Here is a 72,089-nt window from a genome sequence, read left to right on the forward strand (position 1 = left end):
GGCATCAGAATCAAAAATTAAAACATGGGACTACATCAAACTAAAAAGCGTCTTCACAGCAAAGGAGAAAATTGACAAAAGGAAAAATGCAACATATACGGAATGGGAGAAAACATCTGCAAACCACATATCTGGTAAGGATTAATCTCCAAAATATATATGGTATTTTCATAACCTAATAGCACAAAAAATTCATAATAACCTGGTTAAAAATGGGCTAAAGACTTGGATAGATATTTTTCCAAAGAGGACATACAAATGGCTAAACAGGTATATAAAAAGATGTTCAATGTTACTAAATATTAAGGACATGCAAATAGAAATCACAATGAGATATCACTTCACATTTGTCAGAATGGCTATTATCAAAGACAAAAGGCACTTGTTGGTGAGGATATGGAGAAATTGGAACACTTGCACACTGTTGTTAGGAATGTAAATTAGCATAGCCATCATGGAGGTTTCTCACAAAATGGAAAATAGAACAACCGTATGATCTAGCAATCCTTCTGCTGGGTATTTATTCAAAGAAAATGAAATCAAGTATATCATAGGGATACCTGAACAGCCATATTTATTGCAGCACTATTCACAATAGCAAGATGTGAAATCAACCTAAGTGTCTATCAATAGATGAACATATAAGGAAAATTATAAGGTATATTTTATATATATATATATACACATAGATATATACACACACACGTATATACCATGATATACTATTCAGCCATTAAAAAGAATTAAATTCCATCATTCATGGCAATAGAGATGGAAATGGAGGACATTATGATAAGTGAAGTCAGCCAGGAACACAAAGTTCAGCACTGCATTTTCTTACTCACGTGGAAACTAAAGAAAGTTGATCTCATAGAAATAAAAAGTAGAACAGAGGATACTGGAGACTGGGAAGTGTAGGGGGAAAGAGGCATAGGAAAATATTTGTTGAAAGATGCAAAATTACAGCTAGATAGGATGAATAAACTCTAGTGTTCTATAAAACTGTAGGATGAGAGTTAATAGTTTTAAGAAGCTAGGAGGATAGTAAATCTTCCCAACACAAATAAATAATGTGTATTTAGAGATATATTTAGATTGTAATGAAAGTAGTAAAACTGATTTTGTTCCCAGATTATATGATTGTCTATGTAGAAAATCCAAAGAAATCTACAAAAAAATCTGCTACTACTAATAAAGTGAGTTTATCAAAGGACACATTACAAGCTTAATATACATTAGTCAATTGTATTTCTATATACAAAATAGTTATGGAAATTTTTAAAGTACCATCTACAATAATACAAACATGAAATATGTATAGGTAATTCTGAGAACTTTAAGGTCTTATGTTAAAGATCTATAACTGAAAAATATAAAATACTACTAAGAGAAATTTAAAACCAAAATATATGGAGAAATATGCTATGTATAGGTTGAATGACTCAATATTGTTTAGATATAAATTCTTCAGAAATTGATCTAAGGATTTAATACAATCTCAATAAAATTTCAACAGATGTTTTTGTGAAACATGACAAAATGATTAAAAATTAATGTGGAAACACAAATCACCTAGATTTGCCAAAACAAATTTATGAAACAAAGAAGAAAATTGGAGGACAAATACTACCTAAGACTTACTAAAAGCTGTAGTAATCAACGCAGTTTGGGTAATGGCAAAGACAGATAAATAAATAAAAGAAACAGAATAGAAAGTCTGGAAACAAACACATAAATTTATGGAAAACTGATTTTTGACAAAGAAGCAAAGTCAGTTCAGTGGAGAAAGAATAATCTCCTCATCAAATGGTGTTCACACAAATTGAAAACCATATGTAACAAAAAACAAAGGGAACAAATTTTGATCCATATCCTATACCATTTATAATAATTAACTCAAAATGAATCATTGGACTAAACATAAAAATTAAAACTATAGGACTTTCAGCATAAAATATAGGAAAATATCTGAGACCTTGGGTGAGCAAGGAATTCTCTTTTTTTAAGAGTCACAATTTATATAAAAATAATGTAAAGTTACATTTAGATGTACAAAGAGGTTTTAAAACAAATCCAATAGTAGCAATAGAGCACTTAGCTATTTTGTCGATTGAAAGTAAATGCAATGAAGAAATTCTGTTACTTAGGATACCAAATGATAAATTTATTCTACCTTGGATGTCTACCTTTCAAATACATATCTAATCTAATTCCATTTGATATAAGTAATCACTGAGAAGGAACGTCTAACCTATTAACTCAATATTTAGCAACTGCTAATTTCCTTGATATATTTCATAACTTGCCTTGACTCTAAGATTCTTTCTAAAGGTATGTTCCTATTTCCAGGTTTTGTATTTTCTCAGTAATAGGTCTAATATTGTTCCTATTTGTTCCTATAAATTTGTTCCTATAAATTTACTAATATGTTTTGTTGACACACCTCAGCAATGGAGTATCCTCATGAATAAAGCTTAGATTTTATACTATAAAATTTAACCAATGTTACATAGCAGGATTTGACAAACTTTGGTTTGGTCTAAGTTAGAGCAGTGTTGTTTTGTTTAAAAGCCTTCAGGAGATAGAATTCACATACCATATAGATCATACATTTAAAGTATACAATTCAGTGGTTTTAACATATTTAAATATATGTGCAACTATCCCTCCATGGTTATTTTTAAAACATTTCATCGCTTCACAAAGAAACTCCATATCCTTTAGATATCAATCCGCTGTCCCACCACTACCCACCATCCCTAAGCAAGCACTAATCTACCTTCAACCTCTAGAGAGTTGCCTATTCTGCATATTTCTTTATTACTATTACTATACTTTAAGTTCTGGGATACATGTGCAGAACGTGCAGGTGTTACATAGGTATGCACTTGCCATGGTAGTTTGCTGCACCCATCAACCCATCATCTATACTAGGTATTTCTCCTAATGCTATACCTCCCCTAGTCCCCCACCTCCCAAAGGTCCTGGTGTGTGATGTTCCCCTCCCTGTGTCCATGTGTTCTCATTGTTCAACTCCCACTTATGAGTGAGAACATGCAGTGTTTGGTTTTCTGTTCCTGTGTTGGTTTGCTGGGAATGATGGTTTCCAGCTTCATCCATGTACCTGCAAAGGACATGAACTCAACCTTTTTTATATGGCTACATAATATTCCATGGTGTATAGAAAAGAAAAAAGATGATAAAGTTGGACTTCATAAAAAGTAAAAGCTTCTGCTCTTTGAAAGATGCAATTAAGGAAATGAAAAGATAAGCAGCAGACTGGTAGAAAATATTTGCAAAGCGTATATCTGATAAAAGACTTGTATTCAGAATTTATAAAGAATTATCATAACTTAATATGAAGAAAAAGCGGGGCAAAATATTTGAATAGAAACTTTGGTAAAGACTATCAGTGGTTGTCTGGCCATGGAGTGGAAATTATATGGAGACAAGAGGAAACTTTTGGGTGTGATGGCTATGTTCGTCACCAATTATAGTGATTATTTCAAGCTAGTATACATATTTCACAACTAATCAAATTATATTCAAATTCTGTTTATTTTGATGAGTAGAACAAAAGAAAAAATTTAAATGACTCCAGATGCCACACTTTTATTCTAAGCAAATATTTTAATATTTTCTTCAGATAATATTGCTTATTGTTTAGCGTCTTGAGCAGAATTCTCTTCTTGACTTCGAAGATCTATAAAGAGAATCACTATCACTTTTTTTCAGGGAAAGATTGCTATATTTGTAGTCCAAAATGACCTTCAGGGAACGAGAGTTTTTATTGCAACGACAACTTATACACTGATAGAGCAGCTAATCTGATAGATGTCGAAAGCAGGAGGTAACTTGTTGGATGAGGGTTGCTGCTAGCATGATTTACTCGGGGAAACAAATAACCTCTCAGCTTCAGTAGTTGCTCATGTAATTGAGCTCGCCTGTGGGGGAAAAAAATAAGTAGTTAGGATAGTTAACGTTGATTTATAGATTTCTTTTCTCCCTTTCTGCAAGCAGGAAGATGGGCTTCTCTTTACTACCAAAAAAAGAAAAAGAAAAGAAAATATTATAGTAAACTCAGAAGTTATTTCAGGAGCAGGAACAAGTCAGATGGAATATACTTTCCATTGCTTCTTTCTACAAGGTGAAGAAGAAATATTTGCAACATAGACACAGATTTCTAACATTAACACTTACACGAAGAACAAATGAAAATTAATTTAAAAAGGTGAACAATCAAACAAAAAAAGACAAGTCTATATGTAGTCAAACTTGTAATTGAGATAAAAATAAATACAAGTAGCCAATAAATATATGAGAAAGTATTACATGTCAGAGATATGTCCATAGAACAACAATTACAAGAGACATGTGGTATGTCTTTAATTAAAAGGAAAAATTAACATGCAAGAAAGCATAAGATTATGAAATGCTGTGTCTAAATGATGTTGAGGGTAAATTTATAAAGAAAGAAACAAATCATTTTAAAAACATCTCAAAAAATCTTTTCATTGCCTTGAATTTATGACAATTTTCAGGAAACTACAGTTTAGATGTGATGCAAATATTATTTTCAGTTAAAAATTAGTCTGTATTACATGCCTTCTCATTAACTTGCCATCCTGTTGACAACCAGTCTTGTTATTTTTTGTGCTGTTAATTGTACACTGGGCTGTAATTTATTACTCACATTTTGATTACTTGTTATACTTGTTATACATTTTATACTTAGTTTTTACCAGCTTCAAAGCATTTTTTATAAATGAAAATAAAGATAAAAACTCTAAACAATTCTAAAATAATGAAAATTTTTTCATATTTTTAAATAAACTAGCTTAAATAATACAAAATATATTTTATGAATCTGTTAAGAAAATGTTAATGATTTATTGCTGTATGCAGAAGTTATTAACACTGATGTCCACAGTGCTTTACCATTTCTCATTAGTGCACAAAGAATGCTAAGGCTCTGAAAAATAATGGATACACAACTAACATTAAGTTGAGGAAAGAGTGGTTTGAGAGAGAAAGCAAATAAGAATGAGAGTAGTCAAGAATTAAAATCTAAAATGGCTTCCTTGGAGGGGCTATTCACTTCCTCGTTTCCTTCATCTTTGTAAATATACCAAATAGTTATAGACTTTTTAAAGAATGCAATAAATGGCATTATGAAGCATTGTGAACAGTTAGTTGGTGAATAGAGGGCTACTGGGGTGTTGTCAGATCATCAGTAAAAGGGTCTTGGAGAGTTTTATAGAATAGAGGCTCTCAAACACTGTTCTGGAATTCAGACCTGGATGGTGACATAATAAATACTAAGACAGTACAAAAAACAAAGATTTCTCAGACTTACTATCAAACATTTTGACTTGGCAAATCTAAGCTGAGCCCGTGGATCTGTATTTTTAAAAATCTACCCACATTACTCTGATCTTTAGAATACTAACCTTGAAAGATGTTAAAACAATTTCTTTAAATACATGGTTGTTCAGATACTTTGCATGATTTTTTTGTAAATTTGTTTGACCATAGACCTTTTTCTCCAAGCATTTCAACAAACTGCTATTTTATGGGACACATTTTGAGAAATGCTATTCACAAGATTAAAAGACATTTGCTGTGACTATGAGGTTTGGGAGAAACAGGTTTAAATGTAATAGAGATGGAAGAGTGTATGTATGGATACTGCTCTCTGCATGGTCTAAGGAAAGGAAACTCCAGGTAGAACATGAGCAATGAGAGAGAATGTGAAATAAATAAAGCCCAGAATGGGATTTTTTCTGTGAGGCTGGCAAAATTAAAGTTTGGGGTTAAAATCAGAATAAGTCATTCCTTCCAGAAGCAATTTCAGGAAGCAACCAATTGAAAAATTCTTCACCCACGTAATAGGCTCTATAGGGATGAATGGGAGTCTGTCCCTGTCCCCAGTGAGTTTGGGTGGAGTCTGACAGTGAGGGCAGGTGAACCCCATTGCAAAGAAGCAGTACTGCAAAGGCCTGTCAGAATCAGAAGGCAGCAGTGTCAATCATTGCCAGTGTGGTTGGTTAGAAAGTGGTTTAAGGGAGACCTAATGTCTAATCACATCAAAATTGCTAGTTTTGTGATGATACTATTACCATGAGGTGGTAACAAAAAGAGGGAGGGGACTGTAGGTATATGTGCTAGAGATACAGTAGCTGTCAAGTTTTTCCAGAAGTTGTTCAAAGGAGATGGTCCTGCTCAAGATCCTTTTCAGATAAGCAAATGCTGAGGTAGTTTGTTACCACCAGACCTACCTTCTAAGAGATCCTGAAAGGAGCACTAAATATGGAAAGGAAAGACTGGTACCAGCCAGTACAGAAACACCCACACTTAAATACACTGTCCAGTGACACTGTAAAACAAGCTGGCATAATAACCAGCTAACAACACAATGATAGGATCAAATCCACACATATCAACACTAACCTTGAATGTAAATGAGCTAAATGCCCCATTTAAAAGGCAGAGTGGCAAGCTGGATAAAAAAGCAAGACTTAATGGAATGCTGTCTTCAAGAGACCCATCTCACATGCAATGACACGCATAGGCTCAAAATAAAGGGATGGAGGAAAATCTACCAAGCAAATGGAAATCAGAAAAAGGCAGGAGTTGCAACCCTAATTTCAGACAAAACAGACTTTAAACCAACAAAGATCAAAAAAGACAAAGAAGAGCAATACATAATGGTAAAAGGTTCCACTCAACAAGAACACCTACCTATCCTAAATATATATGCACCCAACACAGGAGCACCCAGATTCGTAAAGCAAGTTCTTAGAAACCTACAAAGAGGGTTAGTCTCCCACGCAATAATAGTGACAGAACTCGACACTTCATTTTCCTTTCATTCTCTTTGGTCTCTTCTCTCCTACCCTCTTCTCTCCTGTCCTTTGTTTTCTTTCATCCTCCCTGCTTCCCCCACGCCACATTTTCTTTTTTTGTTTTACTTGCCAGAATTATCTGGAATGACTAGAAGAAAATCCACAGGCTGCCACCTAGAGAAAAAAATTTCCTCACAATTTCTCACTCCTTAACAATGATTTGTGCATTCACTAAACAGCCCATCTGCCAGCTGAGCCTTTCACTATGCAACCTTTGTCTGTATTCCCACAATACTCTACGGAATCTCTTCTTATCCACAAATTTTAGTATGATTCCAGTTTACATGCATCTTCCCAAATAGATTTATTGTATCTTTAGAACAGGGATTGTATTCATTTACGTTTTATTCCCAGTATAGTGCTTGGTACATAATATGTACTCAAAATTATGATTGATCTAAACTGGAATGGATGAACAAATAAAATGATTAAAAGAAAGAATTTTGTGAAGACAGTTTACTCAGATTCTTAGACCAGGAATATTTGCCCACAATCAATTATCAATCACTTAGTGTATATCTGATAATGTTTGACTGAGCAGATAGATACCCCAGGTTTCCTAGATAGAGTCCTAAGTCACTGAATAAGGGATGACCACCCTAAGGTGTATCTGTAGCCCGTAAGTGTAAACCCAATTCAGCGTGAAAGTAAACTCCACAGAACAAGACTGGTTGAAAAGCCTGATGCCATATAATATATATGTTTAAAACCATGAAGCATTCTTTTTGTACTACTGGGATTATTTAAATCTTCTTCTGAGTACATCTCTTGCTGCTTCAGGACCTTATAACTGAAACAAGATGTGGCATAACCAGTAATCTACAGCAAATCAATAGTGAATTTACTGGAATTAATATTTGTTGATAATATGTGCAAGAAGTACAGGTGAATGATTGAAAGATTGAGAATAAGGGAAAATCTTTTTAAAAAGCAAAAAAAAAAAAAAAGTGTTTGTTTTACATGAAGCCAAATTGCCCTCAGAGTTGGGGAAGTGAAGTAACAGATTTTGAGTCTGTGAAGAGATGCCATTTGTAATTAGGACACACACATTTCCACAGAAGACAAATGAAAAGAAGATAAAAACAGGCAGAAAGGGTGTTGGCTTAGAACAACCTTCAAGGAGTCCCTTACCAAATAGAGCTAGAATGGCTATTTCTTGGAAAACGTTTTTAAGATTAACTCCTTAGCTACAGTCCTTTCAGTAAGTAAAAAGGTCGCTCCCCAGAGCTCACTTCTGTCTCTATAATTCTGGGATATTCTAGCTCTTTTTTAATGCCTCTCCTGCAGTGCCCTTAGTTCCTTTTATTAATATAAAGTTTAAAGCATTACAAGGAGCATGTATCTATTTACAAGGATGAGATATTCAAGACTTCTTCAGGCAAATCTATTTTAGTGAAAATTCTCTATTTTAAGTGGCTTTGTGAAGGACATGACATAATATATAAAAACAGACCTCACTTTTATAGTGTTTACAAGTGTTTTTTTTTTCTGTGAAAAAGAAAAAGATACATTTGAGAAGCAAAAGTCGTTCAAATAATCTTTTCAAGGGTTATCATCAAACTTTGATTAAAAGCTCTTATAAGGAAATGCAAATTCAAACCACAGTGAAATACCATCTCACATCAGTCCGAATGGCTACTATTAAAGAGTCAAAAAATAACAAAGGCTGGTGACGCTTTGGAGAAAAGGGAACACTTATACACTGTTGGTAGGCATGTAAATTAGTTCAGCCACTATGGAAAGCAGTTTGGAGATTTCTCAAAGTGACTTAGAACTGCCGTTCTACCTAGCAACTCCATTAGTGGGTATATACCCAAAAGAAAATAAATCAATCAGCCAAAAAGACACATGTGCTCATATTTTCATGGAAGCACTATTCACAATAGCGAAGATACAGAATCAACATAGAGCCCATCAACAATGGACTGGATAAAGAAAATGCACTACATATACACCATGGGATACTACACAGCCATCAAAAAGAATAAAATCATATCCTTTGCAGCAACATGGGTGCAGCTAGAGGACATTATCGTAAGCAAATTAACACAGGAACAGAAAAGCCAGTACAGTGTGTTTTCACTTATAAGTGGGAGCTAAACATCAAGTACACATGGACATAAATATGGGAGCAACAGACACTGAGGACTGCTGGAGTGGAGAAGAAGGAAGGGGACTGGGGCCTGAGAGGCTGCATATTGACTGCTGGGCTCACCTCCTGGGTGACAGGATTATCCATATCCCAAACTTCAGGGTGGTAACGCAGTGTCCCCACATGACAGACCTACACGTACACCTTGTGAATCTAAAATGAAAGTTGGAGTTACTTTTTAAAAGGTCTTATAAGTTTTATTCTTTGACATTTTCACTTACATCATCTTTAATGGCCAACATTGGCGATGAATGTCAGTAGCCACTTCACTTTCTATTGCAGGCCTTGATTCATTCCCCTTCCTGTTGCAGGTTTTGATACACTCCCCTTTTTGTTAAGGTCTTCTCTAGCATGAGATGCAACCAGTGTCCAGCTGCCTCTGAGGAATTCACACACACTGTCCCCGCTGGAGCATGTTTACATCCACATGGTCCTTCCCACGTCTGCCACACATGCTCTGGCAATGCCAGATCACACACTGAGCAGAAAGCACGTTGCATTCACACTGTGCTTCATGATAGTGTGTAGTTGACCAACAATACTTATGAATGGTGGCCCTACCCCAATTTTGAAGCGGACACTGTAGTTTTCAGAGTGGTGGAAAGAGGATGTCTTGAAGAGCCCACTGCCACTGTCAACTGGACATTCATGTAAACATAAGACAATGACAAGCACTTAAATGTGATGACTTTTTAATGTATAAATTAGGTAAAAATTGTTAATTCTATAGTTCTTTTATAATTTGCACAGGTTATGCTTCTACGTAATTCAGTACTCCTCAAAACAACCTTTTAAGTGAAATGGGACAGGTTATGATTCCAACAAAAACTCCTAGTCTTCCTCCTGCACTAAGATTCTGTGGATCCCAAGTTCCTGTTTATGTCTCCTTTGATCATTGGTTCGCAGACTTAGATGTGGTGCAACTGAATCTCACACAAACACACACCCATGTTCACACATGTGTGCACACACCACACACAGATTGTCAAGCCCATTCATCCTTAGCAAGTATGGTGCATTATGTCTGGGTCAGGACACTGCACAGGTGATTTTGACATCCTGCCATATTTAGGATATATTGTCCTTTGTCAGTGTTTCGGAACCCTTGTTACACATGAGAATCACCTGTAGAACTTGAAAATATGAGTATATTCTGGCCCCAGGGAAAAAGTAATCAAATCAATTGACTGATTTAGGGGTTGGGCTGAAAGCATGAGTATTGTTTTTCAAGTGCCGCAGATGATTCCAGGATACAATAAGTGTTTAGGATCACCAGCCCAGAGGTGCACTTTTCAAACTTGAATATGTGAGAAGAACATGCGGATCTGACTCACTAGGTCTGGGGCAGGCCAGAGATTCTGCATCCCTACATTTCCTACTAGTTTCCCAGTGATGCTGGAGGACAAGACTTCTGAGTAGATTTCACACAGGAAAGAAATGGCTGCCAGTCTCAGTTGCTCAGAAGGGTTAATTAGAAGCCACTGCAGAGAATGCCATTCACATTTAAGGCTCAGACTCTCCAATAGTATCTCCTGCCATTGAGCAACACACAGACAGTCTATGATATTCTTACTGATACTGTCACACTTTAAGGCATGCAAATCATTCTCTGTCCAATGAGCTTATCTTTCATCTTGCTAGAAAGTTTCTAATTATCTTCCCAGGTCTGCTCAGGTAACTCTTCCTCTGAGGATCCTTCCAGTGATAATTCAAGAATTAGTGGCTCAATTCCCAGGGTCCCTTAGACCTTCTACCTGCTTGTGGGCAATTTGGAAACAAGGATTGTGCCTGAATCACCTTTGCATTCCTAGCATTATTTTTCCTGGGTAATAATTGTTCAATATATGTTCAATGATTGTTCAATTATTCAATAATAATTGTTCAATAAATGTGTGTTAAATGAATGATCATGGCTCCTATAGCAGGTAGCTGACTTTGTCTCCTCAACCAATCTCTGAGCTCTTTGAAAGCAAAGCCTATTTTGTTTGAATGTATATTTATCATCCCAGTTTCTGGTACAGGGTAGGGAACTAATGCATATGTGATGAAACAATCAATGCCTTAGTGCTTATGGAGAATATCACTGTTACACAGAATCATGGAATGACTAATGTTAAGCTAAACTCAAGTTACTTAGAGAATATTAACTTGCATTTATTATACTCTGGGGGAAAAACACAATGTGTATATACATATATATATGTATACACATATCTGAATTTGTGTATGAGAATGTCTGATTACTCTCAAAATACTGTGATTAAGAATTAATTGCAAGACTTTGTAATTAAAGGGGTCGACACCTCTTATATCTCCCTATTTCTTTTATTTGGATTATCTCTTTCCCTGCCTATGCTAGATATACAAGGTGATGCCGTGACTGTGTCTGATTTAAGCACCATGACAGTGATTTGGAGTAACTGTGAAATTATTTATTTTGTGTTTTTTCCAAGCATTCTGTGTTTCAGTTGCACAGACTGCTCTGATACTGTTAGCGATGACAATCAAATGCCAGCACAAGAAGCAAGGGGGCACAAATGAAGCTCCTGATGAGGTCTATTTACTGTTCTTGCAGGATATTATGCATTATTGACTTCAAAACCTCAAGAGTTTTTTATTTTTAAAACTTTGGTGAATTTGAGAATTGGGGCTAGTTGTTTCCTGGTATGGTAAAGTGTCAGTGTAATTCATTTGAAGGAGATTTCATTAAGAGGAAAATTCAGTGATGAACTCATGGAGGGAGAGCTATACCAATGGTTAGGCTTAGGAGACGAGAGTATGAGCTATGGAGTAAAAGTAGGTGTTTTCAAATCTGCGTCTACTGTTTCCTAATAGTTAAACATTGGGCAGGTCACTTACTTACTCTGTGCTTCTGTTTCCTCAGCTGCAAAATGGAAATAAAACTAGTACTTGCTCCATGACATTGCGAGGTTTAGAATTAATCCGTGCTTAAGACAGTGACTGTCAAACCAAAAGCACACAATAAATACTATCTATTACTATCGTTCTGTTTTTTTATTCTTTATATTGTTTTACATTTGAGGACTTCAAAGATTATTTGATACGAATATCTCCACTGATAAAAATATCAGTAGAGAAATAGGATAATTATGCTTAACCAGCTCACATGTTATCAAGCAATTAACTAACTAGCATATTAATGTTGATCATGTTTTGATTGATTTAATAGAAAACCAAATTTATTAAAAGTGACCTAATTTATCATCTAGTTGATGACAAATAACTGGTTTGACTCCTTTTGTTTTTTTTTTTTTTTTGAGACGAGTCTCACTCTGTCACCCCGGCTGGAGTGCAGTGGCACGATCCCGGGTCACTGAAATCTCTGCCTCCTGGGTTCAAGTGATTCCCCTGCCTCAGCGTCTCAAGTAGCTGGGACTACAGGTGTGCACCACCACGCTCGGCTAATTTTTTGTATTTTAGTAGAGACGGGGTTTCACCATGTTGGCCAGGATGGTCTTGATCTCCTGACCTCATGATCCGCCTGCCTCGGCCTCCCAAAGTGCTGGGATTACAGGTGTGAGCCACCTTGCCTGGTTGGTTTGACTCCATTTCATTCAGTAAGTTGTAGATTTGGGGCACCACAAGTTAGCTATCCAAGAGATGAAGCCACTTAAGTAGTCCTATCTCACTAGGAATTGTAATAAAACTAGACCTTTTGATAACACTCAGAAAGGTATTCAGGATTGGGGGAAGTGGGAAGATTGTGAACACTAGCATCAGGATGGGCTGGGTTTGAATCTCAGTGCATCACTTCACACATTAACTGAATTAATTATTTTGAAACAGAAGCTCCTAAACTTTGTCCTATGATACTATAGGTTCCCAGTGCTTTGAAAAGAACTCTTATTTATACCATTTTGTTGTCTTTATGTAGATGATTAAGACAATTTCTTACTGTAAATAGACAAAAAGGGGAACAAACTCAGTATGGGAAATGTACATGGGAGGAGGAAGCAGAAGTTAAGAGAGAGAATTCAGGGTATTCGATAATAGGACACAGGTCTGGGCAGGGCTTCTTCTAGCACTATTTCATGATTAACCAAATGTGTCTTGCAAATTTCCTCTCCTACTTATACTTCTCCCTAATACTGGAACATACAAATCCCCTCTTGAAGCTTAGGGCTACAATTTACTTGATCGTCTGATAATCCTCAGTTTATATTATCTCTAGTTATTTTTGTTAACTGGAAACAAAGCCTGTTCCATGTGTTAGTCCAATAGTGAAGGTTTTCACTTATTTATTCAGTTAGTTTGAGCTTATAAAGACAACTTTGGAAATTTTTTCTTTGTTCCTGAAAATAACAAATATGAAGAACCCCCACTTGCTGGTTTCTACAATAGATTCCGGCACTTTTAAAATTGAAAATAAAGTGTTTTCCATTGAGGCTCTACACTGGAAAGCAAATTATTTGATGAGCATGTGTTTCTTAAAGCAAACAAATGATGTGACAATGCTGACTAGCCTGTACATATTTTTCCTTAGTGCATGTTAATCAATTTGCCTACTGGATATATAAAATATATGTGATGGTTAATACTGAGTGTCAACTTGGATTAGATTGAAGGATGCAAATTATTGATCCTGGATGTGTCTGTGAGGGTGTTGCCAAAGAAGATTAACATTTGAGTCAGTGGACTGGGACAGGCAGACCCGCCTACCAGCTGGGTGGGCACCATCTATTCAGCTGCCAGCAAATACAAAGCAGGCAGAAAAACTTGAAAAGGCTAAACTGGCTTAGCCTCCCAGCCTACATCTTTCTCCCATGCTAGATGCTTCCTGTCCTTGAACATCAGACTTCAAGTTCTTCAGTTTTGGGACTTGGACTGGCTCCTTGCTCCTCAGCTTCCCGATGGCCTGTTGTGGGACCTTGTGATCATGTGAGTTTAATATTCCCTATAAAATTCCATATATATATATGCATGTGTGTGTGTGTATATATCCTATTAGTTCTGTCCCCCTAGGGAACTCTGACTAATATAGTATACAAGTCAATTCTCACTTCGTTTTCTTTATAAAATTTTATTTTAGTGGTTTCTTTGTATCTAAAATTATTGTCTTGTGTCAAATTTTAGTCAATAGTGTCAGTCTGCATTCCAGAAAAAAATATTTTAACCAGTCTGACTAAAATTGAAAAATCCGTAACTGATTATGTTGGATCTCCTGGTTTATAAGCCAATAAAAACTGATGGTTTCCAACCTGATCAAAACAGATAGTTTCCATTAGACGTTGTTGTACACTCTTTGTTTTACATGTTAGTACAAATTTGCTAGGAAGTCTTAAATCGGGATTAATACAAAGTTGGATTTCTTTAACTTTTTTTGAATTTCAGTGTTTCTCAATGTATGGTCTATCTTCTAATTTTATTAAAATTGTTTGGAGATGCTTATTTCAAAAGAGTCAGATTCCTGGACTCCACCTAAAACTTGTTGAATCAGAATATCTGGAGTTGAAACCAACAAATCCATATTTTTAACGAAGCTTTCCACTTAGCTCTATGCATGGTAAAATTTGATTTGAGTGCCACAGGCAAGACTTAATGGAGAGGTCAGTAGTTATTAAATGAGCTATTTTAGAGAAAAAGGAAACCTGGAAAAAGGCAAGGAAAATTCAGGCTGGATGATCAGTGTGTGAATGACAGAGACTCAAATGCTGTCCTAATGCACATAAGCTGTCTTCCTGTTTTATTTGAAAATCTTTTACTTTGTATGAACAACTGATATTCAGTAAAATACTTAAGAATGGCATTTACTTTTTAGTTCATGAAAAAGTATATTTAAGTACATTTCCACAGGAGAAAACAATGTTCTTAATAAATTTGATGTGAGAGGTAAATTGAAGACATGGGGAAGTGTCATTTCTATGTCCTATTACAGACTCATTTCCCTGTCCTTTAAAAATCTTGAAGCCAAGGTGAGCTCCTGCTAACGTATCCCCATCCACTTATATTGATTTGGTTAAGTGTATATATTAAAAAGAGACAAACATTCCCAACAAACGTAAAAGCCCTAAATTTTCTTTAGTTAATTGCATGTACAGTAGAACTACAGAATCTTCAACATTTGATTGAAATGCCCTCTGTCATTTTCTGAAATAGTTTAATAATCCATTTGGTATGATTTCCTTTTATCTCAGTTTTGCTGTGTATTTATTTAAGAAGTTTGTCAGCAGTCTCCAAAAATTTTTGCTGAAGAAAAGAAGAAAATATTTGTAAAACTACCCTTGAGATTTGTTATATATGGAAGTGGCAAAATATTTGATGTAAAGCCAGCATGAGAAGATAAATAATTCATGTAGTCTATTGGTAATTGGCAATATGAGATAGGAGCAACATTAAGTGAAATGAATCTCTTCGGTATCATTTGCCCAGTGTTAACATATTTTACAGACACTAATGATACACAAACAGTAAAGTTTAATGATGGTTTGAATGCTGATTATACCTAAAAGATGTTTCAGGTCATACAAATATTCTAAAAGTGATCACAGAGTGAGCTATCTGTTGAAATGAACATTACAGGATGGCTTAAGGTCAATTTAATTAAATACATATAGAAATCTTTTTGTAGTTGTATGTATCTAGCAACTGCTCAGTCATTTAAAATCTGTTTACTTCTCAAATATTTAGTTCTGGAAAAATAGTAAAATGGAATGTGTCGCCAATTAGTGCAACCATTCATCAAAGTTAATTAATTCAATCAAAGGATATAACAGCAAGTTTCCATTTATTTGCTGGGGGGAGGAGGGTAATGTCATTACTTCCCAGCAACTCTCTTAGGACTTACAATCGTCTAAGCAGATGCTTAGACAATGTACAATATCTCATATCAGAAAAAAGTCAGAGTAAAAGTAGATAAACATGATTAATTAAATAAATTATACTTGAAAAAATATCACTTTTCCCTTAAACATCAAATTCTATTTTAGAGCACTTTCACACTGTATTTTACATTTAATAAGGTTGTTACCACCCAAATTTTCATTATTCCTTTATGGAAATGTAAATAATGAATAGAAAAGGTAAAATATATTTTAGAGAAAAGGACAGTTGATTACACCTTGTCCTTACCTAAAGTTTTTTTATTTATCCATCTGGTGTATCATAAATCATCACCTTGTGAAATAAAGATGATTAGACCTCAGCATAGCAAGAAATATCTATTTTTAATCAGTGCAATTGAATGATGCTGCTACGCCAAACTGATCCAGGCAGGTTGCTTATAATATGCAGGGCATTGTCATCCAGCTGCAGTTACAGTGACAATCTGAATAGGAAGTGGAAACTCAAAAGCCTTTCGCCAGATGGGAGATTTTATTTATTCCTGGCAACCAGATGTCACCAACTTCTCTTTCTGACTAGGCTGTGTACTTATTTTACACAGAGAGGTGGTAGTTGTTCTAGGGTATGCTTATTGAGAATTTCAATTTCCAGTTAAATTAAAAAATCCTCATGTAATAACAGCTAATTAACAAAAAAACCCCAACATTCTTTTGTGACTTAAGAAAACTATTCAACTAACTCTTCTTTCCCTATTTCATGAGCACTCTGCCATGACTCTGGTTCTTGAGTGTTTGTGAAGAGGTAAAGGAGATAACACCACACCAAGCCTCCCTTGGGGCAGCTCAGAATGTGACCCCAGCATGAGGGGAGCTGGGAGAAGGCCTCAGTCTTAGTAGTTCTAAACTTTGGTGTAGAGTCTGTCAGAAGCACTAAAATCCAACTCTATTGTGGTATTTGTCTAAGAGAAGTCCCTCATGGAGTGGGCTCTGGAATAGGAGGCTTCTGTATCCTCTCAGAGGAACTCTACATGAGGCATCCTAAAACTTGCACAATTCTACCTTTCCTCCACCAACTAAACCCCATGGAAGGCCACATGTAAAACAGATCAAAGCAACATCCCTAAGATGAGCCTACCCCACCTTAAAGTGCCTGCCTAAGAAAACTCAAGGCTGCCAGAAGGAATTTATTTTTTGTTTCAGCCAATGCCTGAGGATGGAGTCTCTCTCTCCCAGTCCTTGTGGGAAGACAGAATCCTAACTTCAATAATTGCCACCTCACAGACACAGTTGGCCTAACTGAATGTACACTGACTAACCTTTTGTAATTCTTTGTAATTTTACACTTCCTTGACTCCACAAAACCCCTGCTCACCCTGCTCCCTAATTCTTCATTCTCCCCCTAAAATGCTCAGTCACTTCTATACAAATTGAAGATGAATTCAGTTCATGCTGGACTCTTTTCCCTATTGCAATAATTATTACTGAATAAAATCTGTCCTCACCACTTAAACTAGTATCCAGCTTTATTTATCTTTGACATAGGTTGAACTATAGAGCATATATTTGTTCCCTAGCATCATTTCTCTCACTGCCTATGTACATTCAAATATGCCTACAGGTCATTTTCTAGTCTTTTAGTTTTTACACAGATATAAGGATTTATATTATAAGGATTACTGCTCCTCCCATCTCCTTTTTTACCCACTTACCAATTCACTCAGTAGATGTACCATATTCTCAATTACTGTTTTTTTGGTGGAATTTCTATTCCAGCGTTGTGTTGTCACCACAATATTGTGGTGAATATTTGTGCACATGTAAATGTACTTATAATGGTAGATTTTAATGGTGTGTGTGTGTGTGTGTGAGAAAGAGAGAGAAAGAGAGAGAGAGAGAGGGAGAGAGAGACAGAGAGTTTTAATTCTGAAGTCTAAAACTTTAAAAGTCTAACCAACTCACAACCTGAGCAGGGTGTATGAGAGTTTTGAGAGTACTCACATCATCACCATGTCTTCATTATGTCTGATACTCTTGATTGTTTTTCTCAGTTACATAGAAAGAATATTATACTTTAGTCAATTTTTTTTGTTCCTCTGAGTAGTACCATTAAGAAAAATTTTAATGCTTCTTTAGAAGAATGACACAAATATATATGCACAGGCATTTAACAAAACTCTTCTACCTTAACTGGCCTAATAATAAGTCTCATGACAAGTCTGCAAGTACATTTCACAGCATTCTTCTCTGGCGTAATGCCACATTACATAGTGCTTGCATGAGATTCTTCTCCAGACAACCAATCTGTCAGGCAGTGGAAAAGTCACTGAGTATTTATTTTGCGTCTGACCACTTTTTGAAATTATGAGTATTTTGCTCATCATCCTCTCTTAAACCAGTCTTGTTTGTTAAACTGGCTTGGGACAACTGAGTTCACTGTTACATCATAATTGCTGTCATTGTAGTTCTCATTTTCCCATTTTTTTCATATTGGTTTGTGTTTCTGATTGATAATTTGAAAGGTAATTAAACTAGTCTACTACCCTATGAACAATCTGTGATGTCTAAAGTTTTACAAATTAGTCTGTTTCTATACAAAATAACATCAAGCTGAAACTCATAAATGTACCATGGTTTTTCAAGTGATCAAAGATGACTTTTAACACAATTGGACCAAGCAGCTCATAAGAATGACACACACACAAAAAAAACAGACAACTAATTTGCACTTGCTTAATGTTGGTCAAAATGCAGTGGAACCTCGTGTTCTTTTACATCAATATCTCTTGAATGTGGTCAAAAGCCAGAAGCTCAGCTGCATCAATTATGTGAACTTGGGTGAATCCTTTGATTATAATCATGTTGTCAAGATCCAATTATGTTTCATTGATAAAGCAAGAAATGGCAATAATAACCAGAAATATTCTAGAACTGGAGCTTGCAACTACTTGAGTGAATTTCTGTTCTTATTATGTTGTGGACAAAAGCTTAATGGTAAGCCAGTAATTGAACGTTAGACTATGTAGGAAAAAGTAAATGATGACCCTGATATTGGGCACTTATAAACTCTCAAGATTTAATACCAAAGAAATTTGTGTGGTCAGGGAATACTCTTTAAGGGATTGATGTTTTAGCTGGTAGCTGAATAACAAGAACAAACTAGCCACCATAGAATTTGGGAGAAAGTATTCCAGGCAGAGTGAATAACAAGGGAAATATCCTAAGGCTAGAATTAGCAGAGTTTTCAAGGAACAGAAAGAAGTTCAAATGGAGCCAAGGCTAGTGAGCATAGATGAGGGTAATCTGAGATGAAGATTGTGAGACTAGCCCAGCAAGATTATATATAGGCCCCTTGTACCATGGCAAGGGGTTTCAGTTTTATTATGGGTACAGTAGAACACAATTAAAGGAGTTTTCACAAGAATAGCAATGTGATTCTGTCTACATTGTTAAAGAATCACTTTGTCTATTGTATGCAGAATGGACCATGGACATCAGACACAGAAGCAGGGAGACAAGAAGCTGTGTGCAGTTGTGCAGGAAAGAGATGATTGTACCTGGACTACAGTGATAGAAGCAGAGATGGGAAAACAAAGGGAGAGTTTAGACAAGCATTAAAGGTGACGTTCATAGTAGTTGTTTGGTTGTAGTCAGTGAGGAAAATTATACATTCAGAAATGACTCCTGGAATTTTGGCTTAACCAACTAGTGTGGGTGGATGATATTGCTATTGGCAGAAATGGTAAGTATTAACAAAAAGACAAATTTGTCTCTCGTTTTGAACATGCTAATTTCGAGAATCCTGTAAGTTGCAGATCTCTTGTAAGCAATTAATAGTAGCAGTCACGAGGAGGTTCAGGCTAGAGAGAAAAGTTTGGAATTGTCAGCATATAGATAGTATTTAAAGCCATGACAAGAAGTGAAATTAAAAAGATAAATTGAAAGAGATATTGAAACGAAATGAAGTATAGGCTAACTCCTTAGGGATTCCAATGCTTAGGGTTTTATTAGTAGGGAAGGACTCCTTATTTAAAAGAATGAGCTGAAGAAGATAAAAGAAGTGGCCAAGTAAAAAATAAGAAGAGAAAGTTTCACAGAATACAAGAGACAAAAGTGAAGTATCAGAGAATGAACAAGATTATTTAACAGGATAAGCACTGGAAAATATCCAGTTGAATTAGCATAGTAGTTATGATCTTGGCAAGAATAATTTGTGTTGATTGCTGAGGACCAAATTCTCATTGGAGAGCGTGGGACAGTGATTAGGAGGTGAAGTGGTAGACAACGGGTTTGTAGAAAGTGCTTCCAAAAATTCAAGAAGGGAAGTAGATAAATGGTGTCATAGTTAGAAAAGGATGTGAAGAAAGAAGAGCTGTATTTAAATCTGGGAAATTCTGGAGTAGATTTCTGTACTTCTGGCAGTAATTCTGTAGAGTAAGAGTGGTAAGGCGGGAGAGGAGATGCCCACGGAAGTAAGGCCCTTAATGAGGTGATCTAGGGTATAATAGAGCATATGGAATATTGGACTTGCCAGGACATCTCTCCTTTGGAAGAGAACAAAGGAGAAAATGGAAGCAAATTCAGGTTAGGTTTATAGATTTAGTCATGAGTATGTGTGGCATAGAACTTACTCATCCCACATATCTGCAACTTTAGACCTCTTGACCTCCATCTCCACATTTCCTCACAGCCCCTACACCTGGTAAGTACCATTTTATTCTCTGTTTTTATATATTTCACTTTTTTTAGAGTGCACATACAAGTGTGAATTCTAATATTGCATTATATACTGAAAACGTGCTAAGAGTGGATATCATGTATTCCTACCACACACAAAAAAAACAAAATGGATAACTTTGAGATGATGGATATGTGAATTTGCTTGACTACAGCAACTATTTTGCTATGTTTTAGTATATCAAAACACCATGTTGAACACCTTAAACATATACAGTAAAAAAGAATAGGTGGCATATTTCTTTTGTGAGGCCTTCAGTAGTTCAGTGGGATATGGCACAATGTTCTGAACTGGGAGTGGAAAGGGGGTTAAGGAGAGCAGCAGACTTGTGGGGAAGAAAGAGGCATGAAATATTCATTTCTAAAAGTATAAAAGTACACTTAAAAAAAAAGCATAGGATTTCCAGGAAGTATTGAGCACCCATTTGCAGTTCAAGATCATGAATTTGTTGTGATACCAATCTGGTCAGTTTCAAGTTTTTTCTTGCAAAACTTCACTGCCTGAATACAGATACAAAGAAAGTAAAAGTTTCTCTCTCAATTTGTAGATTTTCTGGACGTGTAATGGAAGCATGAAAGGTTTGCAGGTTGGTGCAAAGGAGTAATTATAGTGATGCATCTTTAAATTGAAGCTGGACTAACAGGAAGTGAGATCTGGAGTCAGTAGTGGGGTCAATGGATTGAAGGTCTGAAAATAATTGAAGTAGTGTTTCTATGAGACTATTTGAGAAAATGAGCAATATAAATAGGACATTTGTGTTTTGAAGGGAGATAGTTTCTGGTGATAGCTAGACCCAGAATGTAACCATGAGAGAATATGGCTGAGGTACAGCAAAGGAAATGGACCCAGGAGACTCATTCATTCATTCAACACTTATGTTTTGAGTGCTTCCTGTGTGCCATGCATTGTTTTAAGCAATAGATTGACAGCAGTAAAGAAACATAAAAACTCCCTGCCCCAATGAATTTCACATTCTAGTGGATAAGAGAGATGACACATGTGGTGTGTGTGTGTATAATATCACTTTATTTTACATATATAAAATTTATATATATATATATATATATATCCCCTATGACAGGATTCACAATATAATATGTTTATATGTAAAATAAAGCATCAGATGTGACAAGTGACAGGGAATAAGAATGGAAAGGTAGCCAGAGGCCTGATCAGGTAGAAGTTCTCAGTCAGGATAAAGAGCTTGACGTTTTTTCTTTTGTGGTAGGATGTGACTGCTGGATTTTGAAGTGTGTGTGTTTGCGTGTGTGTGGTGACATAGTCAGATTTATATTTATACATGCATCACTACAGCTACTATCTGGAAAACAGACATTTTGTGAACAGGAGACAAAGCCTATTGAAAAGCTTCTGCAGCCGTCCAGGCAAGAGATACAGGTTCCTCCTTATAGGAGGGCAGTTGTGTTACAGGCAAGAAAAAGCAGTTGAATTCAGGTATAATTTGAAGGTAAAACATAGGAATTCTTGGGTTCTTGAGAGGTGTTTGAGAAGTGGCTCTTGGTGATTTGCTCAGCTCGTTCAACCTCAAGAGACCACTTCTGCACAACTACCTGACATACTCAAAGTTAAAAGTTGGCAACTCTCTTCATGTTTATTATTGCACTTAATTGTTACAACAGCTCTATTTGGTAGGTGTCATTAACCACTATGCAAATTAATTGATATTACGTATTATGGACTTTGTAGGTGGCTTGAGATGAATCAAAACAAGAGACATTAAATTTACAGATGCCAAGGAAATGCTGCATTCTTTTTTTTTTTTTTTTTTTAAGAGGGAGTTTCACTCTTGTTGCCCAGGCTGGAGTGCAATGGCACAATCTTGTCTCACTACAACCTCCGCCTCCTGGGTTCAAGTGATTCTCTTGCCTCAGCCTCCCAAATAGCTGGGATTACAGGCATGCGCCACCACTCCCGGCTAATTTTGTATTTTTAGTAGAGACGGGGTTTCTCCATCTTGGTCAGGCTGGTCTCGAACTCCTGAACTCAGGTAATCTGCCCACCTCAGCCTCCCAAAGTGCTGGGATTACAGGCGTGAGCCACCGCACCCGGCCTGCATTCATTTTTTATTATTTATCTTTGTTTGACTTGATTGCAGCTTGGAGTTAAATTCTGTTTTGAGAAATTCATAAGGCAATATACATATATTTAATTTAACTTCAGAACATTCTATACAGTTTCATTCCATGAGAAATTAAAGAGACAAATTTGGGTCTACATAAAACCTCACAAAATGTTTTCTGCTCACAGAAAGACACTGGTTTTCTCTCATGGTTAAACGTTTTTGTGGGTGCAGACAGTTCTTAATCCCGCCTTCAGATTGTAGGACCTATCAAAAATAGAGTATTTGTAGTTGAAGAAAGAAATCTTGATTTGCAATTACTTTTACTTTTGGAATCTTTTTCTGTATTTAACACATAAATTTTGGCAAAAAGCAGTGACTGTCATTGGCTTTCATCCACGTTTCCTCGAGCACTAGTCTCTTTTCTGGCTGGGCTAAAGAGCAATTAAAAGCATCCTGAGAGATTCATCGAAATGGTGTTGGAGTGAGACAGGCTCAAGGGGTTGAGAAGTCAGAGTATTGGCTGTTCTTGTAAATATTAAAATAACTCAACATCCTGTCAGGAAAGGTGTGATGAGGAGATCGTGACCCAGGTCTTTAAAACATCAGTAGCAGAAAGGAAATGACAAGGAGGTCAGTAAAAGCCAATAATGATGAGGGAGCAAAGTGTTAAATGCTAATGGAATAGATCTTAAATAGTGAAACCTTCTAGAGGAGTAACGGAGACGTAATGACGCGTGTAGTGCCTGTGGAAAGCAGGAAGTTGCCCACTTCACATGCCAGGTGTGAGCTTTTAAGAATGTGTGAAAATAAATACCTTCTGCTTGATGGCAAGTGCTCACAGGGCATTTGCTGGCGTTCAGTTAGGGCAAGGAAGTGGAGGGCACTTTCAATGAAGGGGTTGGGGATAAAGGAGGGTGTGCTGATGCTGGAGTAAGAAATTCAGAGGACGCAGTGCAAAGTTGTTATTATTCTCATTTACCACCTTGAGGTAAACTGAAGCTCAGAAATAGTCATTAATCCGAGTCACAGCACTTCTAGGTGGCAGCAGAATTTGGCTCTTTATAGAATTTTGTGGCTCCAAAACCTATTCTTGTTACAGGGATATAAACTGAACTCAAAGTAAAGTTGGAGAAATGCTGTCACTTAACATGCTTTAGCCAGCAAATCATTGCAACACAGACACTTCCCAGTGGTTTTCATGTGTTATGATATAGAGATGGGTTCTCTAGCCACTTGTGAAAGGCTTCAGTGTGCTAATAGATTTGTTCCCTGTCTCTTTAAAAATTTTGTTGAAGTGCTGGTCAGGGCTAACTTTGGCTTTTGATAGTCTTTAGTACCTGCTTTAGAACAGGCCTAAGAGAAAGCAGGGAAAAATAGATTGACTTGGTTTGTTTAATAATGTTTGACCAATTCCTAATGTTGTTAAAGGCCAGCTAGGCACCCAGCTGTAAACTACACTATGTAAAGCCATGAAAAATACAGTTTCCTATCATTAGTGTCTTTCCTTCATCAGTTTTCATTTTTCAATTTTGCTCTTCCTATTCAACCACAAAATTACATTTCTGTTAATTCTCACCAGAGCATACAATCTACATTTTTTTCTCTTTTCTTTTTCCAAAGTTTATCTGGTCAAAGGGTGGTTGATGGAGTGGGTGGGGTTGTCTTAGCAACAAGCCTATGCAACAATAAGTAGAAATCCCTATGAACTCTGGAGCAAAGGTTTTTTATGGTTCAGAATATAAATTACATTTTAAAACACATTTTGATCTTTTCCTCTATTAGAAAAGAAGAAATAATCTATGTAGTAGTTCCACGTTTAAATAACTTCTTTTCTAACTAGCAGAGTGGAGAAAGCTTAAAAACAATATCTGAAGAGAGGGATCATGCTAAAAGCCTCAATTTACTCCAAAGGGTCCCAAAACAACTTAAAATGTGGATGCATCAAGAGGCGAGTGAGGGTGGCTGAGGCTTGGATTTCAAATCTAAATGAGGGTAGGCTGTCTACAGCGAAGATGAAGCCTCAGATCACCGTCTCATCAAGTAAGCAGCCTAATGGCCCTCTGTCTTCCACCCCCGAAGGTGGCAGATGTCTATCCTCTGGAGAAGTTAAACTCAAGATACTTAGAGGGTGGGGCTGAGGTTGATTGAGGATACTGGGATTCGGAGAAAATAGGCACATGAATCCTGAGACTCTCAAACCCATTACTCTAAGAACTGGGGCCATCAGCACTATGTATGCCTTTCAGTCACCAAAACAAAAATGTGTAAAATTATTTTCTGGAAAGACTGCTCTAGAGAAAGATATTTCTTACTTCTGACATTTGGAGTTGCTTAAGGAGAGAAGTGACTCTGTTAGAGCACTTTACAATGCTGTTTATCAACTGGAAAGTCCTGGCCCTGCACCTGGATCTCCCATGGCTTCTTTAATTCAAAGGGGCGTTTGAAGGCAAGGGTCACAAGCTATTTCAACAAGTCTCTAAAATCAAGGCCAAAGCCCAAAATAAACAGGAAAAGAATTATTTTGAGCAAGAAGATAAATAGCCCAAAGCAGGCTTTATGAAAACTATTATTAATAAGCATAATTTGAAAGAATAGCCCATCTTTGAAATGAGAATAACATGTGATTTAAAAAAAACACTCATGGGAATTAAAATTATGAAGCCAAAATTTTAATGGAAGGCATTAGAATATTTTCAATATAATTCTCCTGAAATTAGAACAAAAACACAAAGAAAGGGATCATAGAAAGAAAAAGATAAAAATAAATTAAATATTTCTTAGAAGGTATAGAAGCTTCATAATGGGAGTTCCATAAAGAGAGAATGGGAAGAAATGGAGATAATGCAATTTTTGAATAAAGTAATAAAGTATTCTATAATGAAAGAAGAGCAGTTTTCAAATTTAAATGGTCCATTTTTTGTTGAAATCAATGAATGCAAGAAGATACCCATCAAACCACTTTATTCTGAGACTTTAGAATAAAAAAAGAACAGATTTTAAAATCTCCCAGAAAGAAAAGAGAGACAGCATACAGTTAAACAAATGGAAATAAGAACACTACGTAGCAATATACTTGTAGTTAAATATGGAGAAAAACTGCAAGGAATTAAAACTGAGGACCAGTGTCTAGTCCTAGTCAGATTCCTAACCTCTCTATGCTCATTTTTATTAACTGTAATATGCAGATAGTAATACCACCTACTTCACAGTGTTGTTGAAAGAATTAAATGAGAAAATGCACAGCGTGAACATTCAATTAAAATTAGCTATTTTTATAATGATAATATGATTACCATACTTATCAATAAGCATTCCCAACTAGAAAGAATTGTCTTGAAAACATAGTCGTATCATCATAATGAAAACATAGAAATCACTTAAGTGTTTAATAAGAGTGAAAAGGTTAAAGAAATGATATCAGGGAGGAATATCATGTAGCCAATAAAATCAGCAATATCAAAAACTATTGAATGATATGGGAAACTTCTGATATGTTAAATGAAATTTGCAAAAGATGGAATTATACAGTATAAGACAAATGTTTAAAAGCACAGACATTTAGTAAGAAATGGCACTAAATTTGTTAATAGTATTTTTCCCTAGGTGTTGGAATTATGGTAGATTTAATTTCTGTGTTTTTATAAAACACTGTAAAGTATTGTTTTTAGAATTAGAACTGGATAATAAACATTATTAAATCTTAAATCTGTAGGAGGCAGATAAAGACAGTAAGTTATAAACATGTTTTGCTCTATGTGTTATTATATTCCATGTAAAGATCATTGCCTTATGTTTATTAATTTGCTTATGCCACAAGCAAAAGACAAATTTTCATAAAAGATTGATACTTGGGCCACCCACTGCTTGGGCACCTCCAATTGTATTCCTCCAGGAGAAGAAAGACTGGCTGGTTTTCCACCCGAATAAGCCAGCTCTAGGACTGCTTGAGACAGAACCAAGCCCTCCTCTTTAAGGCAAAGGGGGAATTTCTGGAACAGAGAGGGAGATGTGCCCATCCCACTCAGACTCATGGACAGCATGGGCCAGGTAGTATAATGTAGTTCAAAGACAAAACTTGCTATTCTAACAATTAAAAATTTTCTGGAACCAGCAAAATCAGCTCTCTGGTTAATTTATTGTCAAGTCCGTTGAGTCCCTAACTGCCATTAAATAGTTATTTTTAAAATGTGGTGTTCAAATAGGTTTGGTAAACACCAGGCTTCATTACTACACCACTTCTAGGCATGCTTCGTTTGCTAAAGGGTTTTGTACATTTTTGAGATGGAAATATGATTTGAAGATTTTCCAAAATTTAATTGACTCCTGGACCCAAATTTTTGCAATACATTTTTATTGCACCAAAGATATTTAGGAAATTATGGCCTTGTTATTCCCTGTAGAACTCTAAGCCTAGATTTCCATCAGTAAGAGAAAAGAGTTTATCCTAAAATTTATCTATCAGCCCTTCCTGAAGTGGCTGGCACTCATATCTGCATTATAGTAGGTATAGGAATATTAGGCTTGTCCAAGATAAAATTTAGAGAATGAGGGAATGATTGAGTTGGGTGGACTTAGTGTACAGAATTAGCGGCCAGCTCTCAAGAAGTCATCAGACTCTAGCAAAGAAGCCAAGGGGAAGAAACACTCAGGAGGCAAGGCTAACAAGAAGAAAATTGCTAACTGTAGAACTCTTTGGAATTGCCCTTGACAAAGGTATTGAAATATCTAGATGAATGGTTCCATTTTCTTTCCTATGGTATCTAATCTGTTAACTGAGATTATGAATTCATCATCTCTATGTCCTATACCACTACAGTAGTATTTATTTATTTAAAAAACAGTAAGCTCTTATTAAATGATTAATTAATCTATTTTCAACTATACTATCTCACGTTGAAAGAGTACTAAGAATACATTCAAATATATTCTATTCATAAATGGCCTTAATTTCTGCACAATAAATTAAATTCCCATCAATCTGATTTACATTTGAAGAGTTTTAAGCTTTAACTAACACATGTAGCTCCTCATGAAAAGTGAAAACTTCTCTCTGACATCTAATTTGAAATATTACCTGGCTATGTTGATAAACATTCTCTTTGTTTTCAAGCTCTCGCTAGGTAGTATATCTGGGCAGGAAAAGAAAGAGCTCCATTCATTGAAGCTTCCTCTCTTTCACTAAATTTAATTGGTTTACAATCATTGTTTTATCTAAATGCAGTGTTAACAAATGGACACATGTAAGCAATAAAAAAGCAGGGTTTTATTCTGAGATTCAGTTATATTCAGTAGGACAGTCAATTCTCTCATATGACTCTATCCAGGAGCTAGTTATTGCAGATGTAGTTATTCCTGAAGAAGAGACAATAACTATATTTAAGGATACCATATTATCAGAACAGTGTGCATGGGCCACATCAACATGCCAACATTGTCCTTCACCTTCTACCCAAGCTGTGTCATATTCTACTCAAAAATGTCACTCAGGCAACCAGCAGGGGGAGGCTTGGAACATAATATAAACAGCAGCTGATATGAAGTATGACTTAGGATCAAACATTTGGGATAGTTACAGCAGGGATATGTACAAGAAAAGAGGCGCTCATTCGCACCCAACCAAGAGGCGTATCAATTTATCCCATGGAGCTTAGCTCAGACTTCTCTCCCAGCTCTGTAGACTCGGCGCCACCTATTGGTTAATCGCAAATGCAAAGTTGCACATGCATCCCCATTCTGGCCACATCCCCAGCTCCATCAGAAAGAACTACTTCATTCTATAGTGCATACCATATACATACACATTCATTCTTACTTTGAAGGATACTGTTTTGGTTCATAAACCACATAGATGCTACTTCTCCTGAATGTATAGCCCCTAAGCCCAGGCCATGTTGCTTTCTTATCAACCTCTAGTAATACCTGTTTCCTTCATGTTGGCTGACATAGTTGATCACAAGTTGAGTTCTATATAATGTCAATGTATACTTACAATAGACTCCTAGACCCCTCTTTACAGACAGCCCCTGGACTTCCCTTAGCAAAACAAACTTTGCAATTCACACACATCCAAATTCCAGCACTAGCACTGACTAATTAGGTGACATTGAACAAGTTATTTAACCTGAGTCTTATTTTCTCAAATCTTTAAAATATACAGAGTCAATAATCACCTCTTAATGATACTATATATACATTTATAAAAATAAAATTGCCTATGTAAAGTCCTAGACACATAATACAATAAATAGTAATAATTAGTATTTTAAAGTCTTTGAAAAAAAGAGCAAAATTCATGAGCAGATCTTTTAAATTTTATTAAACATACTATAGTTTTGTAAATAAGGAAATCACCTTTTTGACTTTGCATCCCAAAGTGCTTGGAAAACTGCATACATATTAACAATTGAAGGTACACAGAGTGAATGAATGGAACAAATATCAGTGTTTTAGGACCAGGCTATCTCCTTTCACTCTTCCTTCTTTGTGGTAGCATTAATGGCAGTAGTACCCCTTTTGGGCTCATGGTATTCTTTCAAAAACTGGAGTTTTTAGCAGAACATATGAAGAGATTAAATTCCACTCAGAGTTATTACATTGTTTACTCAGTCACCTTCTAATCACCCTGTTGCTATTTTAGAATGGCCTTGACTGCCCTGTCTCATAAATTCAGAAGGAAAATTAATCACACATTCTTACTAGGTGAGATCTTTCCCTGACCCTCTCATCACAGTATTCTGTTTGGCATCTATCATCTTAAAAATATGTATTTCTAGTGGAGGCAATAAATAAATAAATAAATCTTAGACAGTGATAATACTTTGATCAAAAACTGTCAGAAAGTTGCTTTACTCCTGAAAGCCACTGTCGTTACCTACTTTCCTCTCTTCCTTAAAGTGGCAGCCATAAAATTATGCCTTGGAGTTCTCATCAACGTGGCATATACAAAGATGGCTGTACATAGTACAGGCCTAGCCAGAAAATGGGCTGTTGTCCTGGGTAATGATCCTGGTGTGTACTGGGGAGCATAACAAGATTTATCCCAACTATTGATAACTATATTCTTTTGATCTTTTATACAAAAATTGGTGATACTTTAAAAATAAGTAGAGAATTATCTTCAGAACAGGTAGTACCAGTGCTCTCCTCAACATTTATTATCACTAATGATAGAAGCCTTTGGAAGAGCAAAGGGTTACTCTGTAGAATACTATTTGCCCATTTGAGCTACCTGGAAATATTTATCACTGTAAATTTTCTACAAAGCATAATTAAAGTATCCCTCAAGAGTTGAATATGTGAAATTAATTATTTAGAACAAGCTGCTACCAGTCTTGGTCACCTGATAACAGTCTACTGAATGTAAATATCTAATTTTTTACTTAATACTTTTCCATCTGCCTCACCAGTGCCTAGCACTGTGGCTTAGAATTGTGGCCAAGACTACATAAAGATCATGTCTTGCATAGAGACATAGAGGTTGTACCTCTCAATGTCAGGAAAGAATGTGTTTGCCCGGACACCAACAGCCTCTAAGTTTAAACTGAAGGCAAGATAATGAGGGAGAAGAATGTGCAGGACAGCTAGAATGGGGAACAGAGAATCACGTGGGAACTGATGGTGAGTGAGAACTGGAGGAGAGAGAAACTGCCTCCAATGCTCAGATACTGATAAGCAGCACACAAGTGAGTAGAAAAGCACATTTTACTTTACAATAGAGTTATTGTGAGAGATATCTATGGGACTATGAGAAGAAGCATCAAGGCTGAAAGGGCATGTCCTACTTAAGTTGAATGACGCCCATGGTTTAGAACAAAAGACAAGAAAAACAGCAGTATGTAATTGTAGGCATTTACCTAGATGGTGCACAATACAAAACTACTATAGGTTGAAAATGTAGGCATAATGAGAGATTCCAACTGTATTGAATGCTTTTAAATGTCGATTCGTTTCATTAGAAACAGTCCATCTGATATCATATGTCCCCCATCTATCTTACATCCTTAGAAGTTAAAGGAGGTAATTAAAAGAAGTATTGTTCCAGATTTTGTCATGACTGACAAAGCCAAATTGCAAGCCTGTTGTGAGAAAAATGAGGAAGTCTTTTTGTGATCCTTTCCCAGGATCAGAAAATCTGGAAATTACCTCAGATTAAATGAAAACACATTTTTAATTGCTCACAGATTTTTATGAATTTCATTCGGGCTGAAATGCACAGCTCTAGTTCTTTAATTTTGCATACTGTTGTATTCCACTGTATGAGTGCCATGATTTCTCATTTTGCTTGTTTGACATCCAAGTTTTCTCAAGGTATGTATCTATGTAATGCAGAACATGGCTCCGTGTTTACACATGCAGCGGTAGAATTCTTAGATCCTAAGCTGTGTATGTATTTGTATTTCTAGAGATTGCTAGATTATTCTCCATAGCTACATCCTATCAGGAAAGCATGAGAAGTTTCATTATTCTATACTCTCATCAACACATGGTCTGTCTGATCATTTCAGTTTTGCTAATCTAATGGTTTAATCTTTTATTTTACAGATTCCTAATGAGACTGAACATGTTTGTATGTGTTGATTACATACGTTCCCCTGTGTGTGCATTACATGGTCACATCTTTTGCCTATTTTCTCTTGAATAGATTTTGTGTTTCTTATTTGCTTTGTAGAAATTCTTAATATATTCCATTTAGTATTCCATTGTTAGCTATATGGGTAACAAATATCTTCTTTCAGCATGTGACCTTTTTTAAAATGTAGTCTTTTTTATGAATGAAGATAATATATAGATAAGCTATCTAACTGTTAAATACTATATTTGGAAATCATGGAGAAGTATGTCGTGAGAGTAAAATGAGAGTAAAATAAGAGCTAGAAATATGAGATAATGTTAAAATACTCATTTTTGTTTATTGTTGCCCTTGTTCATTTGTTTTGTTACTATATAATTAATTTAGCTATTATAAAAATAATGCTGTGTAACTAACTAAATGGCTTACAAAGATGAGCATTCATTCTCACACTTATAGGTCTGCAGCCCAGCTAAGGTTTTGCTAATCTTGGCTAGTGCTGGCTGATAAACTGCTTCAGTCTGTGGTCCTGTTGGCTTTGGCTCCAGACTGAAGGTTAGGTTCAGATCTGCTACATATCATTTTAGGATCAGCAGTTATTTGAAGCACAAACCCATAGAAATGGCAGAAGCCAAGGGGCAAACCGAAATGTTCAAACACATTTTAAAGACTCTGCTCAGATAACTTCCTACTCACATTCCTTTAGCCAAAACCAGTCACATGGCTAATTCCAAAGAGGGGTGGGGGAATTGGACTCTTACTCAAAGGGAAAGAAGAGATAAGTGAATATCTATTCACCAGAAAAAAAATGCATCATAACTGAACATAGCATACATGTCCCAAAATAGTGTTGAAAGAATTCTATTTTAAAAAATCTTTTAAAAGGCATATTTGACGGTAATAGAGATGTTCACACTCAATATTAAAGTTTGCCATAATCATTCATTCACAGAAGAGAATGAAGTGAAAAGAGGGAATGTAACAATGTCCGTTTACAGTGATGTTGTTAGGATCTTTCTGATAAATATTGTGTGGAAATAGATGGATTTTTCTCCTTTCCCAATATTATTTGCCCATTTGAGCTACCTAGAGATATTTATCATGGTAAATTTTCTTACAAAGCATAATTAAGCTATCCCTCAAGAGTTGTATATGTGAAATTAATTTTTTAGAACAAGCTGCTGCCAGTCTTCATCACCTAGTAACAGTCTACTGAATGTAAATATCTCACCCTGTACTTAATACTTTTCCATCTGCCTTGTCAGTGCCTAGCAAGCACTGTGACGTAGATGACAGGGTTATCAGGGGATACAAATAGCATGAATCCTGAAGTCATTCTTACTGCCTCTTTTTAGAGCTGTCAGTGGCTTTATTTCCTCTGTTCATTTACTTGGACATTGCTTTAGGATTTCGAGGGCTTTATATTCAGCAACAGCTGCTCCGATCTAAATGAAATGACCAAGCTTTACTTTTACATTAGATTCTACATGTTTATTTTGGTTTCTAATATTTTAATAAAAATAATATATAAGGTAGAGAAAAACACTAAAAAACACTAAATAAGGATTAAAAAACTAACCCATTTGTATATGTGTGTGTATGTATTTGTATATATGTGTGTATATATGTATGTGTATATAATATTTCATAAATATTGTTGAACACTGTTTTCTTTAAATTTGCTTTCCTCATGAATTAATCAATTGGTTGAAGGCTTTTCAAGTCATCATTAAATTCAAATTTTTAAAAATCTCACCTTTAAGCATTTTATGTAACTTTCTTCAATCAGCATCTAGAGAGGAGAGATCTCTTACTTGGTATTATCAAAAAGATCATAACAGCCTCACTGTAAAAGGACATTACTAATTACAATCCTTTTTTTCACTTAGTTCTATTCTGTAAATGATTATGGCAAGCTTTTAATATTGAGTGAGGGCATCTCTATTACTATCCAAATATCACTTTTGAAACATTTTTAAAAACAGAATTCTTTCAACAGTATTTTGGGACATGTATGCTGTGTTCAGCTGTGATGCATTTTTTTTCTGATCATATAATGGAGCAAAAACAAATATGATTTTTGTCCACGAGATACCAGAGTTCTGCAAAAGCTGTATAGAGCTTAGAGATGCACTTCTGTGTGGCAGAGGCTGGGAAGGGCTGTTTGTACAGTGTGCAATGGGAACACAGAAGAGGGGTACAAGCCAAGGTAAGGGAGAAAGGAGGTTACAAAAGACTGCAAGAAAAGGGAAGCCTGAGCTGGATCTTGAAGGACAAGTTAAAATCAAAATGCAGGAGATAGACATTTAAGCAGAAGAAATAAACAAAACAGATGTACACAGTCAGGAGAAAATATATGGAAGATATTATATACTGAAGCAAAGATAGAATGGGAACCGCTGTGAATGTAGGGGTGAAGAAAACAGTAGACTGTTACCAGGACTGGCAGCAGCTTGTTCTAAAAAATTAATTTCACATATACAACTCTTGAGGGATACTTTAATTATGCTTTTTAAGAAAATTTACAGTAATAAATATCTCCAGGTAGCTCAAGTGGGCAAAATCTAATGGGCACTAGACTTCTTAGAGCACAAAATCTAGTGGGCACTAGACATTGAACACAGAGTTGCAATGTGACTAATATTGTAAAGGAAAATACTGCAGGAGACTTAATCTTGGGTAAATGGGCAGATGTGGTACATACTTCTCTGACAAAAAGATTTTAAACTGGTATCTATGATAAATAGAAGTTAATGGAAGAAGGAACAAGTTTGAGAGGCAAGTCAATATAGCCGTCTGGCCATGAGGAGATTACAGCATCTACAGAGCCCTTAAATAAGAAATAATATGGCACATTGGAGAAGCCTTAATAGGTACAGTATAGCTGATGAGTATAGTAAATGGGAAAGCAGCAAATTGAGACTAGAGAGGTGGGTAGAGGCCTGATTTTGCAAGACCTTATGAACAATGATAGATTTTTTTGTTTGATTTTTCCCTAAAAGCAATTGGGTGACAAAACAGAGTCTAGAACAGAGGTACAAACATATAAACAAATAAGAGCACTATATACGTGAGACTCTAAAAATATGTCTATTAAGATATAGATATAGACATGATCTAGAAATAGATATGTACTTAGAGCACACAAAAGAGAAAATGGACAGATTCGTCTTGGTTGGAATGGGGGTTGGGTCATTCTAATTTGAGTCTTGAAGGATGAATAGATATCTTACAGGGGTCAAGCAGTTCATTCCTTCCCATTTCAATGTAGCTATTCTCTCACTATGCCCGGACAAGATTGTTCATCCCCTAACCTATCTTTAGCTGCATACTTCTTTGTAAGTTACTTTACTCTTCACTTGATATTCCTTTTCCCAAAACAGTGACACAAAATAATGAGCCCATGTTCAGCAAAAGCTGTCAAATTAGCAGCATTGTGAAACAGTAATCAGAGAAAAATGGATTGTGGTGTTCATGCTCTAGCAGCTACTATTCCTCTGTGGAGCTATTAACAAAATCAAGTGATTGGATCAGTATACAATTTTAATGAAGTCAAGAGTGCACAAATGGAAAACTATATGGGAGGTTTTTTAATTTCTTTTGGGGGAGAGATTTACATTTGCTCTTTTTTTTTTTCACCAACACTAGACTCTTTATCATCTGAGTGCTTGGGTTGAAGTCATGGAAATCATTGCACTACGATTTTTGGAAGGTGATATTCACCAGTGATCCCACAGAGCAGATCATCTGCAATTATTGTAGATCAGCATCCCTGTTTTATTTTTATTTTATTTTTAAATAAAAAGGAACAGCTTAGTTAACCAATAAAAAAAGCTAATACTGAACTTTCTGGCTATAAATTAGGACAACCCCAGCATTTGCTATATGATGTAAGGGATCTGCATTACCTCACTTTGTTTCAGTTTTCTCACACATTGAAAGAATTCTATTTTAAAAAATCTTTTAAAAGGCATATTTGGGTGGTAATAGAGATGTCCACACTCAATATTAAAGTTTGCCATAATCATTCACAGAAGAGAATGAAGTGTAAAGAGGGAATGTAATTAATAATGTCCATTTACAGTGAGGTTGTTAGGATCTTTCTGATAAATATTGTGTGGAAGTAGATGAATGAAGGGATGAATGGAAAATTAAACATATAATCACTTCTGTCATCCTGTATTTTCAAAGCTGCTATAAAATACAGATACAGTAATTTATAAAACATAAGGGAATGCATATTTATTATTCTTTCTTTTTAAATGCGAGGTTTTGCTCATCCACCCTAGAATAGTTATTGCTTAACAATGCATCAAGCTAACTTTGGCCATTAAGTAGAAATAGAACCAACAATTGAGTAGCCCAGCAAAGTGATTTCTAGGCAACAATCTGTCAGCAAATATTTGTTTGAAACTAACAAGTGGCAGGCATTGTTTCAGGTTCTGGCGATAGTTTAGTAAATGAGACATGCAAATCCTACCTTCATGACATAAGAAAACCAATGTACAAGCAATAATAATGATAATATAATTAAATTTTAAAAACACATCAAACAAACAAATCAACATGAATTGACTCTAAAAAATGCCAAAAAAGGAGAAATGAGAAACATAGAAAAAATAAGTATAGAAAAGCACAAAAGAAGGCAATATAATTAAGTTAAAAAATACTAATAGTCACAATAAATGTAAATGCATTAAATTGAAAAGTTAGAAGACAGAGATTTTCTTTTTTTATATTATGCTTTAATTTCTGGGGTACATGTGCAGAACGTGCAGTTTTGTTGCATAGGTATACATGTGCCATGGTGGTTTGCTGCACCCATCAACCCATCACCTACATTAGGTATTTCTCCTAATGCTGTCCCTTCCCTAGCCCCCCCATCCCCTGAGAAGACAAAGATTTTCAAATTGAATATTAAAAATCTAGCAACAGATAAAGAGACACAACTAAAATACAAAAAAAACCAGAGAAGTTGGAATTAAAAGCATAAAAAGATACATCCGATAAATATGATGTATATAAGAAAGTATGAGTTGTCACATTTGCACCAGCCAGCATAGTCCCTACTAACAAAAAGCATAATTAAGGATAGGTAGGGTGACTCTATATGAATAAAAACTTCAGTTAAATAGGAAGCTACCAAAATCCTAAACTTGTATATATCAAACAAAATTACCTCAAAATGTGTTAGTGCAACCGAAAGTATGAAGTGGACCCTTATCTGCCATCATATACAAAAATTAACTCAAATGGATTAAAGTCCTAAATGTAAGAGCAAAAGCTGCAAACCTCTTAGAAGAAAGCATAAGGGTACATTTTTATGGCTGTGGATTTGGCCAGGAATTTTTAGATATGACACCAAAAGCATGAGTAACAAAAGAAAGCATTATATAAATTAGATTTTGTCAACATTTAAAACTTTTGTGCTTTAAAGCATATATTATCAGAATGTAAAATCACAACCCACAAAGTGTGAGAAAGTAATTCAAAATTATGTATCTGATAAAATACTTACATCAAGAATATACAGAGAAATTGATATAACAATAATAAGTACACAAAAAGCCCACTTTGGAAAATGGGTAAAGGGTCTGAATAGACATTTCTCCAAAGAAGATATACAAATGGCCAATAACTACATGAAAAGAAGCTTGACATCATTAGCCATCAGGGAAATATAAATATAAATCAAAGAACAATGAGATATCACTTCACACACACTAGGATGGCTAGAATAAAAAAGTCAGATAATAACAAGTGTACAAAAAGATGTGGAGGAACAGGAATCACCACCCATTGCTGTTAGGAATGTAAAATGACACAGCTGCTTTGGTAGACAGTCCGGTAGTTCCTCAAATTATGAAACATAGAGTTACATATTATCCAACAATTTCATTCCTAGGTACATACCCAGGAGAAATGAAACATATGTCCACACAAAAACATGTACACAAATGCTTACAGCAGCATTATTCATAATAGCCAAATGGTGGAAATAACCCAAATATTCTTCAGATAATAAATGGATTTAAAAAATACGGTATATCCATACAATGGAGTGTTATTCAGTCATCCAAAGAAATGAAGTACTGATACATGCTCTAAAGTGAGTAAACCTTGAAAGCATTATGCTAAATGAAAGAAGCCAGTCACAAAATACCTCATATTATATTATTCGATTTATAGTAAACACCCATAGTAGGAACAATCTAGAAGGACAAAACATAGATTAGTGGTTGCTCAGGACTGGTGGAGAGAAATGGGGGATAGGGATTAATAGTAGCTAAAGGGAAAGGGTATTCAGTTTCATTTTGAGTCAATTCTAAAATTGAATATTTGTAGATAACTGTGACTATACTAAAAATCATTGAATTGTATACTTTAAGTGAGTAAAATGTATAACATATGAATTGTATCTCAATTAAGCTGTTTAACAGATAAACTCAAAATAAAGAAAAATTTGACATTGTGAGATATTTCAATATGCCTCTTACAATTTTGTATTAAACTACAGTATTAAAAATTGTATGTAACAATGTAGATGTAAGAAATATATATGAAATTTAATAGCCAACTATTAGAGATTATTTTAGATGTACATGGGACATTGACAAAAATGGATTACCTACCAAGTGGTAAATTTCAAACTTTTCAAATAGTTATGCATACCACATTATTCTGATCTCATACAATTAAGTTAGAAGTCAGATAAATAAAGTGTTAGACTTTAAAAACACACTTCTAAATGACCTGCCAGTTAAATAAGAATTTAAAAGGGAAACTAAAAGCATCTTGGAATGACTGAGCATGGTGGCTCATGGCTGTAATTCCAGCACTTTGAGAGGCCTAGGTGGGAGAATTGTTTTAACCCAGGAGTTCAAGACCAGTCTTAGAATGCAAAGATAATTAAAAGCATACTTTCTGAAATGCTGGAATGTAGTAGTAGTATTATATAAAGAAATATTTATATCCTTAATTGGAATATGAGAAAAGAGTTTAAAAATTAATTGTGTCCAATTTAAGAAGTTAGAGAAAGAACAAAGAAAACATAAAGTAGAAGGAAAACATAGTTAGTAGACATAAATGAATTAGAAGAATTATAAAAAGAATACAATAGCCTATAAGATTTTAAAAGTGACTGCTACCAAATTTTAAAAGACAAAAACATTACGAATTTATACAAACTTTTCCAGCTGTAGAAATTACAACTAGCTAAAGGGACTAGATTCTAGTGTTCTATACCACTGTAGAATGACTATAGTTAACAATAATATATACTTTCAAGTAGCTAGGAGGAGGATATTGAACATTCTGAACATAAAGAAATGATACATGTTTGAGATGATGGATATGCTAACTACCATGATCTGATCAGTATACATTTTACGTATCAAAACATCACTATGTACCCCAAGAATATATACAATTATTTGTCAATTTAAAAAATAAAATTTTTTTAAACATACAAAAAAGAGAAAAAATGACAACATTCAACTCACTATATGAAGCCAGTTTCACTAAAAGAGTAACAAATTCTTTTAAAATAATAAAATAATAAATCCAGCTATATATAAAGTGGATAATGATTATTTTTTTACCCAAGTTTGCAAGGGTGTAATAACTTAGAAATCATCATATGTTATTACTCCATTTTTATTATGAAAAAAGAAAAGAAAAAGCTATATGATCAGATCATTCTAATTAACCGGAGAGATAAATAGAGTGAAAAGAATGTTTGAATGTTGGTGGGCAGAATATAGTGGAGAAGGAAAATAAGATGAAGTGGGAAAAAGAATAGAGACTTTCTGGAACATTGTCCTTAAAGAGCAAATGCAGTTTGAAATTTAACTGAACAAGTGGAAGACTTTGCTTTAGGTGGATATCCATACTAAAAGTAAGAAAGGGGAGCTAGATCCAGCTGAGGTAGTGGGAGTGTGAACTGCTCTGCTGATTGCTTCCGTCTTCTTTATAAAGAAGTATGTGTGAAGGGTGGAGTGAAGGGTAATTTTTATTAGGAAGCTAAGGACATTTTATTTATGATTTTTTAAAATAGGAATCTAAGGGGGCCGGGTGCAGTGGCTCATGCCTATAATCCCAGTATTTTGGGAGGCCAAGGCCTCCCAACGGGGTTTTAAACCAGCCTTGGCAACATAGTGACACCCCATGTCTACAAAAAATTAAATATATATGTATATGTATATATATATATATATATATATATATGAAGCTAAGAGCATTTCAATAATATTTTAATAAAACAAGATTATTTTCAGAGAGTCTAGATATGAGTTTTGGAAGACTGTCTTTAAAAAGGCTAGTTCCTGAGTATAAAATATGCTTAATTGGGTGGTTAAGCTTGTGTTTGAAACTCTCTTTGGCATCTCTCTTATGAAAAAAAAAATTATATATATATTTTTTAAAAAGTTCATTGAAGTATGTGACTACATAGGAATTAAGAGCAAAGACTGATGTCAGACTTATTAGCATCTACAGTTTTGCAGTCCACCAGTTAGGAATCCAATAACTTTAGTTCTCTTATTTTATTTTTATTTATTTATTTTTATTATTATTTTAAGACAGAGTTTCGCTCTGTTCCCCAGGCTGGAGTGCAGTGGCATGATCTCGGCTCACTGTAACCTCCGTCTTCTGGGTTCAAGGAAGCATGTCTGCCTGATTTTTGTATTTTTAGTAGAGACGGGGTTTCACCATGTTGGCCAGGCTGGTTTCGAACTCCTGACCTCAAGTGATCCACCTGCCTCAGTCTCCCAAAGTGCTGGGATTACAGGCGTGAGCCACCACATCTGGCCTAGTTCTCTGATTTTAAAAGCACCTGCCTCACAGGGATGCTGAGGATATTCGAGAAAATGTATGTAAGCACCCAATTAGTCAAAAGCCATACTATGTTTCCAGGTATAAGTACTTTAACATACATATCTAGGAGTTTACTGATGTATGTATTTCAGAGGAGTAGAGGTCAGAGAAGTTGCTCCAGAAATTAAAGAGGTTGATACTAAAGATTTCAGCTGGAATCCCTGAACCAAATGGTTTTCTCCACATTACCAGGAAGCTGCTGCAATGCTTGAGACTCTGGGATCTCACCAATTGTCTCGGTCTGCAGTGGCAAAAGCAGGTGGGAAGCTGCTGTGGATCTCTTGTCTGCCCAGATGTTTTGGCTGCAGCTGCCTCTCAAGAATAAATTTTTCTTCGCTTTCATCTTCCAAATCTTTTGTGAGTTCCTTCATTTATAAACACTGAGCCAGACCATAGGGAAGAAGATTCTTGGAGCCGCAATTCACAGTCTTAGGAGGGAGTGGTGATGGCTCTAGCCTAAGAGCTTACTCAGCATAGTGCTTGGGATCAAAGAAATTGCTGAGTAAATGGTAGTACTCCTGCATGGCATAATTCACATGCTGTATATGTTTCACAACTTCATTGTATTCTCAATTTCAGTTAGTGAAATTAAGGAAAAGTTATTGCAACACATGGTCATGTCAAGTTTAAGAGTCTAAGAGTCCATTCAACCTATTAACCTTTTTGATGTGTCAGAGAAAACCACCTGAGATCATGCTTTCTGTATGGCAATCAACTGCACAGGTTAATGATTTGATTCTTAAAGTATTGATTGTTGTCCTGTGTACAAGCATTGTATTATATGACCAGAGGAATAATACAATTAATTTAAAACACAGTCCTTGCCATCAAAAAGAGTGCAGACCTAACGGAGAACTAATGACTAAATGATAGTGACAAATAATTCAACTGCTAGTTTCCCTTAGTATTCCAGTATAAATCTATCCCTTCTTATTTTGCTCTGGACTCTTCTTATTTTATTTGTATTTTTAGTTTAGGGACTGGAGTTAGTTTTATAGTTCAGAGCATAAAATGCAGAATATGCTTAGATGAATTCAATATGTGAATATTGCCACCATTTTACCATGAGAACTAAAAGGTCCCATAAGCCTTCTACTTAAATAAAAATAACATTTTCTCCTCAAAACTACTTATAATCATTAGAAACACTTTCAGTTTCTTTTGCTGGAATATTGAGATTTCATAAACAAATACACATTCACTTGAATATGAATTTCCCAGGCTGAGTGTTTTTACTTTTGCAGGTATTTCTACGTGTGGAATCAAGGTTTTATGTCTGGAATGAATTTCCCTCCCTTGTTTGCGTGGCAAAATCAAGCTGTAGAGGAAGAGAGTTCGTGGCTGAGAACTCTAACAAAGGATAGTTTAACGTTTTAATTTTTAATATTTATTTATTTATTTATTTTACTAAGTCCAGCCTACACTCAATGGCATCATTTATACACCAAGTCTCACCAATACTCTATTTACTAATGGAATAAACCTGCATATGTACCCCCGAACCTAAAATAAAACTAGAAAAAATAAGTAAATAAAAAGGATGGTTTAACAAGAGAAAAGCATACAGATGTATTTTAGCTTTACGTGACATGGGAGCTTCAAAAATGAAAATTCAAAGGAACAGGGAAACCTGTGTATTTTTATGTCAAGTTTAACGGAGAAATGGATAATTGTGGAGAAATACTACTGGAGGACAAAGGGGGAATAATCTGATAGTATTAACCTGGAGAGAGCTTAGCAAGACCTGTTTGTTCAGATTCTTCTTGGCATCTCTGTTTCTTCGAGGATAAGGATATTCCTTTCCTCTCTGAATAGGATGGATACATGTGGAATCAAGGTTTTATGTCCTCCTTTAGAGGAGGAATTAACCAATGAAGTTAAACAAAAGCAAATGAGGAAATAAGAATTAGAAAAGAGGTCGGGCGTGTTGGCTCACACCTGTAATCCCAGCACTTTGGGAGGCCAAGGCGGGCGGATCACTTGAGGTCAAGAGTTCGAGACCAGCCTGGCCAACATGGTGAAACTCCATCTCTACTAAAAACAAAACAAAACAAAACAAAAATTAGCTGGGCATGGTGGCACGCACCTGTAGTCCCAGCTACTGGGGAGGCTGAGGCAGGAGAATTGCCTGAACCTGGGAGGTGGAGGTTGCAGTGAGCCGAGAGCTTGCCACTGCACTCCAGCCTGGGCAAGAGAGGGTGATTCTGTCTAAAAAAAAAAAAAAGATTAGAAAAGGAGAGGTAAACGTATTTCTATTTGAAAATGATATTATTGTCTATAAGGGAAATTCAAGCAAATCTATGAATTATCTACTACAATCCATACTTAAGCAATGATCAAGCTCTATGTTCTGAAGTCATATCATTTTATCCCATCTCCCAGAATACTAACACAAATTTATCATTTTGAAGTGGTCAGGGAATTCTTTTATGGCCTGCTTCAGAGGAGAAGGGCAAGGAGAAGGTGAGAGTGACTTTCCTGCTTCTGCTATTTCCTCAAAAGCCAAGGTGTCATATTTTGGGGTACTGCATCCTGAACTTCATTACTACCCATCTTTCAGGACTTATCTTAAGCATTGTTTCTTATAGAAAAACCTATCTCATCTCTCCCAGCTAGAATTAGATGCTTCCTTTATTATATTCTATTGCCAAAGCATATTGCTACCACATTGTGTTGTAATGATGCATATTTTCCATGCTGTGTTATCACTGTGTATATCCACATCTTCACCACCGCATAATAATCTCCTTAATTTAGGGGTGATGACTGGTTCACCTTGGTCTCTTCAGTGGTTCTTTAATTGCAGGTCCCCACAGTTCCTGTTGCCAGTATAACAAATTATCCCAACTTCAGTGGCCTAAAGCAATTGAAATTTATACTCTTCTAGCTCTGGACATCGGAAGTTTGAAATGGATCTGACTGAGCTAAAAATCAGTGTCAGCAGGGCAGCATTCCTTCTGAGGGCTCCAGAGGAGAACCCCTTGTCTTGCTTTTTCCAGCTACTGGAGGCTATCGGCACTCCTTTGCTCATGGCTCCTTTCCCCATCTTCAAAGCCAGCAGAGTAGCTTCTTCGAATATTTCTCTACTTCTTTTATTAATAAGGATCCTTGTGATTACATTAAGTCCAATATAATCTCCCCTCTCAATAGCCTTAATGATACCTGCTAAGACTGTTTGCCATGTAGGGTAACACATTTATAGGATCTTGAGATTAGGATGTGGACGTCTTTGGTTGGCGGCATTAGCCTCTTTATCACATTATCCTAAAACAGCCTGTCCAATGAATGAGGCATCCGCAAGGCTGAGCCCATTCATTTTCTGTGTAATAATTTCTTTGCACTCTCTAGACCTCTTTCTACTTTGCACGATTTTAGCAGCAAGAGAATATAGAACTTTGTACTTTTCTGGTTGTCAATGCTCTGTTTTTTAGATATGTTTCTATTAGTGATTATTTCAGTGATGCTACCAATAGAAACAGCATATTTTGATTATTCTCCTAAGAAATAACAGTGTTGTAAAATTTGGATTTTTATTTTTATGAAAGCACTGGGTTCCATATGAAAGTCCCATTTTTTACACAGCCCCTCTCCTATGGTGAAATGCTGAGATACTTTGTCAGATCTAGAAAGGAGAGTGAAGTATGGGTTAGTGTTTGAAGAGAAAAACAAAATGAGCCATTACTATCCATGAAACAGTGAGATTTGCAGTTCTTTGTTCTTTAGATCTTAAAAGTAACAAATGAAAAGGAAAATACAACAGTATTGTTTCCAAATTGTTTTAAATTCATATTTTATTACAAGACATCCATTGACTTTATATTGCTGCTATTAATACTGATGCTGTCACTTTTATCTGCAACTTTTTTTTTCTTCTTCTCATCCACTTTTTCCTCCTTTTTACTATTCTCTGTTCTCTTTTTGGTCTTTTTTGATTTAAAATAGCCCTCCACAATGCTTCAATATAATTCTTGTATCCTTATTAAAAAGTTTCATTTTGAGGTGCTTGTTATTTTTTATCTACTGTCTATTTTAGTCTCTTAAAGAACCCAGATCAAATATTCATTCATAGCTTTTATTAATAATAAATTTTAAATCCACATTTTATCACAAGACATCCATTGACTTTATGTTGCTGCTATCAATATTAATATTGTCACTTAAAGTCCAAATTGTCAGCATCAATGCCAAAGTAAATATCAATAAAAGGTATCCTTTATTTGCTTTCAAATCAGCAGAGAAATAGTGACAAGTTGGCATATGACAGAAAAGCATTTGCATGCAATAAGGATATGTAAGTCTCATTGGTGTCAGTTTAAAACCAAATCAAATTTTAGCAGAAATTTTTATTTAAAGCCCCTGAGTTTATAATTAATTGGCAATTGCAAACAAGCCTTGAGGTCCACAGAAGGAAACCAAGGTATGATTTTTTAAAAAAGTAAAGACTTACAAAAGGAAAAACAAGTAATGCATATGACAGTTCTACTGTTGCCTACTGTTGTCAACAACCCTGGGAAATCATCTGTTTAACCTTCGTAACACTGACTTCCCATCTGCAGCATTGTAGTGAAAATGACCAGGTAATTTAGGGCACAAAAATAAATATCACCCACTCACAAATCCCAATGCATGATGTAAATGTATTCCAAGTCACTGATTTTGGTTGCCAGTAAAGTCAGGAACAGGATAAAAATGCCCACTATTATAATATGAACATGATATTGGAGGAATTAGCTAATGAAATTAAATGAGAGCAAGTAAGGGCATAAGAATTAGAGAAGAAGAGGTAAATGTATTTCTATTTGAAAATGATATGATTCTCTATCACGGAAACTCAAGAAAACCCATGAATTATCTACTACAATCCATAATTAAGCACTGATCTATGCTCTACAATCATATCACTTTATCCCAGATCCCCCAAAATTAACAAAAAATTACCATTTCCAAATTGTTTTGTAGCAGGCAAATTGAATTTGACATAATACATTATATTTTGCTGATGATCCTCATTGCTTATATTCTTATAGTTTGCTGTGGCATGCAAACTTTGAACACGAAAATAATACCAATACAGAAAGTGCTGTTTCATATATATATGAAATCTAAGATTTTGAGGCTTTTGAAAATTCTATGATCCTAAAGTTAGTTTTAGAACAGATATAAAATTGTTTGGATTTATGTACAAGTGTATAGAGTTTTATATAAAGTAAGTAGAAGGAAAATACTTTTTTCTTCAGATTGATGCTTAGACCATTAAAATCCTACAAGAAAACCTAGGCAATACCATTCAGGACATAGGCGTGGGCAAGGACTTCATGTCTAAAACACCAAAAGCAATGGCAACAAAAGCCAAAATCGACAAATGGGATCTCATTAAACTAAAGAGCTTCTGCACAGCAAAAGAAACTATCATCAGAGTGAACAGACAACCTACAGAATGGGAGAAAATTTTTGCAACCTACTCATCTGACAAAGGGCTAATATCCAGAATCTACAATGAACTCAAACAAATTTACAAGAAAAAAACAAACAACCCCATCAAAAAGTGGGCAGAGGACATGAACAGACACTTCTCAAAAGAAGACATTTATGCAGCCAAAAAACACATGAAGAAATGCTCATCATCACTGGCCATCAGAGAAATGCAAATCAAAACCACAGGGAGATACCATCTCACACCAGTTAGAATGGCCATCATTAAAAAATCTGGAAACAACAGGTTCTGGAGAGGATGTGGAGAAATAGGAACACTTTTACACTGTTGGTGGGACTGTAAACTAGTTCAACCATTGTGGAAGTCAGTGTGGCGATTCCTCAGGGATCTCGAACTAGAAATACCATTTGACCCAGCCATCCCATTACTGGGTATATACCCAAAGGACTATAAATCATGCTGCTATAAAGACACATGCACACGTATGTTTATTGCGGCACTATTCACAATAGCAAAGAGTTGGAACCAACCCAAATGTCCAACAACGATAGACTGGATTAAGAAAATGTGGCACATATACACCATGGAATACTATGCAGCCATAAAAAATGATGAGTTCGTGTCCTTTGTAGGGACATGGATGAAACTGGAAAACATCATTCTCAGTAAACTATCGCAAGGACAAAAAACCAAACACCGCGTGTTCTCACTCATAGGTGGGAATTGAACAATGAGAACTCATGGACACAGGAAGGGGAACATCACACTCCGGGGACTGTTGTGGGGTGGGGGGAGGGGGGAGGGACAGCATTAGGAGATACACCTAATGCTAAATGACGAGTTAATGGGTGCAGGAAATCAACATGGCACATGGATACATATGTAACAAACCTGCACATTGTGCACATGTACCCTAAAACCCTAAAGTATAATAAAAAAAAAAAATAAAAAAAAATAAAAAAAAGAAATAACACAGCCAATAACAATATATAAAAAAAAAATAGACCAAGAAATTCTTAAGATGTATGATATCTGTAGCTTCATGTGCACTAGTTGAAAGAGCCTTGTTACCTTGTCAACTTCTTGTCCTAAATTCACACTAACAGCATGAACTTTGAATTTTGCTCAGATGTCTGTACAAGAAAAAAGGCATGTATAGTATTCACCATAATTTTTTCCTGCTGTTTATATAAATCCAAAACAAGAGTAGAGATATCATAAGATAATATTATGAGAATTAGGTAGAACTTGATGAATTATTTTGAGTTACTTCTAATAAATTATTTGTAAAATCTTAAACTCATCCTAAAGTATACAAATATTAAGATCATCTGTTTATAGTCGACAGATAATCAGGAAAATTCAAATGCAAATAATCAGCTCTATTAACTATTAAATACAACATTCTATTTTAGCTATTTTCTGCAGTTACTTGATTTAGCTAAAGGCACAAGAAACTTTATGTCAATGCATCTATTTAGCTACATATACTACTGATATTTTACTATCAGTTATTTTCCTTGTTCAGTTTATTTATAGTTACATGTGATTTCAAGTTATGCAATCTAAATGAATCAGATGAGAAACTGAAACATCAAATCATGAATTATTTCTGTATTTAATTCTACCCTGGTCTGAATATATAAAGTTTTTCATAAAGATTAATTTAACCATAATTTCACAACTCATGTCCTTTTCAGTCTCTATCTGACTTTAATATCATTCAAGATAATTTTATTTGTATATGTTTTATGAATATGCCATAGCATAAATTGACATTTTAAAATTTTGTTAGAGCATTAACTGTTAAAGTACATATTTTCTTCACCTAATCATACATTAATTAAAACATATTGGTGCCTATATTTAACATTTTGTCTCTTCTATCATTTTTAGTCTTAGAGATCATTGCTCTCAATTTAATTGCACACATAAAATACTATAGTAACAACCCAGTAATACGTTTCTTCTTCATTTCCTAGTTTTTCATAATTCCCTCAATTTCTTACTTAGAAACTTTTTGGAAGCTGCCATGTAGTTTGACATCATAAAAATGTAAAGGTTAATCTGCTCAATTGCTGAAACTTAATTACAACATATCAGTTATTTAGAATGTTTGGCATTTCCTGTAAATTCTTCTAATTAGGAAATCCTTAGAGATTCCAATGAAGAGAGACGAAACCACCAAAATGTGTTGGCAGAGATAGATATTTTCCTCTTACTGAATGAGCTCAAAACATTATAAACATTTGAAAAAAACTTAAAAATTACAATTACAGTAAAAATGCCGTGTGATGTGACTCGAATGCTTTCTGGGTTTGTTGTGATTACTTTATTGTTATATTCTTGTGGAACAGGAGGATGTGTTTGCACTGATTTAAGAAAATCTGATTAAAGGAGGGAAACTCATTAAGAGTGTATTATGAGAGAGGATACATAAATTATTAGACTGGAAATTCAGAGTTTGCATTGGAGAGGGAAAAATATGTCATAGATTTCAAAGTTATGTAACTTAATCACATTTTATATGTTAAAATTTTAATCAAGAGTGAAAAAGTATTGTTGGTGGGAAGGTCAGTTAGTATAGCCATTGTGGGAAAACAGGATGTATATTCCTCAAAAAATTAAAAATAGACTTACTGGCCCGGTCTGGTGGCTCACACCTGAAACCCAGCACTTTGGGAGACCTAGGTGGGCAGATCACTTGAGGTCAGGAGTTCAAGACCAGCCTGGCCAACAAAGTGAAACCCCGTCTCTACTAAAAATACAAAAATTAGCTGGGCGTGGTGGCAGACCCCTGTAATCCCAGCTACTCAGGAGGCTGAGGCAGGAGAATCACTTGAACTTGGAAGGTGGAGGTTGCAGTGAGCCAAGATTGTGCTGCTGCACTCCAGCCTGGGCAACAGAGTGAGACTTTGTCTCAAAATAAATAATTAATTAATTAAAAAAAATAAGATGGACTTAACATATGATTCAGCAGTCCCACTTTTGGGTATATATCCAAAGGGTATGAAATCATTATGTGGAAGAGATACCTGCACTCCCATGTCCATTGCAGCACGATTTACAGCAGCCAAGATATGGAAGCAACCTAAGCATCCACCAACAGATTAATACTAAGCACAATGGGATACTATTCAGCCTTATAAAGGAAATTCTTTAATTTTCAACAACATAGATGAGTCTGGAGGACATTATTTTAAGTAAGCTAGGCACAGAAAGGCAAATACCACATGATCTCACTTATATGTGGAATCAAAAAAGTCAAATTTATAGAAGTAAGGAGTAGAATGATGGGGACAGGGGCGGGAAGATGGGGAAAGAGGAGATGTTAATCAAAGGTATAAAGTTTCAGTTAGATGAGAGGCATAATTCTAAGTGATGTATTGCAGAGAATGGTGACCATAGGTAATAGTAAGGTGTTGCATATTTCAACATTGCTAAAAGAATACACTCACAAAAAAAGTATACAAGGTGATAGATATGTTCATTTGGTTTAATCATTCTACAATGTACACATATATCAAAACATCACATATTTCATATATATATACAATTATTTTAAATTATTAAGAATAATTTTAAAAATGTGAGCATATAATCTGAGCAGCAGGAACTAAAATCCAAAATCCAGTTAGAATGCCTAGACATTTGTCAAAAATGACAGAACTTCTTTTTTTTTTAAGGCCTAGACAGAAGGATGTGGCACAGATGCAAGAAAGCCCCTAGTGACCAAACCAATCACTTTCCTGAACCAGTAGATCTCTGCTTGAGCTGGAGGGTTTTCCTGGGCTTCCTGCCAATCTCAGGAACCAGCCCCATTGTGGGCAACCATGTCTGATCATCTGAATCAAGTGGAGAATGAAGCTCTATAGTTTTACCATGGTATATTTGATTTCTTGACTGCTTTTTTTCTTTTTTACAAAGTCATCTTGCTTTATAAGCAAACTAACAGATGGCTGAATCTGGATATAACTGCAGAGACTATTTTCAACATTTCTATTGTTGGCTAAAGCATACTTTATTAGTGATGTTACCAAGTTATTCATTTATTTATACCCACCTGCAAACACTAGTATATATTAGGTATTGAAAGAGTGATATTTATTTCATGAAAGGAAGGTTTCACTAGGGATTGGGTTAATACGTTGTTTTTCCTTTTTTGTATGCTAGTCTCAACACACTAGTGGCCAGGTGACACATATTGATAGACTATAGACGGTATATATTCTGACAATTTTCTACTGGTTATTAAATATTTTTAATGTGCACCAAAAGAGGGAGTATAAAAGTGTTTGCTTCAGTGTGTAACATGACTGTGTGACACCAAGAACAAAACAAAAATACAGATTGACTAACAGCCCCATTTTAGCCTACGTGACATAAAACATATGTAGACGTCCTCATGGACAATAACCCCATCATCACAAAACGCTGCCAAATTCCTAAGTACTCATAACAGCTATGCCACATATTTTCATATTTAGAAAGAAAATTATCTAACACATCCCGCACTATGGAAAAAAGGCACACGTTTCTTCATGGATAAGACACAAACATTGGCCTAATTGGCTAAACTCAGAAATTCACACTGTCTCCCATTTTGACAGTATTTCTGAATCATAGCCTATACGGATGAATAAGGGGATAAACATGAAGAACTCGTGTATATGGATAAGGCACTTTTCTAACAAATAACTAGGTCTTGACTACAAACCCATGTTAAAAGGAAAACTCAGCTGAATCAAATTTAAAAGAGTTTAATTGAGCAAAGAATAACTCATGAATGGGACGGCCTCCTGAGCCAGAGTAGGCTCAGAGATTCCAGCACAGCCATTAGATGGAAGATGATTTATGAACAGAAAAAGGAGAGTGAAGTGCAGAAAATGGAAGTGAGGTACAGAAACAGCCAGATGGGTTATTGCTCAATGTTTGTCTTATTTGAACATGGTTTGAACAGTTGACCACATTTGATTGGACAAAACTCGGTAATTGGCACAAGAGTAATTTACAGTCTGTTTAGAATTCCATATAGGTTATAGTTCATGATGTACATAGAAACCTTCAGGCTGAACTTAAAATACATAAGGAGGTAGATTCAGTCTAAACTTGATTTAATAATTTCCCCCTTTTGGTCACTCTCTCAAAATTAAGAGAATGATCAAAACTTTAGTCATTGATGTTGGTTTCACCATTTGTAAATGTATTTATTTGGTCTTGAAACCCTCTGGGAAACAGTAGAACAGTGGCTTTTGTAAGGCGGGAAGAAGGACTTCAGGTTATTTTTTTAAGGGTTAGAGTAGAGGGTATCTCCTTATGTTAGAACGTCCTGTTTATGAGAGAAAAGACAAAACCTGGTGTGTTCTAGGATCTATGTGTTTCCTTAAAATTTTAGTTTGATTATTTCACATTTAGCACAAGTGACTCCATTTTTGTTTGGTCGGGTCTCTTGAGGCCTAGTGCACGAGGTCAGTTCAAAACAATGGCTTCCCATAATTTTGTTTAAAAGTTTCCCCTCTTTTGGTCAGGTTCTCACTTAGGTGAAAGTTTGGCCAAAACTTAGGGCCATCGTGCCACTCTCAGTTATCATTTTGGGTTTCTGGTCTCTGCACGTCATTCATAGATTACGGTGCCCTCATGGTCACAAATTTCTTTCAGCTCTTGTAATTCCAGTTGAAGAGAGACTATTTGATATTCTAGAGATGGCTGCATGCAAACATTTAAAACTTGAGAGAATATTATTCACCAGGGAGACTACTATTATAACTATCAGGAGGACAATACCAAGAGTTTGGAGTATGGCCCTTACCCAGTGTCCCCATAAGCCAAACCATCTAAAATCAAACAGGTCAAAGAATGAGCTGGATAAAGAGTCTACTCACTTTAACTAACCAGTCTCTTTGTTAATCCTATACAATTGAATCTCTGTAATACCTGATGTAGTGTATTTCTCCATGGGCAACAAGAAGTACCAACAGCTTCACAGATACTTCTCTGTTTAGCCAGTAAGAAATCTAGAATGATTCTAATATTGAGTATTACTTTCACAAGAGAATTTAAAGTAGTTAGTGTAACCATATCCTTTACAATAGATTCTGCTATAGAGTCTATCATCAGGGATACATTGCTAATCATTTCCTCTTTTACTCTGAACGATGGAAAAAGGAACTAACAAATGATGCCCTTCCACAAGAGTGAAGACCTCCTGGCAATGTTCTCTTTCGCCCATGATTTAGGTTAAAAGGAGTGGATCAATGTTCCCTTTCTGACTGATCATGAGGCAACATATGTACCATTACAATTCTCACCTATATTGAGCCTTCATGCTTCTATCTATCAAGGCATAAGTTTATCCATGTTTAAGGCTGGCTGCAGAAACTTTCAAAAATAAAAGTACAAACCCCATGAGTTTATAAAACAGATACCCTTTTCACTTCTATTTTTTATAGAGGCATTAACAAAGGGAAAAAATCAAGATAAGAGTCTCATGATGGTAGAGAAGTTTTCATCCGTGATCTTGGGGAAAAGCTGTTCACATCGAGATGCCTTCTTCTTCTGGGGAGAAACTTCCCCAGTTAGCTTTACCTTAAGGGTTCCAATGGGTGTATAGTTCCAGGAGCACAGAGGGACTCTTCTCAGTTGTGAGATTATGAACCCAAAGTTGAAGGTCCCAAAGTATTGCTGCAGTGTGGATGTCAAGGGCAGTCTTTCTCTAACATTCTCAGAAGATCCAATCTTTGGGTTCTAGATTGTGAAGGGGTTGATTGCCCTCAGTTAGTGAACCTTGAAAAACTTTCCTTACCCAGTGAAAATACCCTGTGGCATAAAAAGATACTATTATAACATCAGCCCCCTTACATGGGAGAACTTTTATACAATGAGAAAACATGCGTTGAAAATGACAATTCAATGAAATCTCTCTATAAATGTTTAAATGGCCCACCAGGTAGCAGAATATACTTGAAGTTTTGATTGTATTCCCAGGAATATGGGTTTGAGAAACCAAACATTGGTCGTAAACTATTTTAACAATTTAGAAGTCACCATCCCAATATATATTTGATATAAATAATTTTGTCTTTTGCACCATGAATCATGGAACGCAAAATTTTAATAACAAAAGGTTTAAGGACTCAGGAAGGACAAAGTGGCTGTCCTGGTTCTCCATAAGTCCATGCTTAATGTTGAACTTACATACTCTTGAATACCAGTTTTTTCCTCCAATTTAGGTCCATAACACTGATAACTGATGGGCTCTCATAGGTAATTTGACTTAGACCATGCAGTTCATTCAAATTGTATATCTAAACAATTTCAGTATTGGCTGATGTAGCATGGAAATCTGGCAAAATATTTTCGTGGTATTCAATTAATTTTTGTTCTGCTTGGGTTAGCAGTTTTATAAACCAGTGAGTCTTTTCATTAAAGTTATTCTTCTCCAGTCCAAATGATATGATTCCAAAGTTATCAGAAACCTGTATTCAAGAGTGCTTTTCAGGATCCTTTCCATTCTTTCATGAACTTCCTTAAAGATACTGTATTCTAGGACTTTGTGTGCTTGTGAAGTTTTCAGAACTGTGGAAATAACTTCAAGCAATCATAGTTAAAGACACGATTGACAAGAAAATTTGGTTATTTTTGTGGTCTACGATAACTTAACATAATAACCATTATTATGATTGATGGCATATACTCAGACATACTAGAATTTTAGAAGTGCCTTATGATTTTGGAGCATATATTAATAACATTCACTAAAATATAACCTGAAGAAAGTTAAACATTATTTCTGCCTTTGACAGTGCTTCCCATGTAACTTAACAAGTCAAATAATTCTGTTTACCTCTCTTTTGGATGCTTCAGGGGCCCTCTGTAGCATCCCAAAATTAGAGGTTCAAAAAGACTGAATTTTGAAGGTGAAATTTGATTTTGGGAAGCCTGGCAAATATATTAAAGGTTTAAAACACTTGACCAAAATAGGATCACAGTCTTTGAAAAACAATAGTCTGTTCATTTGATGTGGTTAGGCTTTGTGTCCCTACTCAAATCTCATCTTGAATTGTAACCCCCACGTGTTGATGAAGGGAAGTGATTGAATTATGGGAGTGGTTTCTCCCATGCTGTTCTGGTGATAGTGAGTGAATTCTTGCAAGATCTGATGGTTTTATAAATGGTAGTGTTTTTGCACTCTCACACACTCTCCTTTACCTGCCACCATGTAAGACATACCTGTTTCCCCTTCTGCCATGATTGTAAGTTTTCTGAGGCTTCTCCAGCCACACAGAATTGTGAGTCAATTAAACCTCTTTTCTTTGTAAATTACCCAGGCAGTTCTTTGTAGCAGTGTGAAAACGGACTGATACATCATTTAGGCAAAGTAATAATTATAAGATTTTTAAAAGCAAAAACCAGTACTTTTTGATAAAGGAGACTCCGTTTTCTAAGGCATCAAAAGACCTGAATAGGTGGTCTGGATAGGTGGCTATGATGATATGTGGATAAGTGACAGCATAAGACAGAATCCGTCTCTTTTTTCCTCTCTCCTTTTTTTTCTCTGTTTGCCATTTACTCAAAAAGTGAATGAAAATATTTTACTGTATCTGATTAATGCTACACAAAATTTTTGTTCAAAAGAGAAAACAAAATTTACTTTTGTATTAGTGTATTATTAATACTAACATTGACTTTAATAAAACCTCGTAAATAAATTTATCAAATTTGTCACTTTTTAATCACAAAATTTCCATAAACATTTCATTTTATATTGTTCTCCAGTTTTCTATGTTTTATCTATCTTTTTACTTCTTCAATTTGAAAACTTTTAGTAACTTTAAACCAGACATTTGTAACACTTATTTCTATGCTTTTATAACTTTCTTCATCATCTCTAGAAAATGCCTCTCTAGAAATGCATTCTAGAGCAGCCATATCTAGAAAATGCATTGCTTTTGTTTATACTCTCTGTATACAGAATTGTTTCTCTCATAGTTTTTAACTTTTAGTAACCCTAATTTCTAGTGAAAACCCTAGAAAGTAATTTTGAACTGTTTTATATAAGCATTGGTAGATAAAAACTATTTTATAATTTTTTTAGAAAAATAGCTCTTCAAATTATTGATTATTAATAGATCTAAATATATTTAGCTTTCTCATAACATATAAAAATAATGTGTCATGGTATACTGACTTACACTCATGTTTAATAATTAATATTTCAGTATCTTAACTTACAGATGATTCAGACACTTTGTATATTACTTAATTTAACATACTTGAGTCTAAGATTTTAAATTAATGGAAAGAATTTTGAAACTATGACACAGGTAGCATTCCTAATGTCTTCCCTCAGTTACTCTAGGTCCCAAGTAACCACATGACACCCAGGAGGAACTTGCAGGTCAGGGCCTATGTGAGTCCATCAGGACAGAAGACAAAGCAGTAAAGACTATACCTGGAGGACCCAACTCCTCCCAAAATAGAGAAGCAAAACAGGGAAAGCAGAGGAAGAAGGGGGCCATAATGGGCTTGATTCTGGCCTGTAGCTGCTGATCTATGCACTAAGAACATGTCTCTAGACCTCATCATGACCACCTATCTAGACCCCTGAATCCAGAGACTCTAAACCAAAGACATAAGCTCAAGGTCATATAAAGCAAGAATCTAATTATATTTCACTGACAATTTTGAAGCCATTTCTATTTTATCAACAATTTCAAAACTAAATTCATTTACCAAATATCACATACACATAACACATAGAGACATACAAACATATACAAACAGATCTTATAGTTCTCATAAAGTATTTTCATTTCATTTGCTGGCTTTTAAACATTTTTTTCTTTTCCCCATTTGGTCTATCAACCTTCCAATTATTGGTTTCATTGCCCTAAGCAATTGTTAACTAGGTGTGATGGTTAATATTGAGTGTCAACTTGATTGAAGGATGCAAAGTATTGTTCCTGGGTGTGTCTATGAGGGTGTTGCCAAAGGAGATTAACATTTGACTCAGCGGACTGGGAGAGGCAGACCCACCCACCAGCTGAGTGGGCACCATCTATTCAGCTACCAGTGTGGCTAGAATAAAGCAGGCAGAAGAACATGGAAAGGCTAGACTTGCTGAGTCTTCTGGACTTCATCTTTCTCCCATGCTGGATGCTTCCTGCTCTTGAACATCAGACTCCAAGTTCTTCAGCTTTTGGACACTTGGACTTACACTAATGATCCGCTAGAGGCGCTTGGGCCTTCAGCCATGATTGAAGGCTGCACCATCTGTCTGCTTCCCTACTTTTGCAGTTTGGGGACTTAGATTGACTTCGTTGCTCCTCAGCTTGAAGATGGACTATTGTGGGACTTCACCTTGTGATCATGTGAGTCAATGAGACTTAATAAAACTCTCCTTCATGTATATATCTATCTTATTAGTTTTGTCCCTCTAGAGATCCCTGACTAATACATTAGGCAATAAATTTGTATTTCTAATGGGATAACTTTTAGTTGGAACAAAAATAATTTATATTTCGTAAGCACAGAGCTAAGATTTTAGGCCTAAGTATTGTATCATCATTTGCTCAAACCAAGGGGGAAAAAATAAAAAACTTCACTTAACACAACATGGCCAGAAAAGCATGTTAAATAAAGGTATGACTTATTACATAACTTTAAAAGAATGGTAAGAGGTTCTACAGTACATGGGCAGATATCTTTAGAAATGGAGATTACCTTTATAGATGTAAATTTCTTTTACAAAAAAGTTTTTCAGGATAGCCAATTAAATTCCAGAAAGGTGTGTTTTAGTTCAATGGGTGTTCCTTTTTAACATAGCTACTGTTTCTTAGATAAAATTACCGAGTTCAGAGTGATGGGTGAAGTCGATTTAAGAACAAGGTGAACAAAGCATTATATGCCTGGACTCAGCATGGGTAGATCTGAAAAAGAAGCAAGCCTATTTCACCTAAGGGCTTACCTTTTATAAACACCTATATCCACCTTTGGTGTAGTGTAGTAACTAAGCCAAAAGGTTAGCATATTTAATTTTTTAAATCGGTTAGTCAGCTTTTTTTTTTTTTTTTTTTTTTTTTTTTGAGACAGAGTCTCGCTCTGTTGCCCGGGCTGGAGTGCAGTGGCGCAATCTCGGCTCACTGCAAGCTCCGCCTCCCGGGTTCACGCCATTCTCCTGCCTCAGCCTCCGAGTAGCTGGGACTACAGGCGCCCGCCACCGCGCCCGGCTAATTTTTTTTTTTTTTGTATTTTTTTAGTAGAGACGGGGTTTCACCGTGGTCTCGATCTCCTGACCTCGTGATCCGCCCGCCGCGGCCTCCCAAAGTGCTGGGATTACAAGCGTGAGCCACCGCGCCCGGCCTAGTCAGCTTTTTATATGCCTTTTGTGAAGTCTTTAAATGAAAATATTGAAATCTTTTCAGAAGCTTCTGCTGCAGTGTTGTTCATTTGGAACATTCCACTAGTAGTTACCTTTAGTAAGATTTTGCCATTTCCAGAAGACTTTGCTCCTTCCAGGGCCTAATACTTATGCATATATAAACTGGAAGGAGCTCAGTTCTTCAAAAATTAAGGATCCCATTTTTACCTCAAATATTGGTTTTGCCTCTCAGGATCCCTTGATCAACTAGCTAATCCGATCCTGGACACAGTCCAGTTTCTATTGCAACTTTTAAACGCAGTTTGGATCAGATATTTGCTCAAAGAAACTCAGAGAGCTCAAAACACAAATCTGTGGAGCTTTGGAATCTGAGAGAGAACTTACTGCAATCCCCAGCTGCTCCAAGAGAGAGCAATGGACAGAATGGGCCCTGTGGGTATCTCACTTTGTTGCTCAGCACTGGGGGTTGTTAGAAGCTCTACTTCAGATCCCACTCCTGACAGCATTAAAATGTCAAAATAAAATAAAATAAAAACTTTAAAATAAAATAAAAACTTTAGCCAAATTAAGAGTTTAATTGAGCAAAGAATGATTCTGAATCAAGCAGTCTCCTGAGCCAGAGTAGTCTCAGAGACTCCAGCACAGCCATGTGGTGGAAGATGACTTATGAACAGAAAAAGAAAGTGACATACAGAAAATGGAAGTGACATAAAGAAACAGCCAGATTGTTTACAGTTTGGTGTTTGCCTTATTTGAACATAGTTTGAACAGTTGGCCACCTTCAATTGGCCAAAACTTGGTGATTGGCACAAGAGTAGACTACAATCTATATACAACTCCATTTAGGTAATATGGGTCACAATGTACAGATAAATTTTTAGGCTGAACTTAAAATATGTAAGGAGGTAGCTTTACGCTAAACTTGATTTAACACCCAGTTATCTACTGCAAAGTTGAAAGAGAGGAGTGGGGATGATGTGATATGGCTGGGATTGAGGCTGAGAAAGCAGGCAGACTGTGGAGGAACACTGGCTTCTCCAGAGCTTGATATCCATATGCCTGGAGCTGGCAAATCTAGAAAACAAGACCAGGCCAGGTTTCTGGGGAGTTTTGCAGCCAGAAGTAACAACATTGCTAATAATGATCATTAACATTTATTGCAAATTTTCTATGTTCCAAGAAGCACGTTAAGATCATAATCTTCATTCTAATCTTGAACCTGTGCTGTATGAACTAGTGTTGTCTTTATTTACATCATGGGAAGGTGGCATATAAGGAGTCTGAGACTATTATCAAGGGCACATAGAAAGCTGGTATCTGAGACTTATCTTCAGCTAATTACTTTCACTTTCAGGAAGGTAACAGGAAAAGTTAAAGTCAGATTGTCAGACCTGAGACCGTGTCCGGAAGTTCTAGACAAGCAAAGTTCATAGACAGAGGCCATACTCATCTAATGCCTGCTGTTCAGTAGAAGTAGAAAGGCATGACAAGAATACAATTCCTGTGTACAGACTCGAGTTAGAGTTTAAGGTTTCAGGGAGGCCAGCCTGAGTGAAATAAAAAGAAGATAGTTTAGAATCAACAACTGGTCTCAGATTGGGCAGCTGATTCTAGCACAATCAATACTTAGCTGATTATCCCGGAAGTGCCGCCTGATCTCTGCTCTCTCAATGTGAATGAAGAAAGTGCATGCATGCAGCTGCTACCAGAGAAAAAGAGGATTATCCAGATGTAGTGTAGTGAAGGAGTAGTGTGTGTGTGTGTATATGCATATATATCAGTTTTACATTTTTTTATCAACTAAAAAGTTTATACTTCATCAGATTACTTTCTTTATTTTTTTGAAAAATCAAATGTCCTTTTTCTATTCTTGAATCCCATCCATGACACCACATTTAATCATCATGGTGCAGCAAGGGCCTTGTGCCTGTGACAATTTTGGAAACTTACGATTTGATGACCTTGACAGTTTTGAGGACTATTTGTCAGGTATTTAGTAGAATTTCCCTTGATTGGTATTTGTCTGATTTTTTTTTCTCATGATTACACTGAAGTTATGGGTTTTAGGGAGAAAACCCATGAAGGTAGTGTGTCATTTTCATCCAAATCATATCTAGGGTGTAACCTATCAACATGACATCATGGCCAATATTATATTTATCAAGTTTTCTACTGTAAACTTACACTTTTCTGCCCATTTCCACAGTCTACTCTTGAAAAGGAAATGGAACAGACCACACTTAAAAAGTGGAGAATTATTTCACCCTCTTTGAGGGTGAAATGTCTACCTAATTTTTTAATAATTATTCTACATGGGAGATTTGTTTCATCTTCCCTATTTATTTATTTATTTATTTATTTATATGTTCAATAATTTGTTTATTCCAGTATTGACTCATGAGCGTTTATTCTGTGCTCTGGATTATAATCCAACATTGCTTTATTTGTTTTGTTACTCAAGTTGTTTCAACTTTGGCCATTGGGAGCTCTTTTACATATGTGTCTCTTTGACATACCCCCATTGTTGTGTTTTTCTTTTACTTTTCTTATTAGGACTTTCTTATTTTCTAGCACCACAAGATGATTCAGGTTCATCTTGTATATTACCAGCTCCAGTCCTACATTCAGCCATTTCTCCAAGGAGACCTGATTCCTTTCATTGCTACTGGAGGGTCATTTCATCTACGACCTCTCAGCTAACAGGGAAGGAAATAGATGTATATAGACTAATCTATATACATAAATTTATCTATAAACATTTCTACACATAAGCATTTACAGCTATATTGAGCTAAACATAAGTTCATACTGATTCTCCAACTGTAATCCATTACCATTTGGACCGTTCTAACCCCTTAACTTGCTTATCTGTAACCTCCGACTCCAGTGAAAGTCTTGGTTCCCACCACTTATTATCCATTTGCAGGTTGAGTATCTCTTGTCTGAAATGCTTGGGAAAATAAGTGTGTAGGATTTCAAAATTTTTTGGATTTTGGAATATTTGCATATATAATAAGATATTTTGAGGATGGGAACCAAGTCTAAACACAAAATTCATGTATGTTTCATATTTGTTTTATGCACATAGACAAAAATATATTTTATACTTTATTTTTAAATAATTTTGTGCATGAAAAAAGTTTTTAAGTACTTATGTGTGTAATTTTCTACTTCTGATATCATGTCATTATGCCATGCTCAAAAAGTTTCAGATTTTAGAGCATTTCTGATTTTGGATTTACGGATTAGAGAGGCTTGACCTACACTACATTCTTGAATTTCAGCATACGTGGGCAGTGATTTCGTAACTGTAAAGCCATACATCCATGGGAAACAATGTTATTATCTGAATACAGTGCATATTTTCAGTGCGTTTTTCTCTGATCTTAGAAATACTCGGGTCTGCACCTTTTTCTCCTATCCCCTTCAGTGAGACTGTTTCATACTTTTGTAACAGATTCTTTTATCACATTATGTCTTCTCTTTGATTCTCAAAATTCCTAAGTGATTGTTTTTAAATATATATATGCATTAAGGAACACATTTTGTGTCATAAACTTCTGAGTTTTGGTCTACACAAAGTGTCATCTATAAATCATGATATTACAAGTATTATATAGAATAGCTGAATCATCCCAAAAAATCCATTGCGCTTCCCCTGTTTAGCCCCTCTCCACTAAACCCCTGGCAACCACTTATCTGTTTATGATCTTTACAGTCTTGTCTTTTACAGAATGTCATATAATTGGAATAATAAAGCTTTTCAAATTGGCTTTTCTCACTTAGCAATGTGCATTTAAGATTTATCCATGTATTTTCAAGGTTTGGTAGCTTATTCATTTTTATGTCTGATTAATACTTTATTGTGTGGATGTAGTACTGTTTTGTTTATTCATTCATCTGCTGAGGGATTGCTTCCAGTTTTTGGCAATTATGAAAAAAGCTGCTGTAATTATCCATGTGCAGGTTTTTGTATAGATATAAATTTTAAAATCAGTTGGGTAAACACCTGAGAATGGATTTGCTTGATCCCATAGTAAGGCTTTGTTTAGTTTTCTGAAAAACTGCAAAACTTCTTCTACTCTTCATTCCTATCAGCAAATGAGAATTTCTTTTGCTCTGCATCCTGACAGGAATTGGAATCATCAATGTTTTGGATTTTAGCCATTCAAATACATGAGTAGCTATGTCTCATTTATGTTTTAATTTGCAATTCCCTAATGAAAGACACTGTTGAACATCTTTTCATGTACTCATTTTCCACTTGCATATCTTCTTTGATTTTTGTTGTTGTTGTTGTTGTTGTTGTTGTCGTCTTGAGATGGGGTCTCACTCCATTGTGCAGGCTGGTATGCAGTGGCATGATGATGGCCCACTGCAGCTTTGGCCTCCTGGGCTCGGGCGATCCTCCCACCTCAGCCTCCCCAAGGAGCTGGAACCACAGACATGAGCCATCATTCTTGGCTACTTTTTAAAATTTTTTGTAGAGACCAGGTCTCGCTATGTTGCCCAAGCTGGTCTAGAACTACTGGACTCAAGTGATCTTCCTGCCTCAATCTCCCAAAGTGCTGGGACTGTAGGTACACACCACAACACCCAGCTTGCAAACCTTCTTGAGTAAGATATCTATTCAGATATTGTGTTTGTTTTAAAATTAGCTCCTTTGTTTATTATTAATACAATTTAGGAGATTTTAAGTAATATTTTTTGTCAAGTTAAAAAATATTTCGATTAGTCATTTACCAGATATTATGTTTGCAAATATTTTGTCCCAGTCTGTTTTCCTATCTTTTCGTTCTTCTAACAGTGTCTTTTGAAGAGTAGAATTTTAATTTTTATAAAGTTAACCTATTAATTTTTTTCTCTCATGAATTCGTTTTTGGTATTGGATCTAATATCTTGTCACCAAACTCAAAGTCGTATAGATTTGTCCTGAGTTAATTTTTAGAAGCTTTATAGTTTTACATTTTACTTGTAGGTCTAATAAGTATTTTGAGTTATTTTTGTGAATGGTGCAATTCCTTTGTCTAGATTTCATTTTAATATGAATATCCAATTGTTCCAGCACCATTTCTTGAAAAGACTATCCTTTCCCCATTGAATTGCCTTTACATCTTTGTCAAAGATCAGTTGACTTTATTTCTGTGAGCGTATTTCTAGGATCTCTATTATGTTACACTGATCTATTTGTCTACTTTTTCATGAATGCCACACTGTCTTGATTAATAGCTTTATATTGAGCCTTACATTCTGGTAGTTTCAGTCCTCTGATTTTGTTTTACTTTTTCAGTATTTTGTTGGCTTAATCATGGGTCTTTCACCCTTCCATATAAACATTAAAATCAGTTTGTGAATATCCGCAAAATAACTTGCTGAGATTTTGATAGGAATTTAATGGAATCTATAGATCAAGTTGGAAAGAATTGATGTCTTAACAATATTGACTCGATGAATTTATGAACACAGAATAAATTCATTTATTTAGTTCTTTGATTTCTTTTTTTTTAAATTTTTTTATTATTATACTTTAGGTTTTAGGGTACATGTGCACAATGTGCAGGTTTGTTACATATGTATCCATGTGCCATGTTGTTTTGCTGCACCCATTAACTCGTCATTTACCATTAGGTGTATCTCCTAATGCTGTCCCTCCCCCCTCCCCCCACCCCACAACAGTCCCCGGAGTGTGATGTTCCCCTTCCTGTGTACATGAGTTCTCGTTGTTCAATTCCCACCTATGAGTGAGTACATGTGGTGTTTGGTTTTTTTGTCCTTGCAGTAGTTTACTGAGAATGATGTTTTCCACTTTCATCCATGTCCCTACAAAGGACATGAACTCATCATTTTTTATGGCTGCATAGTATTCCATGGTGTATATGTGCCACATTTTCTTAATCCAGTCTATCGTTGTTGGACATTTAGGTTGGTTCCAACTCTTTGCTATTATGAATAGTGCCGCAATAAATATAATGTGTGCATGTGTCTTTCTAGCAGCATGATTTATAGTCCTTTGGGTATATACCCAGTAATGGGATGGCTGGGTCAAATGGTATTTCTAGTTCGAGATCCCTGAGGAATCGCCACACTGACTTCCACAATGGTTGAACTAGTTTACAGTCCCACCAACAGTGTAAAAGTGTTCCTATTTATCCACATCCTCTCCAGCACCTGTTGTTTCCTGACTTTTTAATGATGGCCATTCTAACTGGTGTGAGATGGTATCTCCCTGTGGTTTTGATTTGCATTTCTCTGATGGCCAGTGATGATGAGCATTTTTTCATGTGTTTTTTGACTGCATAAATGTCGTCTTTTGAGAAGTGTCTGTTCATGTCCTTCGCCCACTTTTTGATGGGGTTGTTTGTTTTTTTCTTGTAAATTTGTTTGAGTTCATTGTAGATTCTGGATATTAGCCCTTTGTCAGATGAGTAGATTGCAAAAATTTTCTCCCATTCTGTAGGTTGCCTGTTCACTCTGATGGTAGTTTCTTTTGCTGTGCAGAAGCTCTTTAGTTTAATTAGATCCCATTTGTTAATTTTGGCTTTTGTTGCCATGGCTTTTGGTGTTTTAGACATGAAGTCCTTGCGCATGCCTATGTCCTGAATGGGATTGCCTGGGTTTTCTTCTAGGGTTTTTATGTTTTAGGTCTAACATGTAAGTCTTTAATCCATCTTGAATTAATTTTTGTATAAGGTGTAAGGAAGAGATCCAGTTTCAGCTTTCTACATATGGCTAGCCAGTTTTCCCAGCACCATTTATTAAATAGGGAATCCTTTCCCCATTTCTTGTTTTTGTCAGGTTTGTCAAAGATCAGATAGTTGTAGATATGTGGCATCATTTCTGAGGACTCTGTTCTCTTCCATTGATCTATGTCTCTGTTTTGGTACCAGTACCATGCTGTTTTGGTTACTGTAGCCTTGTAGTATAGTTTGAAGTCAGGTAGCGTGATGCCTCCAGCTTTGTTCTTTTGGCTTAGGATTGACTTGGCGATGCAGGCTCTTTTTTGGTTCCATATGAACTTCAAAGTAGTTTTTTCCAATTCTGTGAAGAAAGTCATTGGTAGCTTGATGGTGATGGCATTGAATCTATAAATTACCTTGGGCAGTATGGCCATTTTCACGATATTGATTCTTCCGACCCATGAGCATGGAATGTTCTTCCATTTGTTTGTATCCTCTTTTATTTCATTGAGCAGTGGTTTGTAGTTCTCCTTGAAGAGGTCCTTCACATCCCTTGTAAGTTGGATTCCTAGGTATTTTATTCTCTTTGAGGCAATTGTGAATGGGAGTTCACTGATGATTTGGCTCTCTGTTTGTCTGTGATTGGTGTACAAGAATGCTTGTGATTTTTGTACATTGATTTTGTATCCTGAGACTTTGCTGAAGTTGCTAATCAGCTTAAGGAGATTTTGGGCTGAGACGATGGAGTTTTCTAGATATACAATCATGTCATCCACAAACAGGGACAATTTGGCTTCCTCTTTTCCTAATTGAATATCCTTTATTTCCTTCTCCTGCCTGATTGCCCTGGCCAGAACTTCCAGCACTATGTTGAATAGGAGTGGTGAGAGAGGGCATCCCTGTCTTGTGCCAGTTTTCAAAGGGAATGCTTCCAGTTTTTGCCCATTCAGTATGATATTGGCTGTGGGTTTGTCATAGATAGCTCTTATTATTTTGAGATACGTCCCATCAATACCTAATTTATTGAGAGTTTTTAGCATGAAGGGTTGTTGAATTTTGTCAAAGGCCTTTTCTGCATCTATTGAGATAATCAGGTGGTTTTTGTGTTTGGTTCTGTTTATATGCTGGATCACATTTATTGATTTGCATATGTTGAACCAGCCTTGCATCCCAGGGATGAAACCCACTTGATCATGGTGTATAAGCTTTTTGATGTGCTCCTGGATTCGGTTTGCCAGTATTTTATTGAGGATTTTTGCATCAATGTTCATCAGGGATATTGGTCTGAAATTCTCTTTTTTGGTTATGTCTCTGCCAGGCTTTGGTATCAGGACGATGCTGGCTTCATAAAATGTGTTAGGGAGGATTCCCTCTTTTTCTGTCGATTGGAATAGTTTCAGAAGGAATGGTACCTCTGGTAGAATTCGGCTGTGAATCCATCAGGTCCTGGACTCTTTTTGGTTGGTAAGCTATTGATTATTGCCACAATTTCAGAACCTGTTATTGGTCTATTCAGAGATTCAACTTCTTCCTGGTTTAGTCTTGGGAGGTTGTATTTGTCGAGGAATTTATCCATTTCTTCTAAATTTTCTAGTTTATTTGCATAGAGGTGTTTGTAGTATTCTCTAATGGTAGATTGTATTTCTGTGGGATCGGTGGTGATATCCCCTTTTCTTCTCTCTTTTCTTCTTTATTAGTCTTGCTAGCGGTCTATTAATTTTGTTGATCTTTTCAAAAAACCAGCTCCTGGATTCATTAATTTTTTGAAGGGTTTTTCGTGACTCTATTTCCTTCAGTTCTGCTCTGATTTTAGTTATTTCTAGCCTTCTGCTACCTTTTGAATGTGTTTGCTTTTGCTTTTCTAGTTCTTTTAATTGTGATGTTAGGGTGTCAATTTTGGATCTTTCCTGCTTTCTCTTGTGGGCATTTAGTGCTATAAATTTCCCTCTACACACTGCTTTGAATGTGTCCCAGAGATTCTGGTATGTTATGTCTTTGTTCTCACTGGTTTCAAAGAACATCTTTATTTCTGCCTTCATTTCATTATGTACCCAATAGTCATTCAGGAGCAGGTTGTTCAGTTTCCATGTAGTTGAGCGGTTTTGACTGAGTTTCTTAATCCTGAGTTCTAGTTTGATTGCACTGTGGTCTGAGAGACAGTTTGTTATAATTTCTGTTCTTTTACATTTGCTGAGGAGAGCTTTACTTCCAACTATGTGGTCAATTTTGGAATAGGTGTGGTGTGGTGCTGAAAAGAATGTATATTCTGTTGATTTGGGGTGGACAGTTCTGTAGATGTCTATTAGGTCCACTTTGTGCAGAGTTGAGTTCAATTCCTGATATCCTTGTTAACTTTCTGTCTCGTTGATCTGTCTGATGTTGACAGTGGGGTGTTAAAATCTCCCATTATTATTGTGTGGGAGTTTAAGTCCCTTTGTAGGTCACTCAGGACTTGCTTTATGAATCTGGGTGCTCCTGTGTTGGGTGCATATATATTTAGGATAGTTAGCTCTTCTTGTTGAATTGATCCTTTTACTATTATGTAATGGCCTTGTCTCTTTTGATCTTTGTTAGTTTAAAGTCTATTTTATCAGAGACTAGGATTGCAACCCCTGCTTTTTTTTGTTTTCCATTTGCTTGATAGATCTTCCTCCATCCCTTTATTTTGAGTCTTTGTGTGTCTCTGCACGTGAGATGGGTTTCCTGAATACAGCACACTGATGGGTCTTGACTCCTTATCCAGTTTGCCAGTCTGTGTCTTTTAATTGGAACATTTAGCCCATTTACATTTAAAGTTAATATTGTTATGTGTAAGTTTGATCCTGTCATTATGGTGTTAGTTGGTTATTTTGCTCGTTAGTTGATGCAGTTTCTTCCTAGCCTCGATGGTCTTTGCAATTTGGCATGTTTTTGCAGTGGCTGGTACCAGTTGTTCCTTTCCATGTTTAGTGCTTCCTTCAGGAGCTCTTTTAGGGCAGGCCTGGTGGTGACAAAATCACTCAGCATTTGCTTGTCTGTAAAATATTTTATTTCTCCTTCACTTATGAAGCTTAGTTTGGCTGGATATGAAATTCTGGGTTGAAAATTCTTTTCTTTAAGAATGTTGAATATCAGCCCCCACTCTCTTCTGGCTTGTAGAGTTTCTGCCGAGAGATGAGCTGTTAGTCTGATGGGCTTCCCTTTGTGGGTAACCCGACCTTTCTCTCTGGCTGCCCTTAACATTTTTTCCTTCATTTCAACTTTGGTGAATCTGACAATTATGTGTCTTGGAGTTGCTCTTCTCGAGGAGTATCTCTGTGGCGTTCTCTGTATTTCCTGAATCTGAATGTTGGCCTGCCTTGCTAGATTGGGGAAGTTCTCCTGGATAATATCTTGCAGAGCGTTTTCCAACTTGGTTCCATTCTCTCCATCATTTTCAGGTACACCAATCAGACGTAGGTTTGGTCGTTTCACATTGTCCCAAATTTCTTGGAGGCTTTGTTTGTTTCTTTTTATTCTTTTTTCTCTAAACTTCCCTTCTCGCTTCATTTCATTCATTTCATCTTCCATCACTGATACCCTTTCTTCCAGTTGATCGCATCGGCTACCGAGGCTTCTGTAATCTTCATGTAGTTCTCGATACTTGGCTTTCAGCTCCATCAGCTCCTTTAAGCCCTTCTCTCCATTGGTTGTTCTAGTTATCCATTCGTCTAATTTTTTTTCAAAGTTTTTAACATCTTTGCTATTGTTTTGAATTTCCTCCCATAGCTCGGAGTAGTTTGATCGTCTGAAGCCTTCTTCTCTCAACTCGTCAAAGTCATTCTCCGTCCAGCTTTGTTCCATTGCTGGTGAGGAACTGTGTTCCTTTGGAGGAGGAGAGGTGCTCTGCATTTTAGAGTTTCCAGTTTTTCTGCTCTGTTTTTTCCCCATCTTTGTGGTTTCATCTACTTTTGGTCTTTGATCATGGTGATGTACAGATGGGTTTTTTGGTGTGGATGTCCTTTCTGTTTCTTAGTTTTCCTTCTACCAGACAGGACCCTCAGCTGCAGGTCTGTTGGAGTTTGCTAGATGTCCACTCCAGACCCTGTTTGGCTGGGTGTCAGCAGTGGTGGCTACAGAACAGCAGATTTTTGTGAGACCAGAAATTCAGCTGTCTGATAGTTCCTCTGGAAGTTTTGTCTCAGAGGAGTACCTGGCCGAGTGAGGTGTCAGTCTGTCCCTGCTGGGGGGTGCCTCCCATTTAGGCTGCTCGGGGGTCAGGGACCCACTTTAGGAGGCAGTCTGTCCATTCTCAGATCTCCAGCTGCGTGCTGGGAGAACCACTACTCTCTTCAAAGCTGTCAGACAGGGACATTTCAGTCTGCAGAGGTTCCTGCTGAGTTTTTGTTTGTCTCTGCCCTGCCCCCAGAGGTGGAGCCTACAGAGGCAGGCAGGCCTCCTTGAGCTGTGGTGGGCTCCACCCAGTTCGAGCTTCCTGGCTGCTTTGTTTACCTAAGCAAGCCTGGGCAATGGCGGGCGCCCCTCCCCCAGCCTCGCTGCCGCCTTGCAGTTTGGTCTCAGACTGCTGTGCTAGCAATCAGCGAGACTCCATGGGCATAGGACCCTCCGAGCCAGGTGTGGGACACAATCTCCTGGTGTGCCCTTTTCCAGGCCCGTTGGAAAAGCGCAGTATTAGGGTGGGACTGACCTGATTTTCCAGGTGCCATCTCTTACCCCTTTCTTTGACTAGGAAAGGGAACTCCCTGACCCCTTGCGCTTCCCGGACGAGGCAATGCCTCGCCCTGCTTCGGCTCACGCACAGTGCGCTGCACCGACTGTCCTGTACCCACTGTTTGGCACTCCCTAGTGAGATGAACCCGGTACCTCAAAAGGAAATGCAGAAATCACCCTTCTTCTTTGTTGCTCAGGCTGGGAGCTGTAGACCGGAGCTATTCCTATTCAGCCATCTTGGCTCCACCCTCCTTGCTTTTGCTTATTTTCATGTTCTCAACTTTGTCCTGAATAAGTGCAATTATCTCGGTAAGAAACATCCAGATAAATGAGGTGCTACCATTCATATCAGGAGCTGTAAGCAGCTTCAAATTCCTTGTGAGATAAAATAACTCTAAAGACATACAAAATAAACCTCCTACAATTGTAGTTACTATCTAAAGCCTGCATATTAATTTTGGATAATTTGCTTCATTATATTTTTGGAAATTAGAATCTTTATGATTTATATTTGCAATCTGGTATTATGGCTTTAATGAAAATTATTTAACTTCTAGTTTTTCAAAAAACTGTGATTTTCTCACAAGTATGTGTAAAATAAGTTTTCTATACTATCTTTTCAAGAATATTTATACAGCAGAGGAATTGCCAAGCAGCACACCTTTAAACCCACACTGGCCTCTCAGTGCCTGCTCACATTTCCTCTGATGAATTAGAACACAGGTGTGAATCTTGACTTCTTTAAAAGACAGTGTAACGGGATACTCAAATTCATTTTTTAAAAATTTTATTTCTGTTGGCAATGATTAGTTTTTCTAATATTCTCCATTTCCCTCATGTAATGATCCTTTGTTAACAGCATCACTAATGTCCACAAGGACTGAGATAATACTTGGTAAAGGGAGATGGATCCATATTAAATTGATGAGGAGCCAAAATGAAAGAGACTCTGAAGGTCAATTGTTCCAACTAATGCGATTGGGGTTTGCATTCCAGGAAATACTTGGCTTTCATGCACAAAGATAACTGCAAAATTCGTCTGTAAGACTGATTTTAGAATTCCCTGATAACAATACAGATTCATTTTATAGTCATAAGGGGAGCTCATTCACTTGAAAGCAAGCTGGGATGAATAATGGAGTTGGATTTTAGAGGGCCACTGGTGGTGATCTCTTACTGCATCAGTACCTGCTGTGACCTTCAGTAAGGGAAGTGCGTTCTTTGCCAGAAACCTTTACATTCTTGGGTACATAATGTTCTAACACTTCTAAATTCAGTAATAGATGCACAGGTGTGATTTGAGGTTAGTGAACAGTAAGAGACTGAGTCACCAGCATTATATTATGTGAGTCATAGTTGAAAAAAATTTGCAATTCATTGAACTCAAAAAGTTATGAGCCCAATTACATCTGATTTCATAATTTTAGAGCATTAATCGGGGTTTTGCATATTTTTTGAGTGCCCATGAGTTTGTACTTCTGATTTCTCTAGAATATAAATAAAGCAACTTCTGTTTTCCATTCCTCTTGGTGTGTCTATAGTCCTTTGGCATATATTAAAGTTATATCAATTAACTGTTAACCTAAGTCCTTGTCCCTTAATAAAACAACACCACACTTGTTAAATAAACATGAACAGATTTTGAAACTAGCTTGGAGTATATTTATCGAGGCTAATTCTGTATTCATTGGCTTAGTTTATTTATATGTTACCTATACTCTTAAGGCTTTATTTAGAGCCTATATTATGGTTAATAATAAAAAGTAAATTTAAAAATGCCGTCATATTGTTTCTGTACATCCAATGTGAGTTGATTTAAAAGGCTTTTGATTCACGACCCCTGTTACAAAGAACGTTTTTGGTGTTCTAATGACACTTCCCACTGCCAATGGTTAGTCAAACCTTCCAGGTAGGTATTTGATTCCTTAAATGGGACCAAGAGGAATCAGCCTGGTCTATCAAATGACTCAGTCAGTAAAAAGACCCGTGTCTCCATTCAAAATGGAAATAAGGCCTAGGAAGTCTCAGAGACTTGTCAAGGTCAATCTGTCATTGGCAGAACATTGTACTCTATGCATGCCTATTTAAGCTAGCAGCAAGGTGTTTATGCCTGTATATAAGAATCACAGGCCAGGTGCGGTGGCTCACGCCTGTAATCCAGCACTTTGGGAGGCCGAGGAGAATGAATCACTTGAGGTCAGGAGTTTGAGACCAGCCTGGCCAACATGGTGAAAGCCTGTCTACTAAAAATACAAAAATTAGCCGGGCATGGTGGTGCGTGCCTGTAGTCCCAGCTACTCAGGAGGCTGAGGTAGGAGAATCGCTTGAACCTGGGAGGCGGAGGCTTCAGTGAGCTGAGATTTGCCACTGCACTCCTGCCTGGGTGACATAGTGAGAACCTGTCTCAAAAAAAAAGAGAAAAGAAAAGAAAAGAAAAGAAAGAAAAAGAATCACAGTAAGAAAACAGCATCTTCTTTTGCCCACTGGATGCTTTCCCTTTTACCTCTATAGCTGTGTCCAAACCTACATAAAATATGAGGAACTTTTAATTCAATGATCATGATACTTATTCTTCAATTGCAGAATTCTTACAGATTCTTGCTATTAATCCCTAGAAATAAAAAGAGGCAGATAATTGTTTAATACATTAGAAAATGCTTTATAATTTTAAAGAGTTGCAAATATTAATGTTAGAAATTCCTGATCAAGTTCTTTTTACTGTTTCCCAAACTTTTTTTCACAAAATACATATTGAAAATCCCAGTAGTTTTTATTCTGAATCATTTTTCATTTTTTTCTGAAGTGTATCTTCAAGTATGCTTTTAAAGAAGTGTACATGGCATTACAGTTTCTTAGTTCTTGTATTTTGCAAAAATATTTCTATTTTGTCCTTCCATTTGATTGATAATTGATTTCCTTATTTACTTGCACAGTCGATGCAATTCTATATATTTTTGTTTTCCGGATATTCATAAAAGTATCTCTGCTTTTTAGACCTTTTGTTCCCAGTATTAATGCAGATTTTTTTTCCTTTTTGTTCATCTTCCTATATTTTCATTGGGATTTTCAAAGAGTGAGAAGGTAAGTATTTAAATTTAGTTTCTTGTTTTAAATGAAACATGTAGAATTAACATTTCAGTTTTATAAAGAGGCACGATTGTATGCTGTTCAGAAGAATGGGCTCTGGCGACTGGTTGCCTGGGCTTGGGTCCTGGCTCTCTCCCTGCCTTGTTTGATGTCTGAATCTCTCAATCCTTTAATGAAGATTCCTTGTCTGCAAAATGTACAGATCCTAATAGTACTATTTTATGATTGTTTTAATGATTAAAAAAATTATACATGCAGTGCATCTACAAAATGCTTATTTTACAGAAATAATAAATGTTAGCTATTATGGAAAATGACATTCATGTTGGCTTGCATAAATTTTATGAACTTTATGCTTACTCAGAACTTTATGCTTTCTCTCTTTCTTTCTTCTTTCTCTTTTCTTTTGCTTAAAGTGATGTCAAACATAGCACCTTTACAAATTCCTTTGACCAGTTGTGCTAGTCTTTGAAGGTGATGATTTATGAAGTGACCACATCGCATCTTCTCTTGGAATAAATATTTATGGAATCTTAGTTATCTTAGAGATAAAGAGAGAATGGGTAACCTGTCATGGCTTAATGCATCAGAAATAAGTTGAGATTAACAGATATGGAGTGAGACATCTATTACATTCAGGTGAAGTTCATCTTTAAAGAGTAGAGTATTTTAATAATTTTGAAAATTAAATACAGAAATTTATC

The sequence above is a fragment of the Symphalangus syndactylus genome, chromosome 1, assembly GCF_028878055.3.
Source record: "Symphalangus syndactylus isolate Jambi chromosome 1, NHGRI_mSymSyn1-v2.1_pri, whole genome shotgun sequence".
Classification (NCBI taxonomy): domain Eukaryota; kingdom Metazoa; phylum Chordata; class Mammalia; order Primates; family Hylobatidae; genus Symphalangus; species Symphalangus syndactylus.